This window comes from Protomyctophum bolini (genome assembly GCF_963924005.1).
Source record: "Protomyctophum bolini genome assembly, chromosome: 1".
Lineage (NCBI taxonomy): Eukaryota > Metazoa > Chordata > Actinopteri > Myctophiformes > Myctophidae > Protomyctophum > Protomyctophum bolini.
The window spans coordinates 34,295,801-34,367,889 of NC_137862.1; the positions used below are offsets into that span (position 1 = coordinate 34,295,801).

A 72,089-nucleotide genomic window follows, 5' to 3' on the forward strand; every position below is an offset into this window, starting at 1 on the left:
ACGCCATCCGCCCGGGCCAGATTTGTCTTTTTTACCCCTACCCTCTCTTTATACAAATGTCGTCGTTATGCCAATTCATTCCTCCCCACATGCATTTCTGTGTTGTCACTGTTGTTGTATCCCACTGACTCACCACTTGTTTTAGCGGGGAGTGTTGGGCGGGAGCAGTAGGACGAAGGCTTAAAATTTGGGCCGCGCTCACACCGCCGATCAGATTGATATGCATATATGGAGATCCCTGTATCTGTCAGTCCTTGTCCCTTTTAAATGAAGATCCCTAATGTCATCAGTATATAGTACATACAATACATACACTATATTGGTTCACTTCACAGAAGTAGACTGACGTCAAGCATTGAACTGTTCTGATTAGCTTCTTTTCTAAACTCTTGTCTTTCAGAATGTGTCCATTGGGATTATTGGCAAAGATACAGAGTTCATAATATATGATGATGTTGCCCCTTTCCTTGATGGTCTTGAGGAAAGGCCACAGAGGAGGGTAAATTATATAATAGTATATGACTGTCCCATGCAGGCAGACTTTGGTAGGAGAAGGCGGACAAAGGATGGGGTGTTGCGCTGGCTGTTGCGCTGGCTATTAGTGTGGCAGGATGACGGTATATATTACAAATTGTATTTGTATCTGTAATTTTAGCATGTGTACTAGAACAATTTTTCTACTTGGTTATTATAAATCTGCTGGTCTTTCCTTGATATCAGATGATATCAGAGCAAAAAGATAATAGCATGGTCAATTTCCTCCTGTTAAACAGGTGGCCCAGCCTGAAGAGGAGCCTGCAGCAGAGAAGCCTGATGAGCCAATGGAACTTTGAGTTGGAACTTGTAAATATCACAGCCCTTACCACCAGTCAGAATAACTTTTACTGTACTCAAACATTAAGTCAAACAGAAGGTGATGTTTATTAGTCTATGATCTTTCCCTTCATTTGAGTTTGGCACTGTCCAGTGTTTTGTTTTATTTTGGATATTAAACTCCCTTTTTTCAGAATTTGTGTTGTAATCTTTAACTGTGATGATTTCACACTTAGTTTTTGCCTCTGATTATGCAGTAGCTCTTAAAATAAAGAGATAACTTGTAATGGTATGGGCATTTCATATTAATTATTTAATATTGAACAATAGGAATGCTAACTAGTCTTGTATATTTATTACCGCTTTCAACCTGGCATCCATATTTTGTTGTCAGTTAGGTCTCTTTTCCACTGGGGATTTTTTTTTCACTGCTAATTTTGAACCAAATTAATTGGTTCAGATTGCTAAAAGTTGGTTCGGAACTGGAACAAAATAAATCTTCCCCGGGGGGGGGGGGGGGGGGGGGTGGTATGTTATATCCCCGAACGGGTATGGACTAGTCATAAAAGATAAATGGAGCCAGTTCTAGAACCAAAAAGCAGCAGATCTACAAACGTACAATGTGTTGCATTAACTTTAGCTTGTAGATTGGCTATTTTTGCAGCGCAACAGGATCATAATTTGAAAGAATTAAGTGGTTAATGCGAGACAAACATTCCCTCTACCCGTAGTTATCTGGGTTTGCCCAGCCTAGATCTATGGTGGGATCCATAACGCCTCTGCCCTCGTTTTCCTGTGTTTCCACTGTCCTTTCCAACATAAATCCATATGAATCCCATAAAAATGTTTAACAAGTAATTCCTACAAAGACAGTACCTGAAGGACCTGTATGGACTAGTAATAAGTAAATGCTGTTAAAGATAAGCAGTCAGAAAAACATTAAGATGAAAGAAGCTTAAGACATAATTGTCTCGTTCACTTACGCTTGACAGAATCATAAAAATGTTGGCTATGAACAATGCTCTGACAGGTTGTCCGCTTTAGGCCTCACAACCCCCAAGTGAGCCTAACACAAAGCCCACTGAGATTGCAACAAGATGCTCAGGAAGTCTGCTGACATGTAAAAACTATTGATTTCTAAGGGATTCAATTTCCATATAAAACAATCTCCCTTTATTAACTGCAGATGTTTGTGGGATGCTACAAACTAAACAGCTTCACAATGTTTAGTTTGTATAATAATTATATTATAAATAAATAGTTATAAATAGTTATATTTTATGAAAATGCTTTGGATAACCAGTAAGACGCGCAAACGCGGGAAGCGAACGCAGCTCGTACATATTTAAGTTAAGTTATTTTTAAGTTAAGTGTTTAACTTAGCCATAACCATATAAGGAGTCCCCAAAGCAGCTATACGTCCAAATATGGAGTGTGTTGCATCAATCACAAACAAATCACTCAGCTCCATATATGGGCACAAAAGCGTGACACACGGACGGACACACAGACATGAGCTGCTAGGTCTCATAGTAAGTGCTCACTGCGTTCGCAAAAATGGATAAAAAACATTTATCAGGAAGACAGACAGGGATACTAATACTAACTGTGTACATGCAAAGAAAAGTATTTTATAATACTTTCTTACGAGTGTAGACAATGAGTGGCCACCAGCAGAAATGACCTCAGGTATAGGTCTGCTCCATAGCCTTACTGCTCTTGCCTTTGGCATTAGAGCTATGGACCAGAGCTACCTCAGGTAGGAGCTCTTGGAAAAGCTCAGATGGATCAGTCTGTTGCTATATTGCTCATCTGTGTGCAGAGTGGGAGTAATCCGGCATCCGACAGGCTTCTTTTGTTTAAAGTGGGAAATAGTCTATATAAAAATGATACATTACAGACAAAATATTGTCTATATACACATACATTCATGTGAATCCATTTGCTGACCGGCTGTTAGTATTGGGCAATCTTTTTATATGAGTTTCTTGTGACCCTACCATTGACATACTATGGCTGGCAAAAATATGCTTGCTTATAAGTGCCCAAAATGTGCTGACCACATCACATTTGTCATGATGTCTATGGCTGTTTTTAGCCAAGGAGTGTATTTTGTGCAAAACTTATGCTTGGAATGGATTCAGGATCATGAAAACCCCCTAGTTTGACATGTCATAATGCAAAAGGAAAGTCACATCACAGGTCCCCTTGCACAGGTCTAGGAAAGCTCAACTACAATCGTATATCCAAATCTAGCTCTGACCCTTAGCTCTAATGCCTCTATGGAGCAGAGTTAGTCCAAATCATGTATACCGTACTTTGCATTAATCAGGCCATTGACCAAAACATATTCTTTCGTTTTTAACATTTTGGAAAACATTTTAAAACAATTTTATTTCACATTGAGGTGGCCAGACTTCTCAGGTGTCCAGTCTTGCTTTATACCTGTCCTGTTACCATCTAACTTTCAGACTTTCCACCTCGGAGGAAAAGTTACCATCCACATGTACTGTTGTATGCATTTGACCCTTGTCGCGCACCGTAGCAGTGATGTGGCTCACAACACTGATCTTCCACGTCACTAGGAAGTCGAAGTCGAACAGTCAGCAGCTCGTCAAGAGGATATTGTCAACGGGTTTTCTCATGTAAATAGACAAGACACCTCCGAAGCCAGTTTGGGAGTGTATTCTGTTATTTTGGGTATGTATGTTTAACCACACATTAATGCGTAATGTGTGTTTTGTCCACCAGAAACTCATCCATTTCATTGCTTTCCTCAGCTGAGCATAGACGCTAGTTAGTTAGCTAACATACACTATGCTAGCTTAGCGACATGTCATCCAAAAACGCAGCCCTGTTTTACACTGGGGATCAAACTATTTTCATTATAACTTACTTGCTTTTTTGCAAAACCTTGATTCATACTTCGTGGTAGACACGACAGTGATAAAGATAATACAATTCCGCTTTCCGACCAGAACTGATCTAACAAGCTAACGTGACACCGTGTCGTTATAGCTTACACCAGGTTTTGTCAATAAAGTAAACATATACTACATCATTTCGTTGCATATGATTGTTAATATAATTATGTTAAACGCGCTTGTCTTTTTTCCCGGAACCAAAATCCGTTTGTACTCTTATGTATAAATACTTACATCCTGTGTATAATCTACAAATAACATGGTTTTATGTTGTAGAATATGTTATTTGCACGTAAATGGTCTGGTGGGACGTAGCCCCTTTCGGCACCCTCTGTTACCTTTTCTGAAGTTTGGACACTGTACCCTAGGGTCCCTGTCTCCCTGACAGCTTATTCCACCCTCCATAGGATGCATATGTAGTGTACTTGTACGTACTCTCTGTTGTGTTGGTGAGATGTTTCAAAGATGCATAGCACAGCTATAGGAGACCGCCGCAATGTGTACGAAATGGCATTAACCGCAGATGCCATTAAGTATTTTTGTTACTTTTTTTGAAATTTTGCTTCGCTGAACTCCTAGTTACTGCCTCTGATTGGCCAACCGCGTGCATGGAGGATGTTTATAATACTGTTGTGTTGTGGGAGTCGGGACATGGGAAGTGAGGAAGAGAGAATTTCAGTGAAGCAAATCTTGCTTCACTGAATGCCATTTCGTACACGTTCTCCTATAGCTGTTATGCAGATTTGAAACATCTCACCAACACTCAAGCGGCACCGCCACTTTCCGTGAACAGGGAGTATGTACATCTGCATCCTATGGAGGGTGGAATAAGCTGTCAGGGACAGGGACCCTAGGGTACCGTGTCCAAACCTTGCCGTATTTTTAATCTATTTTTGAAGTTTTGGCTTCTCTGAAATTCTCTCTACCTCACTTCCCAATGTCCTGCCTCCCGAGGGTTCCGAAAGGGACTATTGGAGCCATTGCTCTTTCAACAGGTCTGCGTAGAGTGTCATTCATGTAGTGCAGGGGTAACCAACCAGGGGTTCGCGAGCTACCAGTAGCTCGCGGGAACCTTTCAAGTCGATCCCGAAGTGTCAGACTGACGGGCAGCCAGACATCACCGCAGAATGTCATTCGCAAAAAAGAGCAGATCTACAAGCTAACAACGTGTAGAGGCTCGATGCATTTTAGCTTGAAGATCTGTTCCCCTTGCTTCCACCGTACCGCCCTCGGCCCGCCCCCTTTTAGCACTCTGTGCTCATGTGCTGTGTCCTGTGTGTCTGTTGTTCCCTCGCAGCCGCAGGCAGCACAGCGTCAGAGTGAACGCAGCATGATGGCGTCCCCGACACGTTGAATACTAAACCTATTTGTAAAGTTCGAACGCCAACTTTTAACCAAACGTGGGAGAAACACTGTGCACGGCTGCACGCACAAATAAAGAGTGCACTCGCGCACGCACGCACATGACGGATTATTATCGATCAAAACAATCCTTAGCGTCGCTTAAAAGCATGTGTTGCACAGCATGAATATCACTATGACAAAGTGTCAAAATGTTTAGTGCCGCTGTCAAAACATGACACAGTGAGAGTTGAAGATTCTAACTATTGGAACAAGAAAGCCACAGTTTTGAAGGAAGTGGGTCCTAGACAGGGCTTGACGCTTAGCTCATGGATGCATGCATGATAGACAGACTATCCGTTTTTATCCTGCTGTTCTATCATGGGATATTCGATGCAGGGCAAGATGCTCGATTGTGAATTAAATTGTAACATTCTCCTTGGCTTTGACTACTTCAGACAGAACATCTGACACACAGCTACAGTAGACTATTAATTTACTAAGCTGGTAACTTACTCGGCTGCCTACCGTTGCTCGTTAAGCAGGTCACACAATGGATATGGACCACTGATATTTATCCAGCCAGGTCGGTGATTACTTATCATTCATGCTGTGCAACACATGCTTTTGTAAGCCACGCTAAGGATTGTTTTGATCGATAATAATCCGTCATGTGCGTGCGCGAGTGCACTCTTTATTTGTGCGTGCAGCCGTGCACAGTGTTTTCTCCCACGTTTGGTTAAAAGTTGGCGTTCGAACTTTACAAATAACTAATAAGTTTAGTATTCAACGTGTCGGGGACGCTATCATGAACTCGTATGACTGACTCACATCTTAATGACACCCTCAGACTGGCAATCACTAAATATGAACCAGATTTCAAAACGCTTGCAGATAAAGTGCAGTCACAGCTCACAGCAGTCTCATTAAAGGTGGGCTGACCCTGAGAGTATGTCACCATATCTGTGCAAATAGGTCATGTTACTATGTCATTTGAACATCTGCCAATGTGAATATTCATTGAAATGAGAAACAAAATATTGTGCTGTAAAAGCAATTCATGTCCTTTGCATTTTGTTTTATTAAAAAAAAAACTCAACAAAGAAGTTTATTTGTATTTCTGTCGTAATATTTTTTATTTCTAATACATTTGTCTTAATATTATTTGACATTGATAATATAACTTACTATAAGTATTTATTCTAATTTAAGCTTTAGTCTTTGTGTGGATGTGTGCACATGCATTGAGCCTGTCAGAAATAGCAAAAAAACAAGTGTTTTTTCTAACACGTTTTAGTGGTAGATCTTGGCTTACAATTGGGAATAAAATGGGCTCTTGGGCTTGAAAAGGTTGGTTACCACTGATGTAGTGACTACTAGTGAGACTCATATGTGCCAAATGGGAATGTTAAAGAACTGTAAGAACTGTCATGTTATTCCAGTGACTTGGATACCTAAATCAATGTTATGAAACTCTCAGTGACTGTACACAGAAGTGACAATTATTTATGGAAAGTTTGTCAACTGTAATGTATCATTTTGTATCTATTCACTACATGTCGTTCTTGCTTTGCTGCAGTATACTACAAAATAAAGAAAACTGAAGTTGTTTTCAGTATAACTGTACAATATTTTATTGATTAATGTAAAATCATTTTTTGAATTTGTATTCACAGTATGTAGAATGGGTACATTTCAACAAAAGTACAGGTCAATAAAACCAGAAAAAGCACTAAGACTAAATCAGGGTCCTCTATTTTCAATTAATCTTAACTAATGTATTAGTTAAACATTAGTTATTACTTCCTGAATCTTATCAGCAAGTAATATATTTTATAATATATAGAGAATATATTTTCTCCACCAACCAAAAGTATAGTTTTTTTATATGAGTTTTAATTGTATTGTTTTCACATCTCTCATTTATTATTCAGAAATCACCCTAATTTGGATTCTTCAGAGAAGCACAATTTGCAGCAAAATGACAGCTGCAGAAAACGTTTGTTACACTCTTATCAACTGTCCAAATGACTCGGAGCCCCCATCTGAAGTCAGCCTTAAAGCTGATCTGGGTATGTATTTCCCCACATATAGACAATTCAAATGGGCTTATGAAGATTACAACTACACATTCAACTGCTAATTTTAACTACATTTGAGACATTACACCAACATTTTCAACAACGTTTTAACCACTTTATTATACCAGATGCAATGTTTGCATGGTCCTTTCCCAACTTTTACGTTGTCAAAAAGTTATTTCGAAATTAGCAATATTATGTGGGTAATGGGTATTGGACACATTTTAGTGATGGATATGTGTTTTGTTTTTTCTAATTATGATTATTTTGCCTGTCCAAAGAAAAGGGAGAGATCAAAGCCAAGACGGAGGCTCTGAAAAAGGTGATCATCATGATTCTGAATGGCGAGAAATTGCCTGGACTGCTGATGACCATAATTCGCTTCGTCTTGCCACTTCAAGACCACACAATCAAGAAGTTGCTGTTGATCTTCTGGGAGATTGTTCCTAAGACAACCCTAGATGGCAAACTGCTTCAAGAGATGATCCTGGTCTGCGATGCCTATAGAAAGGTAGGCTATGTTATATCAAGTTTTATAGTATAATTTTAGTAATGGTGATTTACTAAGACTGCAGTCCAGGCTAATGCATGATACATATACTGGCTGCCACAGAGTGTAGAGTTAAATTAACAAACTGGCCCGGACGGTTAGCTCAATCGTCTGGGCACATAGGCTGCTGAGTCAGTCTGACTACCTGCCGCGGGTTCGACTCCCGATCTCGACAGCCTTTGCCGCGTGTCTTCTCCCCATCTCTCTCCCCATTTCCTATCAGATTACTTTCAACCTAATAAAGGCAGAAAAAGCAACAAAAAAAATCGTTAAAAAAAATGTAACGAACTAAACGAATTTAGGATATTGTAATGTAGTTTCAACGTAAGTAACGTAACGTAAGTACTTAAAAAAATTAAATAATTCCTGAAGGGGTGGTGCAGCCAGTTATGCACTGACCATTGGCTTCTTGTCTCTCGACCATTATTTGATATTTTCTAGGTCCATAAGACATGAATATGTGATATAACTTGTTTTCACAGAAGTCCAGTTAGGGAATGAGGCATTACCCCAGGTGAAGGAGTTTAAGTATCTCTGGGTCTTGTTCACGAGTGAGGGGAGGACAGAGAAGGAGATCAGCCAGAGAATCGGAGCGGCAGGGGCGGTTTTGCAGTCGCTGTACCTCATGCGACATACCAAAGCGCACACGGGTTGTGCAAGATGTGCGCTGTGATTGACAGCCTAACCCTAACCTCAGTGAAACTATTCCTAAACCTAACCATAACATCAGTAAAACTATACCTAACCCTAACGTCAGTAAACTTAACTTGCCCGGGGCTGTGGTTATAAGCACAACCCGTGTAGGAATTAGTATCTAGTGTACTGCACTGTTGTGACGAAAAGAGAGTTGAGCCAGAAGGCAAAGCTCTCTGTTTACCAAGCAAACTTCGTTCCTACTCTCACCTATGGTAATGACGTGTGGGTCATGACCGAAAGAATAAGGTTGCGAATACAAGTGGCTGAAATGAGTTTTCTGCAAATGGTGGCTAGCATCTCCCTTAGAGATAGTGTGAGAAGTTCAGTCACACGAGAGATACTCGGAGTAGAGTCGCTGCTTCTTCGCCCAGAAAGGAGCCAGCTTAGGTGGTTCGGCATCTAGTTAGGATGCCTCTCGGGGTCTCCCTAGGGAGGTCCTCGAGGCACTGGGAGGAGACCCCGGGGCAGACCAAGGCGCATTTGGAGGAAATGCATCAACTCACTGACCTTGGAACGTCTCGAGATCCCCCAGGAGGAAGTCACTAATGTTGCTCTGGAAAGTCTGGAGCACTCTGGTGGAGCTCTTGCCCCCGCGACCCGACTACGGATAAACGGTTGAAGATGGATGGATGGACATTCCCAACATCCAGTCCAAAATGTATTGACCTGTTCTTACAAGACCTTTTCCGCATTAGGTGGTAACTCTGCAGGCATGGTGTCTTTATTATTTTTGTACATCAGTTATCGATCAATATTAGTTCATATTAAAATCTTCCTTTGCTTCTCAGGACTTGCAGCACCCCAATGAGTTTATTCGTGGCTCTACTCTGCGTTTCCTGTGCAAGTTGAAGGAGTCTGAGTTACTGGAGCCTCTCATGCCAGCCATTCGGTCCTGCTTGGAACACAGACACAGCTATGTTCGCCGCAATGCTGTCCTGGCAATTTACACCATCTATAGGTAGTACACACACTGGTCATGATATTGCTGTTCACTTGTATTGATTTTTAAACTCTAATGATTGAGAACAACTAATTATGAACAAATCACCCTTTTTTATTTTTTCCAGGAACTTTGAAAATCTCATCCCAGATGCTCCAGAGCTGATCCATGATTTCCTTGTCAATGAGAAAGATGCAAGCTGTAAAAGAAATGCTTTCATGATGCTGATCCATGCAGACCAGGTTTGTAGCATATTTCCTTTGTGTTCATGTTACACAAAACATACAGTATCTTTGTATTTATTTTAAACCTAGTAACTTTAATTTTACAGGACAGAGCCCTAGATTACCTGAGCACATGCATCGATCAAGTGCACACATTTGGTGATATTCTCCAGTTAGTCATCGTGGAGCTGATTTACAAAGTGAGTCAGATACCTTATTATTAATATGCTTAAATACCGGTGGGCTTGCATGTTTAGCCCATTGACTAATTGAACTACTATACTGATATTCTGTGGAGAAAATATTGATTTGCAATTTAAATTCATAGGGCTGAGACATAATCTCTCTCAACCATCACTTATGAGTATGACACACATGACTTTGGAGAAAATGCAACGCATGCCAAATCTAAAAATAAAATGTGTGTTTATGTACGATATATGGCGAAGCTCTGAATCGACAATGACATGTATTGCCGCTATGGTGTTTTAAATCTGGATAGCAAAACCGCACACTGCCAGAACAGCCAGTTTGACACCTGTGTCCTTGTTATTTCTGTCTTCCCCACTGTCAGGTGTGCCATGCCAACCCATCTGAGCGTGCCCGATTTATCCGCTGTATCTACAACTTGCTGCAGTCATCCAGCCCAGCTGTCAAATATGAAGCTGCTGGTACTCTTGTCACCCTCTCCAGTGCACCCACAGCCATCAAGGTACTCTACCAAGGCTTTAACTCTGATGTTGAGCATCTGATGGAGATGGACCCATAAATAGTGGTTAATACTCCCAAACTGATTTCAGCACAGTTTCCCACACATGTGTGATAACATAAATCAGTAGGGCCTGGTGTTTTTGATAGTTTAGCCAGTGTTTTTTTAATTATTGCATTGGGTCGTTTTGTTGGGCTTCAGGCTGCTGCCCAGTGCTACATTGATTTGATCATCAAGGAGAGTGACAACAATGTGAAGCTGATTGTCCTTGATCGTCTCATTGAACTAAAGGATCATCCTACTCATGAGCGAGTACTTCAGGTATTTTTTGGTTGTTGCTTGTAGGATTTTCTAGTCTTGTTTATATATATATATATTTTTTTTTAAATTAAGTTTGAATTGAAATGCAGTACATACAAACATAGGTACATTAACTCAGTACACAAGCATTTCCCCTGTTACTTCAGGACCTAGTGATGGACATTCTGCGTGTTCTAAGCACACCTGACCTGGAGGTGAGAAAGAAGACCTTGCAGTTGGCCCTGGACCTCGTCTCCTCTCGTAATGTAGAAGAGGTACGTCGTGCTTGTGCATGTTGTCATTGCCTGTGCCAACATGGACATCATTCTGGAGTAGTCAAATTCTAAAGCCCTCTGTTGGTTTGCAGTTGGTGATCGTGCTGAAAAAGGAGGTCATCAAAACCAACAATGTAACAGAGCACGAGGACACTGATAAATACAGGCAACTGTTGGTGCGCACCCTCCACTCCTGCAGCGTGCGCTTCCCTGATATGGCTTCCAGTGTCATTCCTGTGGTGAGCTTGCCTTTATATGTTTTGGCTGAATATTCAGATATTATGACATGTTATGACATGCTCACTGTGTGTGTGTGTGTGTGTGTGTGTGTGTGTGTGTGTGTGTGTGTCAGTTGATGGAGTTCCTAAGTGACACTAATGAGGCGGCTGCAGCAGATGTGCTGGAGTTTGTGCGGGAGGCCATTCAGAGATTTGAAAACTTGCGGCCCCTTATCATAGAGAAGATGCTGGAAGTTTTCCATTCCATCAAAACTGTCAAGTAAGACCTCATAAACATGTCGTGCCACTGTGTTTAGTTGTCTGCTGTTGTGTGGATATATACTCACACTCACTTACAGTACATCAGCTAATACAGGAAGTGTTAATAAATCATCCTGGCCAACACACGTTCATGCGTCCTATACTCATCTCTCTCCTGGCTCACAAGCTGGTTACAGGTCAGCTCCATATACTGTATGGAGATCTAAGGATGGCAGCGGGTACAGTGTCTTTTGAGTGCACCCTCAGGGTGTCTTACTGGTTTTATAGTACAGTAGACTGACAGGAAACGGGGAGAGAGATGGGGAGTGACACACAGCAAAGGTCGTTGAGAGATCGGGATTTGAACCCGCAACACACTGTCAGGTGCCCAGGACGCTACGACAACTGTCCGGACCCATATGGTTCATTTATATCTCGTTCTGTTTTGGAGGGGGAATAAATGTCAGACAACAGTGGATTTTGTGTTGGTAACATTTGATCTGTATTTTCTGTTAGGATCTACAGAGGAGCACTGTGGATCTTGGGGGAATATTGCAGTACAAAGGAGGATATTCAAAATGTGATGACAGAAGTCCGCAGGTCATTAGGAGAGGTATGAGCCTTGTTGATTATCAGGCAATAACACTAGCTGCAAAGCATTGCAAGGAAAATGTGAAACTGCAACATTCTCACATCTGCCGGTCTGATATCTTCAGATTCCCATAGTAGACAATGAGATAAAGAAAGAGGCTGGAGAGTTGAAACCAGAAGAGGAGGTGAACGCAGCCCCAGCTCAGAAACTGGTGACGGAGATGGGCACATATGTGACACAGAGTGCCCTTAGCTCCTCACGCCCTTCCAAGAAAGAGGAGGACAGGTAAAAATGTGTTTCTTTTTGAATGAAAATGATTTTCTTACGATTTTATCAAACATTGCTTGTAATATTTTACAAAACATGATAAGGAAAATATTGCTAATTCTTTGAATAAAAATAATAAAGTAACAGTAAATGCCAATATTCACTTTAAAAAGAGCTGTTACTATGTGTCTGATCCTTGTGTGTACCAGACCTCCACTCAGAGGTTTCCTGATGGATGGTGATTTCTATGTGGCTGCTTCACTGGCTACAACGCTAACCAAAGTGGCTTTACGCTATGTTGCTATTGTACAAGACAAAAAGAAACAAAATGTGAGTTGCTCTCAGTTCATTAATAAAGCATTCAATTCTTGACGCATTCATTGCTACCGGTAAATGCTTAACCACTTGAGATGAGATTAGATTAAATTTATTTATATTATTGTCAATGTACAGTACAGCGAAAGGTACTGTACTAGCGTCACTATTCTGGGGTCGAACATTCTGTGAAAATGACAGATCTACAAGGCAAGCCCACAACGTGTCGTGCTGTGAGTGTGTAGGGCCTAGTATAGACCCCCATTTAAATAGGGTTTAAATGGTTAAATTGTAATTTCGCAGAAGGGCATCCTTTTATTTTTTGAGGGGCGCTAGCCTCTCCTATATACAGCTTTTTCCCCACACACATCTGATATTTTTAATTAACAATGAAAGTAATGGAGATGTAGTTGCTACCTACTGTATGTAGTTGCTACCTACTGTATCAACAAAGTGTTGTGGATATATCCCTCTAATCCATGCTCTTGGCCTCTCTTTTTTAGTGCTTTGTTGCAGAAGCCATGTTGATCATGGTCACAGTGCTTCACCTTGGCAAGTCCACTCTGCCCAAGAAGCCAATCACAGATGATGACGTGGACCGCATCTCGCTGTGTCTTAAGGTCCTATCGGAGTGTTCGCCGCTCATGAATGACATTTTTAACAAAGAGTGCCGCAAATCTCTGTCACACATGCTCACTGTCAGACTGGAGGAAGAGAAGCTGTCACAGAAGGTAAAGGCTTTAAAACTCCCAGGACTGAACTCAATGATAAAGCTCTTTTTGTGTAGAGCTCAAGTATGAGAGAGGACAATGCTATGGCAGTGAACAAATATGTCATGTTTATTTGATCAAGCAGATATGTTCACCTCATGTTGCCATTTTATTGCCATTAAGATTGATTCTTGTCATTTATGGCACAGGGCATAATCACATGAAATGCTACAACCTTATTTTATACTTCCTTGCACCAACAGAAAGAGTCTGAGAAGCGCAATGTAACGGTTCAGGCCGACGACCCCATCTCCTTCATGCAGCTGACAGCGAAGACTGATGTGTCTTCTAAGGAGGACCAGTTTCAGCTCAGTCTGTTAGCTGCCATGGGCACCACTCAAAGGAAGGATACTACTGATCCTTTGGCCTCCAAACTCAACAAGGTACAGCCCTACTTTACAGACATAATTTACAATGCACAGTAGTGTGTGTGGTAGACTCTCTGTTTTGGAATTGATTGAAGTATTTATTAAGTAACCCATTTAGGACTGAGTGTTGATATATACTGTAGATTGCAACAAGAACCCTATGGGTTAACAGTATGCTGGCCATTCATGGCTGCAAATTGCTTAAGGTGACTCCACACCAAACAGTCTTGTTCAGACTAGTCAAAGACTACTTAAAACTGTCAGATTGCAACAGATTAGCATCTTTAATCAGCACAAACCAGTCGGCCGATGAACCATTCCTTTTCCCCATGCAAAGTAGCCTGAAGCGCTGGTTTGCACTATTGCCAGTTCTGCTTATTATAAGCGACTTTGGGCTAGTTGTCCTGTAAAATAGCTTAATATTCATAGTTGCACGTTGCTTTAGTGTGGGCTTGTTTCTGAAGTGTAGTTGCTTATTTGGGCTTGCTTTCACGATTATTTTTTAAAATAGCTGATGTAATAGGGCTCAAGTGGTGAATTGGTTTACGATGGTGATGTAATATGTTTCAGTGTCGGGTGGATTAAAGGGACATAAGCATCAAACACCCCAGTAACCACAGTATACCGCTAATCAATTTACAAATTACATATGCACATAGAGTCATTTCCTTTAATCACCTGCCACCGAAACATATCTTTTATTACATCACCAATGAGAGCCAGTTATACACTGGCAAAGGTATATATCTTCATTACGTCATACGCAGCCATGGCATACGCATAAAGCCATAATTGGTTAATAATTACGTAAGCAGTCAATGTTTTTAAATCGTTTAAAACATAGAGGCATTTCCTTTAATCCACCTGACACTGAAACACCATTGAGAGCCAGTTATACCAGTACTTGCCCGCTCTGCTTGCACACTAGTGGGCCATTTATGGCCTACTTGGGTGCAACAAGCAAGTAGGCACTCGACAGAGTGCAGTTCTAGTTACTTGCGCAAGCAGAGCGTGCAAGTAATAGTTTTCGTCCAGCGCTTCGATGTGTATGTCACCGTTTGATGTGTATGCGCCGTCCCAGCGTATGACGTAATGACTACTTGTGCTTGATATGGCAGTGGTGTCAGATTACATACATGTATACATAGGGGCATTACCTTTAATCCTCCCGACACTAAAACATATCGTCATTACGTCACCATCGAAAACCAATTACACTCTGGCATTGGGTCCTTTAATCCACATCTTTATTACGTCATCATTGAGAGCTAGTTATACCAGTTATACCCTGACGTCATATTTTTCTACGATACATACGCATCAAACGGGGCATACGCAAAGTAACCACATTATACCACTAATCAACTTACAAATTACATATACATAGCTGCAGAGGCGGAAAGTTCTTATAACGGCAGGGGGTTCAAGCACCTCCCCCCCCCCCCCCCCCCCCCCAGCGGTGGAAAAAAAACGAGTTTTGTTTTTTCGAACAAAAGCCACCTTATTAGCATTTGAATGCGGCATGCGCGGCGGCCCAACACCTATCTTGTAACCCCTCGTAAAGGTATGTCACTTGTGACTACGTGTATGACAACATGACCACTGGGGAGGGGACATTTCAGTGGACAGTCAGTGGGTGCATAATTTACTGCAGTGCATATAGATATATTTTGCCAAAATGCAGTGGGTTCAGTCGCGCCTTTGCCAAAATGCCAGGGGGTTCAATCGCGCCTCTGAACCCACGGAGTTTCCGCCACTGCATAGCTGAGATTTGAAAGTTCGTAGTGGTCGACAGTACTTGCGTGCTCTGCTTGCACACTAGTGGGCCATTTATGGCCTACTTGTGTGCAACACGCAAGTAGTGCAGTTTTAGTTTGTAATATTTCTGACTATAGAATGCTAATTCTAATGGAGTACTTGTTGCATATGTCAGTAACACAAAGGCAATATAGATCAAATATTTGTGATTGTCACTTTGTGTCTTCAATGTCTTTATTGTAAATCAGCATATATAGTATATTTGAATTACTTTGACCTCCTACTACAGGTGACCCAGTTGACAGGCTTCTCTGACCCAGTCTATGCTGAGGCCTATGTTCATGTCAACCAGTATGACATAGTACTGGATGTACTGGTTGTCAACCAAACCAGTGATACTCTTCAGAACTGTACATTGGAGCTAGCTACTTTGGGTGAGTTGAGTTTTGTCTCCTTTGATATTTTTTTGCTAGTTACTTGTGCGATTAGAGCGCAAGTACTGTAATCGGCTGCGTATGTTGGTGGCGTCGCTCGGCTAATCAGGGATTGGCTAATGGCATAACTAAGGTACGTTTTGGTCATTGGCTGGGTGATCGGCTGGGTATGTATGTATTTGGTTAAAATGGGTAGGGTTTAAAAAAAGGCAAGAGCTTGCTCTGGTGCACTGGCCTAAAAGTGGGTCCTTAAAAACTGCTAAAACTTCTGAAATGTATGTATGTAGATATGTATGTATGTGTGTAGTATTTAAAAGGGGGGCTTTTTTGTAAAAACCATACCCACCATACCTTCATATATTTAAAACTAATCCAAAATAGGGTTACCAGTGAAGGGCAAAATGCCTATTCACTGGGGACTATGCAAGGCAGAGGCGTCCACCCCCCTGAGTCCAAGTTAGGCTAGACCGCATACTGTATGCATGCATGCATGCATGCATGCATGCATGCATGCATACATGCATGCATACATACATACATACATAATATACAGTACATAATAAAGTGCCATTATTGTTGGTGACATAACTAATCTATGTTTCAAAGTTATATATACGAAACTTAAAAGATTTACAACCCATTATAGTGGACAACTTGGTTAATAGCACTCAACAGATTTAAACCATAAGTTATAACGGTAGTAGACCCTGTTGCAAAGGAACAGGAGTTATATAGGCATCTAACAGGTTAGGCAGTTGCAACTTGGAGGGGACGGAGACTTGAGTCTTAAATCCTGCACCCGAGTTTAGTCTAAGGCAGGGGTTCTCAACCCGTGGGTCGCCAAATTATTTTGGCGGGTCCTCAAATGATTCCCCCCCCCAAAAAAATGTGAATGCAACTGAATGACTGTGAAATGGAAATTAAGAGTTTACATAGTACGTGGTGCATGCATAAACTTTCCTTAATGATTATATCTGGTTTCAGTATTCATTTATGATATATTTTCAGTTTGTATTGGTGGTGGGGCGGGGTAGGGGTCGCGAGACATGGCCAAAGCATTTCCAGGGGTCCCCAGCCAAAAACGTTAAGAACCCCTGGTTTAAGGAATAGAGACAGCTGGGAAGGAAGGAGACTCGGAGTGGATCTACAGTAGTAGATCACCATCACAGCAGAAGTTTGTGATTGTGAGCTAACATCTATATAGACAGTATTATATTGAAGCCTGGTGTACATAGGCCTGCTTGATTTGCCTGACTGACATGCTAGCATAAGTAGCATTGTAGTATATTTGTGTATAGATATTTATATGCAACAAATCGCATTTGGTGGAAAATATATTATGTGCAAGAACCTATTCATTCTCTAAAGTTTATTATTTATTTTTATTTTTCTATTGGTCACTGGTGTAAGTTTTATTGTAAATGTTTATGGCTTTCGTCTTTATTTTTTATATTTTAAAGAGGGGTGGACAGTAAGTTGACAGGAGTCAGCAGTAGGCTGCGCGCTCTGCTCGTGCAGAAGTAGTGTGCAAAGCACAAGTTGGCAGCTTGACAGTTGACAGAGTGCATTTCTAGTTTTGTCTTTCATTCACTCTTGTCACAAACAACCACGTACTGTATATAGTGTATTATATAACTGTTATCTTTCAATTCACAGGTGACCTAAAGTTGGTTGAGAAGCCTTCTCCTCTGACTCTAGCTCCTCATGATTTTGCTAACATTAAGGCTAATGTAAAGGTGGCATCCACAGAGAATGGCATTATATTTGGCAACATTGGTAAGTTCCCCCATTCATTGTCCAAAAGTCATGAACCAAATATAATTGAGTCACTTTCATGTTGACCATATGCATTTTTGCAGTCTATGACGTGTCGGGCGCAGCAAGTGATAGGAACTGTGTTGTCCTGAGTGACATCCACATTGACATTATGGACTACATCCAGCCTGCCTCGTGTACCGATGCCGAGTTCAGACAGATGTGGGCCGAATTTGAGTGGGAGAACAAGGTATGCTAGGTGTTACTTTATTTGGCTGAGCAGATTTGGTATTTTGTGGTTTTCTCAACTTCCTTATTCTTTGTTTCTGTATATTTGTTGTACAATACGCAATTGTTTGAATTCAGCCAAGCTTTGATGTTCCAGGGAGTCTGGTGTTGAGTACTGGTGTCTACTGTCTTCCCCACCATACCTTATCTGTTCCTGTTTGTTTACATTGCTAAAATGTAGTCATGATGTCTGTAAAAGATATTTTAAAAGATTGTTTAATGTAGGTGACAGTGAACACCAACATCACTGACCTGAATGAGTACCTCCGCCACATCCTCGGTTCAACTAACATGAAGTGCCTGACTCCTGAGAAGGTCAGTATGACTGCATTGCATGGAATGAAGACATTTGTGTGGCTTGAAAATGGCTTCTTAATATCTTCTGTTGTTCACTTAACCTAGGCACTGTCTGGCTTCTGTGGCTTCATGGCTGCCAACCTTTATGCACGCTCCATCTTTGGAGAAGATGCCCTGGCTAATGTCAGCATTGAGAAGCCCATCCACCTGGGGCCTGATGCACCTGTTAATGGACACATTCGCATCAGAGCCAAAAGCCAGGTGAGTCTCAGCAACTATACCATTCTTTCCCTCAGAATCCCTCTGGCATGTGTCGTCCCCGCGCCCCTTCTCGAATATGGAGGCTGGGGTTCAAGTAGTAAAATCAATGTACTGTTGTACAGTATGCAATGATCCAAATGCATAGTTTTTCGTATTATCAAAGTGAGACCGGCACAAATGGAATATAAAAAGGATCTCCTAATGAATGTGCATGTAATCCAATCTCAATTTGAGTAACATGATGACGATTTGGCAGAACTGGTTACTTTTCTTTTTTTTTAATCTAATGCAACAATTTCTCCCTTCTTCATTTAAAGGGTATGGCCTTGAGTCTGGGCGATAAGATCAACCTTTCCCAGAAAAAGACAGCTGTCTAAAGCATCTGTCAAACAAGCTGATCCCTCTCACTTTCTAAGAGTAATCTGTCTTTTCTCTCACTGTATATTGTCCATCTTTACTGCCGCTTATCCGTCAGATAAATAGTATATGGTCAAACTCTTCTACACAGTTTTGCCATTTTTCATTACTATTATCTGTAAAAACCAGTTCCTCCAAGTAATGTTTCTGACCTGTCATGTCTTTCATTTTCAATAAACATAAAAGAAAAAAAAAAATTAGTCATTGTATTCTTGCATTTTGTTAGCCAATATGAAGTCATATTTTAAATAAAGGATATCTTTTCATTGTATTTATTTTTTCCTCATTATTATTATCAGTTTAGATTATGTAAACATTGGCTTAGTTGAAATGTGACTAACATTGGAAATCAAGTGCATCTCAAGTGAGTTTTTCCGCAACAGGATATGGTGCAATCTTGGATGAAACTACAGCTGTGGACTAGTTCCTTGTTGTTGATGTTCATAGACCGTTGCATGCACAAGGCTGATCCATGTTATGGGTCATTCCTACTATTCGGTGCCATTTCAGCCTAGTTTTTCTTTTCTTTTTTACAGTATTTTTTATTATTTTCTTGAAGAGGACATGGTCAGCTGTCTATTGTCCAGCTTAATGCATTATTCCAATTTTTCCATGTAAATATCCATTGACACTGTAACGGGGGACATTTTATGCTAAAGATGGCCATTACTCCTAATGTAATGAATAATATAGTATCACATTGTGACCACAGTAAGATTTTAATATATTTATCAACCATATTTTCAGAATTATGAAAATATCAATTTCCTCTATAATTAAGCGTAACAGGGGGGACATTTATGCTTTACCACATCATTTGAGTAGATATATTTGTAACATGTGGGGACATGGCATTTTTGCACACCTCTACTCAAATCAAAGGGACTTTATTTTTTTATTTCACTGAGGTACAAATTGATACATTTACACTGGACTGATTTCAGGCTGTAATTTTTAATGCGATGCTATGTTGCAGTTGAAGTGTTTTGGACAGCCGTGTCTTCCTAAAACGGTTTTAAAACATGGATAAAGTGTGAGAGAATGTTAATTTGCTTCCATAAATTTAAGATACTTTTGTGTTCATTCTTTAAGTTTTACCTCCATATATGTGGATTAGTGTTCACAGACACCTATTATCCCATTCACCGATGTTTTCTAATATTTTCTAATCAAATAAAGGGAATCTTAAAGATTCGCATACCTAGTGGTTATACACTGACAATAATGTGTGTAAGAGCTGTCACTCCAGGAACTTTGATAGTGACTGAATGCCATTCAGTGAATGGGGCTTTGACAAAGTGGCTTTGAGGTCAGAAAATACTGCAGCATACACACTTGTGTTATTGTGTATAACATTTTAAAAGTACCACAACTACTGAGGGTTGAGTACTGGTGTCTTCCCCACCATACCTTATATGTTCCTGTTTGTTTACACTGTACACATCAATTCCTAAAAAACATTGCTTGAGCTTCCACAAGTATGTCATCATAGCTTTACAACTTATTACAAATTTGGAGTACTTTTATAGTATTTTGTTTTGCCACCAGAGGACGCTGTAACCTTTACTGTGGAAAACCTACATGCGTGAATACAACTATTATAGAATTAAACATTTTTGCTGTCTGTGTATGAACAATGTCAACAATGAATGTCAAACTATCATGTTAAGTTAACATATCAGTTTCACAACGATAAAAAGCCAATTCATCGATTTACTTTTCCACACGTGACGGCACGGTAACTTACTATGCATGCATCCAAACCACAAGCTTCAAATCATGATGATCAACGTGTTACCCACTGTTACGTGCATATGCATGAATGTGTGCGGCTGTGCGCATAACTGCGAGATGGGGTGGGGGGCTGGTTGATTGATTGTTGGTTTAATTCTAATAATGATAACGGGATAACCAGTGGCACTGTCTGGCACTAGGTTAGATGATGAACACTCATATGCAGCTTCTAAGCAGCATCTTCATGATATGCTGTGTGACAAAATATAGATTTCATTACTATTTATGAATTGTGTAGGATGGAAACGAGTTCTTTGTTTCAAGATCAACTTAAATTAATTGTGCCAAAAAACACTTTTTTCACTTAAGTTATCAATAGTTTGTCGACTCAACTAGGCCTGGCCTGTATTATCTATGGGGGGATCTATGATTGCACTATGGTAACCATGCAAAAGTGTCTCACCTTCACATTCTCCCCTATGATTTGGATTACACTAAAGTGCAAGTGTAATTGCAGACTGTCTGGACTCTGTGGGGGTGTAGAAGCGCCACCTAGTGACAGAGATTTATTGGAGCAGTTCATTACTCCAATCGGACTCGTATATCTCACATCGCGGAGTAGACGAGAAGAGTAGACTAGACACGATTGAAATAAGAGGGCGTATGTATGCGTGCATGGACGGGAGCCCGTAACGTAACCGGGAACCCCGTCACAATCCGCATCGTCCGTTTCCACAACGGATTATTTATTGCCGAGCATCTCAAAGCCTTTTTGGAGCTATTTCGTCTCTGCTTTGGTCTCTTCTTCTTCTTTTTAACTGCAGGGCCTTTCAGTTTGCTGAAAAGTGGGTGTCTGCTCAGCTCACTGTGGTTTAGGCAGCGGCGAGCACAGAAGTGTCCCCGATGGCTGGCTGGAAGGACGGCTCGGTGCAGGAGAAGTATCGGCTGGTTGTGGTTGGAGGTGGCGGTGTCGGGAAATCAGCTCTAACTATCCAGTTCATCCAGGTCAGTTGTCTACCTCCCATAAAATAGCTTTGTCCTGATTTTCTCCTGTCCTGTTAGAACTGAGAACATGAAAAAGAAAGGCAACCAGTATATGCACTATGCGGATACTACAGTTCGACTTCCCACAAGGCCCGTTACACTAAACACACTTAGTAAATAGTGTCTAACATTCCGTTTGGGTAAATATATTAAGATGATTGAAAATGTTAAGGCTTTCTTGAGGAGCCATCTTATGCTAGACGAGTCTGACGATAAAGTAAGGTCAACAGCTTCTCAACGTTAGTTCTGTTCTTTTCACTTAAATGCAGCAACAATAAATTGGAATTTAGGGCTCGAATAAAGCTAACTTAATTGTCTAAGTTTAAAGATAAGTCTAAAATATGCCAAGCAGGGTAATGCAAGACTTGATTTCAGCTAGAATAAAATAAAGAAATGCATCACTGGGATTTTAGGTACACTTACAGGATGTAGAACTATTCCTGAAGTAGTAATAATTAATAAGTCTAAATCACTGCTGCTAATTCCAGCAGCACATAATTCACAGCGTGTGATCAACAGTTGTGTTCCCATGTAAATCACTATTATGGTATCAGTTCCTTCCGTACCTGAAGTATTTGCAGCAACACGCCAGCTGGCTGCCAGTGCCAAGCCAATTAAGCTAGTACTGTACAATGTATGTCGCTTCATCGCCTTCATCATTTCATGAGTCTTTAGTTAAAGGCCTTTTGGTTTTTAGTTGAAGTTCTGGTCAGATTAATATACGTATCTGTGAAGGAAATTATGTCGTTAAAGGATATGATGTTATGCTGAGTCTTAATTCCAGTAGCCTTCACTTCACTATTACTACTGCATGCAGCTGTGTACGTCTGCAGTGTTTCGGCGTGCGTGCGCGCGACTGTGACGGAGGGGGGCTAATGAAATGAAATGAGGGTTAAAAAAAGCCCATTAACTGTATAGGTAATGGGATCAGTTTGTACTAGCATAGATTTCTGTCATGAGGAAGAACCCAGCAGACCATTTGGCTGAGCAGTGCACACCAAGTCGAAGCGCATAGAATATTTCAGTTGACTTAAATTGTTATTAATAATAACTACTTTATTGTGGATATAATTATATAGATTTTTCACACTGCAATATATTGATCATATTTATACAAAACCACAGCATTAGTTATTATTAACATTTTATCTCTTTTTATTGTGAATGATTTATTATTTTACATTACTGACATATCTATATTGTAGTTTCCTGTACAAACGGTATCACAGCTATTCTTGACCCGTCAGTAGTACCAGCATGGTGGAATGCCATGACACTGATCAAGCAAGCAAGCTAATAGACTTTTGCACAAACCACAGGATATTTTGTGAGAAGACTATCTATCTATCAGACAGTCTGCACTGCACTGCACTCCTGCTACAGAAATGTATTGTGGGAAACAACCAATGTGTGATCTGTGCTGACAAATGAGCTAAATCTGTTTGGGATATGGGTTCAGATGAGATTGTTCTTGGATGTCTAACTAAGACAGACCCAGCCTTTCTCACAAATGCTTGTTGTCTAGACTCTGGGGATATTAACGTGGGTAAAATTGAGATGTTGACAGCAGAAAAGCACCTACATCCTTTGCAGAAGTTTCTAGAAGTCAGCTGTCAGGGGAAAAGACTAACAGCTGGCTTTTGAGTCAAGGATTTCCCCTCACAGAACTGTGTTGAATGATGGGGGTGTTGGGGGGGCTGTCTGAGTCATGCTGGGTGGGTTATTGGTCATGGACTATTCGGAATCTGGGCATTTGGCAAAATAAATCTCCACTCCTGCACATAAGACCGCCTCTATTTGTATAGGAAAACACAATCTGCTTGGAACCATGTATTTTGTCAGTGTTAATCTCTTGGCAGCATTTTCAATTTCTCGGAAAACTCAGAAACTTTGTATTGATCTGCAGTGATAAGTGGGACCCCCCCCCCCTGCATAACAGAGCCACCTGAACCTCTCACTATTTGGCTCCAGCCTTCAGGCCTGTACGATTCTCTTGGTTTGCAGTGCACCACACACGCATTTGCCCACTTGAGGGGAATATGATAAAAGATGACTCATCTTGTCACTTTTTTCCACTTCTGTGTAGAACAATGCCTTTTGCACGCTGAACTCTCAAATGTGCATTGGTCTTTGTAATGACTGCACCCCTACTACAACATCCCTATTCCCTATCCATGTAGTTGTCGACAGACTGTTCCTTGCTGATACAGTCTTATTACATCCTGCATTGACATCCTCAGTCACTTAAAGCTTGATGTATACACACTGGTGTTGCATGATGTAAATAGCAGATATATAAAGCTCACAATGTGTCACATTCGAGTAATCGATCCGTTGTGAACTTGTAGATCTGCTGTAGATGGTGCATATAGATTATAGAGCCTTTATCCAAAGCGAGGGGGGGGCGGGTATTTTGGGGAATCTGAACGATAAAGATAAATGATGTCACCAACAGAATGACGGGTTTCTTGGAAAATGTTGGTGACATTATTTTAATGCCATGCAGTTGAGTCAAGCTGAAATGGCATAGGGGTGACATAACATTGAGTCATCAGACAAAAGTTGTAGAACACAGTCATTTGGAATGATGTCTGGTGTGTCAAGATAGCGAAGTCATGTTTGGCCATAATGGGATGCTACTGTATATTAGAGGCCAGGTATCATTCCATGCTGTCTCCAAAAAGTATGTCCCTAACCCATTAAGACATGAGACCAGATTCTACAAATGTCAAAGAAAAAAAAACTGTTTCTATGTTAGACTGTTGTCAGACTTGTCCATGTCACGGAGCTACACAATTATCTTTATTTGGCCGCTGACCCCCATCTGAAAACATTTAGTTCCAGGGACCTCCAGAAGCAAAGATTTCAGTTAAAAAAAGAAAAAAAGTTGAAATATCGGTTAAAAGCTAAGGTGACACTTGGGTTAAAAAAAAAGTAGAACAACAGTGAAGTTACTCTGAGTAACCAAGGAATGATATGAGATTAACTTTGTTGAGATGGTCTGTACTGACTGAGATGTAAACGCCCTGTATTTCTATCGTGCCTTCATCCAAAGCACTGTACAATTATTTTTACCCATTCACACATCTATGGCAGAGGCCGCCATGCAGGGCACCGACTTGTTCATCAGGAGCAGAGGTTTAGTATCTTGCAGAAAGAAGAAACCAGAAACAAAGTTAGGAGGAGCAGAGGATTGAACCAGGTATCTTCCAACTCACAGGCTGAGCCGTGATGGCAACCATTGATTATTATGCATGGTGTATGTGTTCACATGTTTGCTAATATGAAGCTAAGGTGAGCATATAAAAGATATAACATGAGAGCACACCAGGTAGATGAATTGTCCAGATGGGCCAATGTAGACCTTCCTTCCTTCACATGCATATTACTCCCTCTTTACTTCTGTCTAATCCTCTCTGGCATGGTTTTGATTACCTAGATGTGAGGTCATTCAGAAGGAATGCTGCCCTGCATTGTAATTGAATGGAATCAACACAACTTCTATTTGGGCATGTGTAGACAAGGTGCTGTGATGAGGGTGGTGGGCTGGAGGATATTTCATGTGCATTTCTCAAAAGAAGACATTGATTGTGTGCGTGTGCACGTGCGCTTATGTTTAGGCGGTTGCATCTCACGCAGCATACCTTCAGCCTATTTCTGGACACGGGCAGTTTTCTGTCTGGCTGATGTGTCACATGCCATGCCACTGATTCAGAGTGGACAGAATTCCATTTGTGTTACTGTTGCCATTTTCTTTTCCCTTTTGAAGGAATTAATAACACACATAATTGAAGGCTACAGGAGCTACTGGGCATTATGCTCTATTTGAGCCTATGTACATGTTGCCTTGGCGAGAGTACATTGTTTGTCCAGCTCTACAGGAGGGTCACCTGTTGATTTCTCACAACACTGGCTGTTGGGCCTGAGATCAAAGGAGGTTTCTTGTGGTTCTTCTCACTCAGGGTTCATAGAGTTTAGAATTTAAGTGTTGTGAAAAACAACTTGTTTTTTATGTTCACAGGATCTCAAAGTTCCTCTAGTAATAACAGTAATAAGTAGAAAAGGTATTATAGAATAAAATGGCACTTTTCCATCATGCCTAGTTTGTTGTCTATCTATGCTACAACAACATTAGCATTCAAATCCGGTGTCTAAAAAGGTCCTTTCATCTCAGCAGTTTTTGAATAATTTTCACAGACTTCTTTTGTTGTACTCGTTTCACTTTAAGGTTGACTAAATAAATATATCTATCTTTCATGTATCCACAATTGTGTCAGTGTCATATTGGCCTCTTGTCACTTATGTACGCGCTTTTGTTCTGTTAAAAGCTGGGGTGGGTTTATTCAGGTTTCAGTAATAAGCTTAGTGTTTTGTAGTTGGTGTTGTTGGAGCCATTGAGCAACAAGTTTGTAGTGAAAAGAGTGCTACGAATTCTCTATTGATATGTAAACAGACAGCTCTATGGAGTCAGGTTCCTGTATTTTCTTGTCTTGTTCACTTCTTGGTATAATTACTATTGCGATAGATTTCAATATAATAAATGTAACATAATAACATTCAAAAGTGGTCTTACAATGGTAGCCGCAAGACCACTGATAAAGGATTATTGGCTTTCTACTTTTAATTAGATAAGACAGTGCAGAGTGACAAATGTCATGAGTGCATTTTACGTGGCTTGTCCCACTCAACTTAAGTTTATAGCAGGCTCCTTCCTTGTTGTCAAGGTAACCCACCAGAATATGGCAAACTGCCATGGGTCAGACGCTATAGACCATAGAAATGTCCACAAGCAACTGAAGCAAGGGAATGCAGCGTCTGGCCATTCCCACCTATCTGGACAAGGTCTTCTAGAATGCTACGGAGACAAGTAAGTCATCCCATTGGTTCTAAGCTACTCTAACTACTCTAACTCACATCACAGGTTTAGACTGTGAAATTCTTTATAGTACAATCTCCATCACTGCGGTTTCAAGAAAGGTGGAAAGATATGGACATAATATATCCCAGTAACAACCAGTCAATATGGGCCTCACCACCAATGATGAACTGATGAGACAGATATTTCTTTGTCACAAGTTGGCACTTTCTTCTCTTCTCTCCTTTTTACTTTTTTCAGATGTCTTTCTTATTTGTTAATTTAGGTATCTTGTTTACTAGTAATTGCCACAAGAAACCATGTTTGACAAAAGCATTATAATACATCTCGACTTCAACACAGTCTAAAAATCAGACCCATCTGAACTGAGTGGTGCTGTTGGGATGGCGGACTATTAACCCATTTAGACCGTACGACGTGTGGGAACGTCATAACTAATCCAGCCGACGGGTTGCTAGGACGTGTCCTAGCGCATTTTCAATGATATCTAAAGAGAGAAAAATAGTTGGCCTCTCCTTCTGCACCATACTCCTTACTCTTCGCGCATGCGCGTTGTCGTTCACTTCCCGGATACGGATCAGAAAGAATGCCTCATATCTGCTAATCTAGTGAGCTCTCCGTGGTTTTGACCAGATGAATATACTAAGCTCTTTATTTCTGACTTCCAACATGCCTCTCGTTCAAAATATGAACGCGAGGGATTATTCAGCGATTTTTATTGTAACGATAGCGAGGTAAGCAAGCACAAGTATTTCTCACGTTCTTTTGGGGGGGCTTACAGAGTAAAACTAAAAGCGTTAAAGCGGCCCTATCTTCACCGCACCCCGAGCTGTTATTTTGAAAGAAATCCCGGCGCTGATTGTGTTTATTGGCTGTCGGACTATTGGTTGTCGCTGTCGGACTATTGGCTGTCGGACTTTTGGTTGTCGGACTATTGGCTGTGGGACTATTGGTTGTCGGACTATTGGCTGTCATACTATTGGTTGTCGGACTATTGACTGTATGACTATGTAGTCTGTACTCTGTACTGCCTCTCATCATGCACCTGTGCATGTGCTACACCGTAGTCTACTGCACTGTGCTCTGTGCTGGTGTTACACTAAGGTCACATTCTCACCTAATACTTCAGTATACTCCATGCGAATGGGTGGAGAAGTTTTGATTCTTTCATATTTCATTTGCTGCGGTTTGCCTTCACACTGGCTGTCAAGCGCAGCAAGGAAACGAAGCAGGGAATTTTATCAATGTGTTCAATTCATAAAATACACAGTGAAAGCTATGGTGTTAAAAAATATACTTTGAGTAATAGTTAGGGGTGTGTGTGTGTGTGTGTGTGTGTGAGTGTGAGTGTGAGACAGTCAGTCAGTCAGCCAGTCAGCCACTGTTCTTTTGGGCACATGAACGAGGCACTGCGGAGACGGGAGCGCAAAATGATCCAAAGTTTACAATAGCTACTCCCAGAGTCCCATTGATGATCCGATCACCATATAGCCTACAATTATTATGCATATGCCATGTTAGCTATACAGTTTATAAATCATTCTGAGCTAAACATGTGTTTTAATTTTGAAGTATTTATATTTAAACAAGATGAAGAAAGTCTCCACTCGGATCCCCACACACAGTGACAGTCCTCCATGTTTACGCACAGCAGACGGACAGAATATTCTGTACACTGCAGTGTTTTTTATGTGTTTCCTTAAGCAATAGATTAATGTGCTCGTCCTCATATTTCTATGCAGGCTTCGGTCTCCTTATTTGACCACGTCACATGGAACCTAACGGGACTTCTTTGTACTGCGTAAAATGAATATCCCTTCTCCGCCTCCAACTGTGCAGCTCCTTATCCGCCACATAGTTTGCTTCATTTCCTTTATTTGCTACGGATTGCATTCCCATCTGCACCGAATCGAAATCAAGTGCGATTGGAAGCGAAGCTAAACCCCCGTTTTTTTGGCGGAGTATAATGCATATCAACATAACATCCGTTTTTATATACAGCTATAGTGTAGATTCTGGTCTAACACAAACATGCATGAGATGAGATTCACATTTCTTTTTATTATATATTTTTTATACAGTATATAGAAATACTTTTTGGATGGTTGAAAAATAGAGGAAATATAGTAATTCAACTCTTTTTTTTGCTGTTAGAATAATTGTAGTTAAAGGGACACTTCACCCTTTTGCAAAAACATATAAAATAATTTGCCGACATTAGCATTAACGCACACTGTTTACCTGGCGGCAGAAACGTTTTATGTCGGGAGCGATGCGAGACAAAGTCACAAATGACATCCGAACTTTGGATGGCTGAGGATCACCAAGGACAGCTCTCTTAGATTCCAACTTATGGAGGTTCTTTGAAAACCCTGCTTGGAACCGAGGTAAACGGAGAGGAGTTGTAAAGTCCCATAGCTGGTGGTGACGAGGCGTTACATAGCAACCGGATCAATGTTAACAGCTGCTGCGGGGCTCAACCACTATACTGTATACATGGAGTATACGAGGGGGTACGAACATGTTCGTACCTGGTTGATAACGTCCCACAGCTGGGGGGAGCGGATATATTCGTACCTCGCAGAGAAATAATGATGTTAATATATTGATATATTTCTTTGGATGATGTACGATGATAAGAGCACCCCTGGAGAGTGGAGACTCCCGTTCAGGACATGTTTCAGATGCGACTCCTCACAAGACCAGGCAGGGTTCGAACCCACGGAAGGTGTGTGCTCTAACCACTACACCTGGCAACAATGGATGATATTTCACTTGACTATATGTGTATCATGAGAGTTTTGAGGTAGATGACATTCAAAATACCATTATTTATTGTTATTAGCTGTAGGCTTATACAACTGGTGACTGTAGTAGCTGATGTTGCCTGAACATCCACACTGCCTGTTTACAGAAACACTTCCTAACACGGTGCATGGGTGCACCACTATGCGGGTGCTAAGGCGCATACCTACAGTATGGTGTGGGTGTACTGTACGCCATCCTGGCATGCCCAGTCACATGCCCTGAGACACGCTTAGAGTGACAGTTGGCTTTGTTTGCTGCCCTGTTGATGTTGTTATGATTTGTAACTTGTGCCAGCATCTTGGATTGTGTGCAGAGCTGTCACGGTTATGACATTTTGATTGACTAATTTAGTTGTCATAATTGTGTTTTTGGCATTAAAATGTATGTATATGAATATGTTTCAACATGTTTGCCCAAAATGCTCAAAATAGGAAGTCCAGATTTTGAAGTGTTTAAAAAAATGTGGACAACACATTCACAGCAATTAGCCTACTTGACAAATACTTCAGTTACTGTGGCTAGATACGTGAGATACTTTAAAAATGAATAACGACATGCAATGTGCAATTACAAATCAAGATGGCAAGATTTGTAACTTGAGAACACTACATTACATGGTGGCTCTACTGAGTGTCCATCTGCTAGTAAGATGATATTCATGACGCAGTCCACCTACAAAATGATTCATTTGAGTCAGTGTGTTTCAGTGCTTCTACCTCAGCTTGTTTTCTGTACTCGTACTCGAGCTTGTAGATTGGCTATTTTTGGCACACCATGGCATCCTAATGATGAAGTTAAGTATACTGTATATCAAGCTTAAGAGCTTCTGTACAATTTGTACACATGATGTCTGGACACCAATCTCTGTACACCCAAAGTGAGAGCTGTGTCCATGTGCTTGGGAGTAAGTCGGATTTGTTTCCAGCCTGTGATTTTCATGGACAGGATCTCGAGGCGAAGTCGTGGCAGAGAGGGAGCCCCCCTCCCAGCCCTTCCCTCCCACTGCAACGTTTATTTTACGTTTATTTTACGTTTATTGTCGAAGTTGTCTCAGTTATCACCGCTGGGAGAGGGTATACGGCTCGCTGAGCTAGGGGTTGCTTCGCTGCTTTTTGCAGATGATGTGGTCCTGATGGCACCATCGGTTCAAGACCTTCAGCTCTCACTGGACCGGTTCACAGTCGAGTGTACGGCGGCTAGGATGAGGATCATCTCCAAATCTGAGGCCATGGTTCTCAGCAGGAAACCGATGGATTGTGCAGTCCAAGTAGGGAATGGGACATTACCCCAGGTGAAGGAGTTTAAGTATCTCACTGTCTTGTTCACGAGTGAGGGGAGGACGGAGAAGGAGAATCGGTGCAGCAGGGCCCAGGGCGGTATTGCATTCGCTGTACCTGCACTGTTGTGACGAAAAGAGAGCTGAGCCAGAAGGCAAAGCTCTAGGTCCACCGAGCAATGTTCGTTCCTACTCTCACCTATGGTCATGAAGTGTGGGTCATGACCGAAAGAATAAGGTCACGAATACAAGCGGCCGAAATGAGTTTTTCTCGACTGGTGGCTGGCATCTCCCTAGGGTGAGAAGTTCGGAGTAGAGTTGTTGCTTCTTCGCCTGGAAAGGAGCCAGCATAGGTGGTTCGGGCATCTGGTTAGGATGCCTCTTCAGCGTCTCCCCAGGGAGGTCCTCAAGGACCATCGCAATGGGAGGAGACCCCCGGGCAGACCAAGGATGAGATGGCCTTGGAACTTGGAACGTATTTATGTACATACAGTATCATTCAGATTTTTCATAATCCGTTCTGATTGGCTATGAGTCCTATGACTGACTTGAACTGCAAGAGAATGCAGGAGGGGCCCGTTTTACAAAACATGTCAAATCATGAACCAATCTAACCCAAATGTGTGTCCCTCATTGAGAGGCCTTTAAACAACACGGATAAATATTCACCCACTATCAAGTCCTGCCAATGGTGGTCCTGCCTGTTGGTTGCTGTTGCTAGGTGGGGAATCCACTACCATTGACAAAACATGGTTTTCAGTTGCCTCATATTGATATTTAATGTGTTCAATTATTATTTTTAACTTGGTCTTAGTAAAAAAGAAACATCTCAGGTACAATATATGGGCATAATGTATTTTTTCCCTCCAAAAACTGGATATTAGTCTCGTGCTTAGCAAACTCGGCATAAACAACCGCCGCTAGGCTGACAATAGGTGAATTGCACACACATTTTGTGTTACAAAAACATGTGTTTCACCAAATACCGGTAAGGTATGTGAGACATGTGACGATGATATTCTATAGTACTGTAGTCCATAGTTACCCGCCAGTGGGTGGCCACTGTCTGGGCTATGGGACCGCAACGAAGACTGCAGATCCCATAGCCTGCCAGGACTTTTCACACAAACACTAATAGACGGTATGCGTGTGACATCATATCATACCCGGAAGTTATGCAGGAACGTGAGTGTCAAAAAATTACTTTCTGGCCTTGACAGCCCATACAACCAAACAGAAAAGTCCTATCTGATTGCATTAAACAAAGTTCAATGACGTTAAACTCACTTTGCCACTCGATTTGACACTCACTTTATGCATGTGCATACCCTCTAAGTCTATACACAGCTTAAATGCGGGGAAAGTGGACAATTGGCCTCGTCACTCTTCATGTGCCAATGGTCAATGCCTGTGTGCAAGTTCAGATTGATTTGTCAGTCCATTGAGGAGAAGACATAATGACAGACCAAGGTTTTGTAATTTTATTGTAGGACAGTATAGGATAGTACAATTTGCCTGTAATTGGCTTAAACAATGGGAACTTAGAAGAGCACACGTCCAAAAGGGCTTTCTCTTCGGCCCATAGGAACTGCCACAAAAGTGAAAAACCTACTTGAAAATATTTTGTCAAATGTGCGTTAAATTACAGAGTATAACATGAAGATGCTGAAGAAATAGCCTAGCTAAAAGTTTGAACTAGGTTTTCACTCAGGACCGGAGTAAAGAGAGAACCATTTGTATGTTCACTATGCTAACCTAATGATCCCTGTTGGTTGTCACTAGTGTATAGTGGACAGAGCGACAGGGCAGTGGGTTCTTCACTGTTGTGTTTGATGATCCCTCTCTATGGAACCATCTGCCTGCTTTTAGAATAACTGACCACAGTATCGCTACTCTTAGAGTCGTATAACAACACTGGCTATGGGAAAGTGGCATGGTGGGAATTCCACTATCCCGGTCATAACTGCCCGCTAACTGTTGACAGACCTTTGCGTTTTAAAGAGATAAATTAAAAAAAATATATATACTGTATTATGGACAAATTGGTTTAATTTAAAACTTAGAGGAAATAGTACAGTTTATGTTGTCATTGTCATAACCTTTTTATGCATTTGTGTGTAGCATGCAAATTACAATTTAGGAAATTAGCAGACACTTAGATAGAGTGACTTACAAATATAAACCCTCATCAACTGACAAAAGAGACTTGCCCCTATAGTGGGGTCATTTTGGTTCTATCTAGAAAATGTATGTAAAATGTATGGCGAATTCATTTCAGAAGCCAAAGAATGGACTTATATTTGAGTTTTTCCTTGATGCCTGGCACTGAGTTGGCTGCCAGGCGGTTAGACAATTGGCGCTGTGCAGGCAGACAGTGTCCAGGATCCCAGACAGCTGGGCTGCGGGGCACCTGCTTTTGATCAGGGGGAGGTGAGGCATGGAGTGGAACAAACGTTCAGCAGGTGATGGAGCAGCCATGAATAACTGTCCATCTGTGCTGATGACAATGGGCAAAGTGTGGCTTCCTTATACCCCCAACAACTGGTCCTGAGTCTGTCTTGGGTCTAGATCGTAGGGCCACAATCAGCGGTTGACGGCTGTCAAGGTCTGATGCATGACATGGTTAGTGTTTGGATTTAACTGAGGCAGTGACAGCTGTTGTAGGACAGCTGATCTAAGAAACAGAGTCACTGTATGTGGCTCCATATACTCTACACCAGTTGCTATCAACACAATGCAGTTGTAGAATGTTTAATTGGCTCGAGCCAATGTACACCAAGCCAACAGCTGCTGGACAAGTGTGTTTCTAAATGTCAGATATAGTGTTGGGGAGCTTAGTCCCCATGCACAACGCAGAGGCCATTCCTGTTGTCTAAATGATCAGTTTATCAGTTTATGTGCTAACAAGGATTTAAAATGCACAGCTCTTTGTTTGATTTAGAATTGCATATTGCTTGCAAGGTACTGTAAAATGTTGTACTTAAATGTATTGTAAAATCGTGCAAGAAGCTTGCTGGGCCGGCATGGCAGCAGCACTGGGAGACGGCAGGGTTTGAGAATGTCCATTAGGTCTTATTTATGAGGAGTTGCATGCTGAAGTAATAACATTTCCGCTGTCTGTGTTTTGCGACTGCTGACCTAAAACGGTAATGGTGCAGTGTATCTATCACGCTGCCAATGAGAATTCCCTCTGACAGATTGTGCTGTGCTGCTCAGCCCCACAGTCTACAGCCTAATACCTCTAATCAAATGCATATTCAGCGGTTGTAACAGAAGAGAGGGAGGGAACTTTCCTGTGTGCTTATATTGTAAATCAAATCATATCATTAGGTAAGAATGAAGTTTTAAAATCGACTCTGACCTAAAGATGGACAAACGGATAAATGAGGTAGTAAGAGAGAGCTTCTTCCAGCTTAGGAGGCTATCAAAGGTTAAATCTTGTCTATCCCGCTCTGTTTGAAACTGTAATTCATGCTTTTATGACATCCCTCCTTGACTACTGTAATGCCCTGTACGTCAACTAGGTCTCCATCTCTCGCTTACAGTTAGTCCAGAACGCCGCTGCTAGGTTGCTTACAGGCACACGTAAGCGAGACCATATCAGCCCTGTACTAGCCTCCCTCCACTGGCTTCCTGTGCGATGCAGGATTGATTTCAAAGTCTTTGTTTTTAACAATTTAAATTGTTTGGCACTCATTTATTTATCTGAACTGCTGAAACCCTATGTTCCGAATCCGACACGGACCCTTAGGTCCTCTGACCAGCTTCTCCAGGTGGTGCCTAAAACCAGGCTGAAGCTCAGAGGGAACTGGGCTTTTGCAGTGGCAGCTCCCAAGCTCTGGAATGAGCTGCCTCTGCACATAAGATGTTTTCTTTCATGTTGTTTGTTGTTTTTTAATGAAGTTTTTAATTTTTTATGTTTTACTGTAAAGCACTTTGGTACAACGTTGTTATTAAAATGTACTATATAAATAAAGGTGGTATGGTAAGAAGTAGAACTAAGTATTCTCACAGAATAGAGTGTAAATTAATATAACAATTGCAACAGCCTATATTGTAAAGTACACTGACTCGTGTTTTTGAGTGGTACAACCACTCCTCCACGACTCACCCATCATAGTATATGACTCCTACAGATTTTGTCCAAACATCACGCAAATCGGTACAGTATCTCTATAGTCATGTGATCAACACGAATTTTACAGGATTGGTCAACTCATGAATGCAGCTTGCGATTTCTATGAGAATTTGCACACGCGTTCCCACTAGGCCAAGGAACAAATGACACCCTTTTCACATTGGCCACATTGGCCTGTATTTCGACCAGCAGGTCGAAGCACATCTTTTGGAACAAAATGCCTTAAATCACGAATGCAGCATCCGCTTGCCATGAAAGGCCTAAGAAGACATGGCACCTTTTTCACATTGGCCTATTATAGCGCCACCATGAGGCCACAATAACCTGTGCTCTGAGGAGCACTTTTTCCAGTTAATTATTCTTATACTCCTAGTTTGTGAACAGTAGGCTATCTTTTCACAGTTCTTTATTTTCAAATCTGGTGAACCTCCCATCTGATGGGTATAGATCTCCAGGTGAGGATCACCTGTTTGGCTAGGTATCAGATTGCTCATCAGAAATCTCAATTATTCGATTATAGGTTGGTTAATGGTTCTTAATATCGGTTTTGATTTATTGTTGAATAATATTATTGCCCAGTACTAAACTGTACCCACTAACCATGCATTTTTGGACAGTGGTACAGTATACAATATGTCCTCTCCTTTGTTTGAGTGACTCCAACTTCCTTAGTTGAATAGTCGCTCTCAGTCACAGTCATACTTTATTGATGTGATCGTTTGCAGAAGTGCTTTTGTGCAAATGAACAAAAGGGGAACACTGTTTTCCCATAATTAATAACACAATATCAGTAGTACTGCTATTTGTCTCTGCAAGCCTCAAAACTGTCAGTATGGTATATCAATTCAATTCAAATGAGCTTTATTGGCATGAGAAAACATACGTTTACATTGCCAAAGCAAGTATCAAAATATAATAGAATAAAATATATCACAATAATTCAACAGAGTTTCTCTCTTGCTGATTCCTATCCTTTTAGAAGAACAATATTTACAGCAACGATTATATAGGCTATAAAAAACCCTGTTCTGTTCCCAACCCCAAACTATGACTATTGGGGTTTATTTTACAGTTGCCACCTTCACTTTTCCCTGTGTATTTATTCTGTGTTTCCTCCTCTGGATGTTGTGTGTAGCTTGGTGTAGAGAGTGTCACATGAGCTAGATCTCTCCCACCTCCACAAAGCAGCCATTGATGAAGATTCATCAGAGCAGAATGCAGTCAGGGGGGCTTAGCATGTCCAAACAGAATGACTGTGATGATGATAATAATAATAATAATAAGTCTTTATTTCCTGTCGCTCACAGCAAACATGGAAGGGCCACAGAGAAAGCTACATCAATAACCCCTCAATGGCCAGGCTTAGGCTAGGCTTAATTCGGGGAGGGGGAACATTAGTGATGTCACATGATTAACTAGAACAATAACGGTTGTTTACACAGCTCGGGTTCTGTGTACTGTTTTTGCATAACCAGTCACAGAACCTCTGCAATGTTTACACAGGTACATGATTATGAGAAAACTAAATATATATGTAAAATGGAGATTAAATACAAGTTGTGTTGTGGGACCACTGTGGAGTCGGGCCCAATGCATTGGATGGTTGCTTTGAGCTCAGGGAGAGAGGCCTTTAAATGGCAACTCTTTGATTGTGGGCTTTTGAGTGGGTTCAAAAGAGGTCAGAGTCCAGTGCACACTGATATTTAGCAGGGTGATTGAAGTACTTAATGCCAAAGAGGCTAGGAAAGAGCAGGGGGTAAACCGAGCCGGCAGCGGGCCAGGTTGGTGGGGCATTCATCCACTGCTTTATACTCTGCAGGAATGCTGGGTCAGTTAAGGCAATGAACACATCCTCTTATACTGTAAAGGTTTACCAAAGTATTATAAAGAAAATGCTCTGAATAGCCAAGCAGTTTTATAATGAGGGAACAGGGATCTCAGTTTAATTTGTGTGGTTTGTTGCAGGCAGCGTCCAGAGCATCCAGACAGGTACAGACTCAGTGGAGGTGTCTGGACACACTCAGTGTCCCCTGAGCCTCCATACTCTGGTGTGTCCCAGACCGATGAGTAGTTTGTATATGATGAGGTGGACATTGGATGATTCCTGGAATAAGATATTGATCAGTTAGGGTGTTGGCAGTGGAAAGTGTGTGGGAGTGTGAAAAAATGATTCCTTGTGAGTGTGGAGTGATAATGACATTGTACAGCAGTTCTGAAGTGGTTAACGAGGTCCTGTTGTTTTGGACTAAAGCACTGCAGTAGCATTTACTATGCTGCCGGCTTCCCTGGGCGTGAGGACAATGTTCTCCAGTGAACCTTTAAGGCGGGTGGACACATTGTATTTTCTCGCTCGCTTTGTGTGTTAGGTATTGAATAATTGACCTTTCTGGGTTTGCATGAGCTCATGGGAAAAGTGGGTGTTTCCACGGGAAGTTTGTGCCGCTCCCTCCTCCTCTCTTTCTCTTGGTCTCCTTCTCTTTTCACTCCCTCACACTTATGTTTCTACTATGTACGTACAAGCATGTGCACAGACCACAATGCAAATTGAAATTTGGCTTTTGGCTCCAAGTCTTGGTGGTGTGGATTCCAGAGGGTGATATAGGAAACAAATGTGGGACTGGGGATTGAGATGTACAGACAATGAGCACGCATCCATCTGCTTAACGTTAACCTCTGAAGGTGGCCATTTGTGCGGGGTGATGGCTGATTACCAACAGCTGCCGAGGGTCCGGCCAGCCCCTGGGGTTGAACCTGCATGACTGCGGAACAGGAAGTTGAGCGCATATGCTCCCAATCAAAGTTTACTCAAAGAAACAAAATGGTGAAACAAAATTCGAACACATATTTTGTCTTCTACGGTAGGCCTACACATTACAGGTAGTTCTATCTGTCTAGTGACTGGTTTATTCTCCATACTTAACCACTAATTTGGGCATGTCAAAGGCAAAAAAATGACATTTGAAAAAAATGTAAATTCTACAAGCTCACAACGTGTCACAATGTGGCACATTGTGAGCTTGCCTTGTAGACCAGATATTGTTGCATGACACCATCATACAACATAGTATAAAGTATGGCTTAAGTGGGTTAACAAACGGTTGATTCAAATTTGTCCTTTCCAATATAATGCCCAGTTCCTTCCTGGGCTCTGATGATTCATAAGGCTGCAGCTGTGTGACATATCAAGGCCAGTTGTGTGCCAGCGTCTAGGGAGCTTGCTTAGTCGAAGCACGTGCCTCATAGAGCTCAGCTGTGTGCAGGCATTGTTAAATCTCCTATAAAACGGTGTGCTCTAAAGTTCACGCTCACATCCTGTTAATGTGCATTCTCTTATTAGGATGATGACATTTTAGTCCATCAATGCCTTTTTTATTTAACTTAGAGCTACATTATTGACAAGGTTATCTCATCTGCATGCTTAAAATGTATATGACTCATTTGGAAATAAAGTGTGCACTTTTGTTGACATGCCCAAAATGGTTGCTTTGGGTCACTAAACAAACTACCAAACCTTTTCTGCAATGTATCCCCCTAGGGCTGGGCAATTAGCGAAAATATATCAGATGTGATATTTGGAACCAATTTAGAACAAAGACTTAATCTTGCTCATGTAGCTTATGCAATGCGATAATGAGGATTAGCCAACACCAACTCGGGACTCCTGAATTGCTACCCTCCACACCCAGCTATCTAGCATCAGGGTCTTGAGCTCTGTAGTGTTATAATGAATTGCATTTTTATAGCGCTTTTCCAAGTGCTCAAAGCGCTTTACAATGGTTCATTCATTCATACATTGGGAGGTGAAGCGGCGAACAGTCGACGCCAGCGTCCTCACTTCCCACATTCACACACCAATGGTGGCAAGCTCACACCGACCAACTCATTGGAGGCAATGTAGGGTTCAGTGTCTTGCCCAAGGACTTGCCGACCCAGGGATCATTGGACGACCTGCTGTACCTCCTGAGCCACAGCCGCTGTAGTGTTGTCAGCTCCACTGTCCTACTGCAGTGTGTCTACGTAGGTGGTGTGCCTCTTTCCCTTCCTAGCTGTGCCTTGGGTATAGGCTCCGACAGTGTCCATTTGCTAGTCACCAGTTCCGGGTCCCTGGCGCAGTGCCCAGACAGTCTCACCCTTCACTCTCTGACCTTGTCTGTGACCCGTGGGAGGCCCATAGAGGTCCATATTTCTGATGATGTAGTCTGCCCATGTGACACCAAGTGCCATTCATACGTAGCATTCTACTGTGAACGTACACGTCTTGACCCCATACAGCAGTACTGACTTCCACTGTAGCCACAAACGGACAACTCTTGAGGTCATCTGACTCATCTCCCATGTCAGGTTTCAACCCATGCAAGGCATTCCAGGCAAGCGGCCTCAGACCTTCAGATCCTGTTCCGTTGAGGCAGTCTTAAGCAGATATTTGAATTCCTCGACTACCTCCAGCATCATCACATTGACAGTAGCAATGGTTTTGTCCTTCCGCGTTAAATGTAATTAATTTTGTTTTCTTGGCATTGAGCTTGAGGCTGATCTGCTTGCACTTCATTTCTACTGCAAGTTGTAGTTATCTTCCTTTCTCTGCTTTGGCTAAGACTACCTGTATAGGTATCATCTGTATAGTCTAGGTGGGGATTTTGTGATTGGATGTACTCTGTGCCTAGTCTTCCTCTGGTCCTCTGGACCCTGGCACTGATTGTGAGTCTCAGCGCATGGCCCATTGCTATATTAAACAAGAAGGTGGCCTGGGTGTCACCCTATAGGATGCCTGTATCTTTATAATCGACTACATTTAGCCTGATTAATCATATAACCAATACTTTATTATACAATGCTAGCATTTCCATAGACCACGCCTTGGTAACTTCGGTTCCAACAGCCAAGAACCTTGGTGTTGTCCTGGACAGTCGGCTCTCATTCAAAGCAGACATTACAGCGGTCACTCGATCCTGTAGGTTTACACTCTATAATTTCGACGAATTTGACGCTTCCTCACCCAGGTTGTCAGCCCAGCTCCTTATCCAGACATCAGTCATATCAAAACTTGACTATTGTAACTCCCTCCTTACTGGCCTACCAGCATGCGCACTTAAGCCTCTACAATTGATCCAAAATGCTGCAGCTCGCTTGGTCTTCAACCAGCCAAAATTATCCCCCCCTTCTCCGCTCCCTCCATTGGCTCCCGGTCACACACTACAGTTGCACCACTCACTTCACACAGGTGTGATTTTTATGTATATGATTTATTACCATGTTTTTGTTCTTGGTTACTGTAAATCGCTCTGGATTAAGAGCTAAATGCCTAAATTGTAGCATACCAAATAGACAATGTAGATTGTAGAAGCTCACAATGCATTGCATTGTGATGCGTTGTGAGCTTGTGGGATCTGCTATTTTATTTTTTAACCGTTCATCAATCGCAATCGAGGCAAAAAGTTTTAAATAATGGTGACATTGATTTGAAGTCATATCGCCAAGGCCTACCTTCTATCTGACTTCTTGGTGCTTACATGTGGGTTCCAGCCAGGGCTCTGTATTGCTATGTCAGCAGAACTAGGAGCAGAGACAGAGATTGGCCAAAGCTTATATAAATGCACCATTTACCAAGGCCACTTAGCTGGTTGATGAGAGCTTGTATAGGTCGGCTTTATTCCTTTAGCTTTTTTTGCCTATAATGATATGCCCAAAATATGGATGGATTAATCTTGTTTTCTCTCAAATTATTCATTATCAATAAAATAAAATAAATTATTAGTTAGATTACAGACTGGATGCGTGTTTCGTAAAAATGGCGGGAAAAGCGCTGCGAAAAATCTGAAAAATGCACCAGTCTGCAGGACCTTAACTGTTGCACACCTACAGCTAAATCTGTGTATGGGTCTGTTTATCTGCTCTTACATCAGTTCACATTTTAAAGTGGCTCTTTAACCAAACAAGTGGGACAAGAGGCTGAGATAGAAAAGGATCTATATATAGTGTTGCGTAAATCTGCTTGTGTGTGGAGGAAGTGGGTGCTTGGTGCGAGGCGAGCATGCCGTTTATTGCACGCAGCACGCCTACACACATCACAACCATCCTTGTTTTCCTTTTAGTTGAGATGAGACTGCCAGCCAACACAGAGACAAGTGTCTGTTGCATTGTGCGTCAATTATGAGAAGTAGGTTATGTATGTGTAGTCTACTACTTATCTAGGAAGTATGGCTGTGCAGTTGACCGAAAATATATCAAAGCCCATATCTAGAACCAATAACGACTTAATCTAGCTCGTGTAGGGTAATCGAATAACCAAGAAGATCTTTTGTTATTCAAATTCAAAAGTAGCAAAATTAGCAGATCTACAAGCTCAAAAGGTGCCGCTTTGTGCCGCATTTCGAGCTTGCAGATCTGCTACTTTTGATTATTTTGTGTGACACTGTACTGACTGTAGTATGAGCAAGTAGGTCGTTACTTTATGAAAAAGACCCACAACTTAGAATGGAGGTTTCTGCCTGACCAACAGAAACGGTATTACAGAATCAACACAAAAATCTCTTATAGATCTTTTGTAAATCTACCAAATGAATTAATCTGATTAACTAGCCTGGAATCCAGCCAGACTGACTTTCTCCGTTCAGTGTTTTTCTTCTTTCTTTTTTGTAGTGAAAGGAAAAAAACTAAACAAACAAAAGAAAACGGCTGAACACAGCAGGTCAGTCTGGTTTCCAGGCTACAGATTAACTACAAAATCTTGGATTATCTTTTGTTGTACTGGTGGCATTTGAAAATAGCAGATCAGCTATATTCGCAAAACATTTTTAAATAATTGTTCAATTGAAGCAGAAGTTAGAGATAATAGTCATACTGATTTGAAGTTTGCCCAGCCCTATTACTAGATAATGTACATGCGAGTCGATGCGACAGTACATTTACACTAACCCTAAATGGTAGGACCATGAAATGGAATAACCCACAGCTTCATTCAGCAACATCTTTGTCTAGATCTGCTCTTTGGTGCCCTGTGCGAAGGAGACTGCTACACCTTTTGAAATGTTGAATAAACCTAAACAAGAGTCCTTGTTTTGGATGCCCAAGAGATGGCCCGCCAGTTCTCTCTCTCTCTCTCACACACACACACACACACACACACACACACACACACACACACACACACACACACACACACACAGATGCACTGCAGCTGAGAATCATCCACTAACCCTCTTTTCATGGTGAACAGGACTCTAATGTTTTCCTTGTGTGACTGTTAAGTGTGTGTGTGTGTGTGTGTGTGTGTGTGTATGTGTGCATGCATATGACTGTGTGGGTGGGATGTATGGTTCGGTTGGAATGCTGAGGGGGGGGACTGAGTGACAGTGTTTGGACTTCAGTGGGTAGGTGGGGATGGGGAACATATCCTCTGTGACATCACCCCACCCCATCCAGGGCTGGACTGGGCCAGCTGCCCTGCTGCAGAGGTGGAGTTTCCTTCCTGCAGAGCTGGCTGTATAAGGCTGAGCGAGGCCATGCAGAGTGGAGCTCTATGGAAGGCATGGATGGTGTATCCCCCCCAGCAGTGCAACCGTATAATCTCCAGTGTTATTTACTATGAAAAATTAAGTGGTGAAACTCCGTGTGGCGGTCCCCGGGGAGTCCGCGGAACTTCCAGACCCACAGGATCGTGCCCAGGGTGCCGGCCCGGTTCCGGCGAGCCAGCCCGTGTCCGAAACGGTCGAGAAATGACAGAGTTACTGTGTGGGGGTCCCCGGTACATCCAGACCCCCAGGAACGCACCCAGGGGGCCGGGCCTATTCCGGCGAACCGCCCCGTGTCCGAAACGGTTGAGAAATGACAGAGTTACCGTGTGGGGGTTCCCAGGTGGTCCCTCTACTCTACTCTACTGTACTGTACTGTACTGTCAGATCTGAAATCTTCATATATACAGTTAATATGCGTGTGTGTGTGTGTGTGTGTGTGTGTGTGTGTGTGTGTGTGTGTGTGTGTGTGTGTGTGTGTGTGTGTGTGTGTGTGTTAGGCTGCGCAACAGTGACACTTGGTTGTGAAAACACTATTTTCGTACTCGGACAGACCCAGCCAAGGACAGACACACATAGCTCCTTAATGAAGTGGTTGCACCACTTAAAAACCTGCATCTCGCGTCTGTCACGCATCGTGACACAGTCCATATATGGCCAATACAGAATTCATTCCATATGTTGATCTGACCTCATCAAACCCTTAGACGTCCTCCATATATGGAGCTGACCTGTTCTGAGTCTGACATTCCATAATATGTTGATCTGACCTCATCAAGCCCTGTACACTCAAGACACGCATGGAGAAGACTGGAACATCACCTAGATTTGCATATATGGAGCCGGCCAGCAACTCTAGATCTGTCCTCACTGACATCAGATTAATAGTTTAACTCCTGCTTATGAACTGTGCTGTATTAAGAATCTCTGTTGTTTCAGCGCGACCTCGCCCTCAGGGCATCTTACTGCTATGCCTGATTCATTTTATACTTTATACTTAGTAGCTTGCGGTATCTGCGTGCGGCAAATAGCAGATGTATACAAGCTCAGAACACATCACATTCGTGAGCTTGTGAATCGGCAATTTACTGAGCACAACACCGGCATGCAACTAAGTATGTATGTCAGGCTTTAGTTGAGGTCCATTCACAACATTAAAGCACTACAACGATAATGTTGTGGTGTGGATTTTTAAAACCATAACTTTATAGTTATCATACACTTATAGCGCTTAGTTTGAACTGTGTGTGTGTGTGTGTGTGTGTGTGTGTGTGTGTGTGTGCGCGTGCGTGCGTGCGTGTGTGTGTGTGGGGTGAGCTTATCTTGGCCCAGTGAACGGCGTCAGCTGCCCAGTGTGTTCCTGTCAACATGTTCAGCAGTGGTTTGCGGCTGCAACACCTACAGTAGCTGTGGTCTGTCAACTAAGACTCAATATCTCCATTATAATAATACAATAAATATATTATTTTACAATAATGACTGATTATTAAAAGTGTGGGGGGAGGGGGGCGGGGCTGAAAGCAAATATACAACTTGTAGATTGGCTGTTTTGCGCTGTTTTTCACACCAACATTGTACAACAAGAAAGTATAATACAGGGTTAAGTGGTTCATCAGACTAATCAATTTAGTCAATGATAAATTTAGATATTTTTTTGTCGATTCCTAGAGAGAGAGAGAGAGAGAGAGAGAGAGAGAGGGGAATTAAAAAAACTACAACTGTAGTGTGTGACATGAGCAAGCTGAAGTTGTTTATGAGATTTGACATATTTGGGGTTAATGCCCAGCCCTACTGTTACTGTGCACTGGTGGTGTCAGAGGAAGGACACGGTGACTCTGACCTCTGGCCAGTCAGCCCTGCACGGCCACAGCCCAGATCACATTCACTGTAGTGACCACGTGGTGCCTCTAGGGACAGCATGGCACAAAGAAGCACGCACACACACAAAGTGTGTTCTGAGGGACACTTCTGAACGACCCAAAGAAGATTACTGTACAATTTAGTTCACGCTGATTCATTCATATATATATGAATGAATATATTCAGAATATATATTAATTATATATGAATGAATCAACATTATATATATATATACAAATATATTAAATAAACGTTCCTTTATTATTCGCAGCCCTGATGAGGTGCAAACAAGGTCTAACGTTGTATCCTTCACAGTGGGATGCACCTGTTAAGTATAATGGCAGTGATGGATGTATTTCCATTATGGCTGGTAAACCTCATGAGTCAGAGGGTGACCACCACACATGACATCATCCAACTCAAGGCTGGCTTATGTCACACAATTCCTGTCGACTTGGTCCTCCTGAGTCATAACGTGCCCAGCAGCACACGCCCTCCTCCTCCCAGCCCCCACTCTCCTTGCCCCTCTCGCTGCCTGGAAGCACCACTCGCAGGCCTGGGGCTGGCACCAGCATGACATTGTACTGGACCATTCATTGTCATACAAATAATTGCGATTAATGATTTGATGATGAGATGAGATATACTTTATTGTCCCACGAGGGCAAAAGTGCATTAGTACATCAACGCTTTTTAAAACAGACAGACAATACACAAAAGACAATACACAGTAGCAGCAAAGTACAAGTATGGTATCACAAAGATCAGTGCAAAATTGCAATCAGAAGTATATAATATAAAAGTAAATTATGTTTTTTGTCATTGAACATCCGAACATCATCTTTTTAGACTTTGTACACCAAAAATAGAATTGAATATAAAATGTGTACTGCAGCCAAAACAGGCCATATTTAATATTGTAATACATTGATTGAATATCATTTAAAATATTGGAAATGGTTATCGACAGCATCACATCACTCTGCATCGTAGCGGGTTGTGAAAATTCTTTGACGATTTTTGGATCTTTAAAAACTGTTTGACATTCAGTAGATGAATGAATGGAAACAATTCTGATGACTGCATAAATAATTGCTTTTATCTCAAATAATTACCATTTAGGTGATTATGTAATCTGCCAGACTCCAGCAGCCCCCAGTGGTGTTGTCTGTCCTTGTTACTGCTGCTTCTGTTGCTGGCACTGCAAAGCCCTCATCCATCACAGGAAGCAGCTCTTAGCGGAATAGTAGCGCGTACGCTGTAAAAAACAACAACCCAGAAACTAACCCCAGAGAGAGTACAAATGGACCCATACGGGTCCATTTGGTTCCATTTGTACTCTCTCGGGGGTTTGGTTAACACTGAGGATTGTGCTGTGTGTATGGTTGCTGCTAGCCCAATGAAAGGATGCACACAGAGAGGGAGTATTAGTTGACAGAATTGGAATAGGAGGTTGCGGTGGAGCTATGAGGTCATGTGATAAGTTGGTTCTTCATCTCTCTCCTCGGTCTGAGTGTCTGCTCTGCAGTGACACGCAGGGCAGTGCAGTGCAGTAAAGTGCATTCCAGGATGCACACACACGCACACGCACACGCTGTTAGCGTAGTACTGATTAATTATTGAGCAGTAGTGAGTGAATGTGACACAGCACTGAGGAGAGAGTGCGTACGTGTGTGCATGTGACTACGGCATACACCACAACAGAAAGCTAGCATAGCTACAGGGATGTATAATCAGGAATGATAAGAAAATGCGAACGCAGAAATTGAAAATGTGCACATGTCATGTCATAGAATATGGGCATATTTGCTACTTTACATAACGGCACCATGCTACTGTAATATTACTGTTGTAGCCTAAATCCGTTGTTCAGGAGACGGAGACCTTTTGTTATTTTCTTAGAGGGTCTGTGTTTTAGGGTGTTTGTTTGAACACTCGGCTCAGCTGTCACCACTTAACTAGTCTCTGGGGAGAGACAGGACTACAAAACATGTGAAAAATGTGAAAAATGCATGACTCCTCCTCTTTCCTATACTCCCTGGCCCCACCCTTCCACTTTTGGTTACTGGGAGACCATTTTGGGCCAGAATGCAAGTCTCAACGGAATGTTCAGGCTTTAGATGTAGGCTAATTGGTGTAACTGTTGAAGTTAATGTGCTAATGTACTGTCTCTTTAGCATGTGTTTGGTATGTGAATGTAAGTCAGTGACAGCATGCAAAATAATTGTTGGGGCATATTTATCTGTTTTTCCTCAGTCTAGTGTGAGCTAGAAGGGCGTAATAAGGCCCTGTGCATTATCTGCAAATACGTAGGAAGTGGTTGATATAATATTATAGTATATTAACCCTAAGCATGTTTAGAAAATAGCCAAAACTACAAGCATGTTGTGGCCTGTGGATCAGCTTTTTTTTTCAGCAATGAGATTTGGTAGACCCCTGTGAGACTCCGGTTAAGTGTTAATCTATGTCACAGTTAGTTGTCTCTTTGAGTCACGTTGTGCATTTGTTTTTGTCACCTACAGTCGTACTTTGTCACCGACTACGATCCCACGATTGAAGACTCGTACACCAAGCAGTGTGTGATCGATGAGAGGGCAGCCAGGCTCGACAGTAAGTTCACCTGTGTGTGTGTGTGTGTGTGTGTGTGTGTGTTCGTTCGTTCGTGTGTTCGTGTTCTACAACAGTGGTTCCCGAACTGGGGGTCAGGAGTCGGGACCCCCGTGTGATTTTGGCAGGGGTGTCCCCAGATGATTTGCTTAACACAATCAGCGCCGGGATTTTTGCTTGCTTACCTTGCCATTACGATAAACAGGGAAGTGAACGCCAACGCGCAAGGTGTGTGTGTGTGTGTGTGTGTGTGTGTGTGTGTGTGTGTGTGTGTGTGTGTGTGTGCTGAAATGGTTGTGATGCGCCATCCTGTGAGAGGGTTATCTGATAGTCCAATAAACAGGCTGTACACTTAAAATCATGGATTCACAAGATCTGGCATTTATTGATTGCCCATATTTATCCCAAATTGAATGGTCATGTGATATGCATATGAACAGCAAAGACACATATGAAAGCAGATACGACCTGTATTCGATCATATAAGTCCACAGATCGGGGCGCCCCTCGAAGCACAGGCCAGAGGTTGGTCTGTCCTGGAGAATTCTGACGTGTGTCTACTTTTTCCAGACACTATATAGGAATCTTTCTTGTCACTCAGTGACCTTGCTTGGGCACAGCTCGGCTGCACACTCTACTAAAAGTAATGGTAACTGCTTAAAGGGGGAGTGTCAAAGCCCGAGATTAACATTGCTGATAAGGTACATCACGTGGTCTGAATGAAAACAGTTTCAAACGACACGTGACTATATCTCAGGCTCTGACGTGACCTAGCATCTAGCCGAGCTGAGTGGCTAGCGCAGTAAAGGCTAGTGGTTTTGAGGTGGCCTTTTGCGTCATACAAAGTGAAAGTGTAATAAAAAAAAATATTTTATTGCTCGAAAAGCTTCCTTACAATGACATTGAGTTGACGTGTAGGTCTTAGGGTAAGCTGTTGCATAATCGCTATTTCGCACTCGGAGTTCCATGCTGCGGCAGAGAGCTGGGATGCAGCCCTGCTCACGTCCGTTTGTCCCCTCTCACCGCCGGGGCACAGCCTAGTGCGCACACGGTATAGCCTCTGGTAGTCATGCAGGCTGCTCTCAGCCGGTCGGACTCTAAATGTGTGAAAATAAAATGTATATAACGTACTCAAATGTGTTAGTTTTACCAATATTGTTTGTTCATGTGAAATGTTTGTTTATGCATAATGAATTGATGAGAAGGCACATCAAAACGGGGAAATTGCCGTACTCTTTGAGTGTGTGTAAACGTATGTTTTCTCATGCCAATAAAGCCCATTGAATTGAATTGAATTGAGTGTGACTCTGTACCAAATAATAAATTGCCTCAACTGATCGTCTGACCTGTCCTAGATTATAAGCCATGAAAATATTCTGCATTCTTTCCCATTCTGCAGCAAGGGGCGATATAATGCTGTGATTCATTCCACTTTACTGACCGTTTCATTGCCTATATGTCCGATTGTCCGTCATGAGTGACTATACTCGTCGCCATGATATAAGAAAATGTGTGCTGTAACTGCAGACCCGAATAGTTCTGATGATCCTCATGGGGGCTATCCGCAGCCCCGCCTCCCCCCCCCCCCAGCGGTGAAAAAAAAGAAGTTGATGTTTTCTCGCGTTTACGCTGATATAATGACGTGAAGCTAGCGGAAAGGCATTTACGTGGATTTCATGTGTCCCGACCTAGAATGCCTGTGATCATTTAATTATACTTCGTACTAGTCTATATATATGATATATAAATGCCGAGTGCACTTGCATGCCTATGCATGCATTCTAGAGGCAAGTCCCATAAGGAAACTGCCCCTGCAAGCGACACCTTTTTATTTATTTATTAGGATATTTCTATAGCATGCGCGATTGCGCTGCTCACTTGACAGCCTTCTCTAGGCTACTCGCAGTGCAACGCGTTGTGAGCTTGTAGATCGGCTCCCGTGGACTCGCGGTGCATGTTAAAAAACAAACTCACAATTATAATAAGAACATAGGCCTACACTTATCTGCATTCTGCACTGTACGAATCCAACGTTGTTTAGTGTTGTTTAGTGAGTCAGTTCTCTGACTGTCGGTGTGTGTGTGTGTGTGTGTGTGTGTGTGTGTGTGTGTGTATGGAGGGGTATAATATTTGATATACATAAAATGATCACCCATACAAGTTGATCATTATAGCCTAAATAACGCTATGTCAAGTTTCATCATACTTCTGGTGGCTATTTGGAGAGCTCCAAGTTGTGCACGGAGAGAGAGAGAGACCGCCCCCCCATATCGGTGTGTGTGTGAGAGAGAGAGAGAGAGAGAGAGAGAGAGAGAGAGAGTGTGTGTGTGTGTGTGTGTGTGTGTGTGTGTGTGTGTGTGTGTGAGAGAGAGAGACAGAGAGAGAGAGAGAGAGAGAGAGAGGGGCGGACACAGGTTAGGCCGGCCGCTAGAGTAGTCACAGGCAGTGCAGTGGTAACGTTACGTGAAGCTCCAGGGCTCCGTGAGCCCTGTTCAGCACTTAGCCGGCTGAGGGCGTGTCAGCGGGGGGAGACAGATAGACAAGATAGGTACGATGGAGCCCGTCACGCGAAATTGCGATTATGCAACAGTTCACCCTAAAACTTACACGTCAACTCAATATCATTCTAAAGAATATTTTAGAGCAAAAAATTAATTTTTCCACCAAACTTTTACCCAGCTATGAAGCTAAAAGTGACCTCAAAACCACTAGCATGAGTTGATAGCCACCAGGAACGCTAACTCGCAGAGCCCAGAGCCGCTCTGACATTTAGACCAGATACAAGATCAATTTCATTGGTCAAATTGAGCTGGCCCGACTTTACGTCACAATCTAGATGCTAGCGTTAATAGCCTTAATAGCTTCCCGAGGGGCGTGTCATCCCCGCTTTAAAGGGTCTACTTTCCCCCATCAGTTGAGAACCACTGTTCCACAAAAACTATATAAATGCATGCTTCTTTCTATACTGACTGATATATCTGCAAAATGTTTTCTACTGCACAAGAAGCATACTCTTGACAATGTGTCTTCTTGTAATTTTACTTTGTTTCCTTGTTTCTTTCTCTATTGTCTACCCATGTCGTTATTCTTGAAAATGCAAAACGTTGCCTTCTTATACAAAGAATAATTTCACTCACACTTTTCACTTGTGAAAGTTTAAGTTTAAGTGCATATAGGAACATGTACCTACAATGCATGTCTGTGTGCCATCACTCATGTACTGTATGTGATGATATTGTAAAAAATAAATTAAAAGACATAATCGGTACATGTTAACTTGTGTGTGTGTGTGTGTGTGCGTGTGTGTGTGTGTGTGTGTGTGTGTGTGTGTGTGTGTGTGTGTGTAGTACTGGACACGGCTGGACAGGAAGAGTTTGGAGCCATGAGAGAACAATACATGAGGACAGGGGAGGGCTTCCTGCTTGTCTTCTCAGTCACTGACAGAGGAAGGTGAGTGACACTTTCTCCATCTGGCCTTTTTTCCCACTGTTAAGACCTGATGAGAGAGAAAGTGAGAAAGTACCCCCTGGGGCGCTCTTATCCCCACTTTAGAAACACTGGTTCAAACCATACATCCGGGTGTATTTACTTCAAATATCGTCTCTGTCAGGTGGAAACCTCATACGTATGTCCAAAAATAGTAGTTGTTGTACCCTGAGGCGGCCACCAGTGTTGCCAAGTCTGTTTATTATAAGCAACTTTCGGCTTGTTTATCTGTAAAGTCTGAGTGAGAAAATAGCCAGCACACTTTAGTTCCCTGTCCACAGCTCAGTGGCCTTGTGGTTAGAGTGTCCGCCCTGAGACTGGGAGGTCGGGGTTCAATCCCTGGCCGGATCATACCAAAGACTGTAAAAATGGGACCCGTTGCCTCTCTGCTTGACACTCAGCATCAAGGGTCGGATTGGGGGTAAATCCCTGCGACATACTAGTGTCATGTCCAGTGGGTGTACTTGTACATCAAGCTGCCTCACGCTACAGAAACAGGAGATAGGCTCCTGCCCTATAGGCCTCATGGCTCGACAAGGCTACTTACTTACCGGTACTTACTCCAGTCCACAGACAGAACAACGGACACGTTTCAACTGAACAGGTCTTCCCCATTGAGTTGTGATATTGCTGAGGGCAACGGGCAAGATAGGTCCCCAAGCCTTAACCACAGTAATCCTTGGGCATGTCATTTTGGGCATGTCATTATAGGTGAATAAACATTTTAACAAATAATTACAATAATAAAAATGTTTAAAAAAAATCACAGATCCTGAATCTCACAATGCGTCGCGATGTGATACATAAAAAACAGTTAATAGAGGGTGTGATTATTTCCTATGTTCTGTGTAATATTGTACTGATATGTAGTGTGTATGTGTGTGCGGCTGTGCTGTGCGCTCAGCAGTGCAGTGAGCTGTAGTCCCCCACCCGTAGTCTACAGCCCCCTCCTTGTGTTTATGTTGTAAACAGTCTTTCCTTCCTCCATTTCTATTAGTCAAGTCTTTCCAGATTGACTGTGTGCTCACTGAGCTGAGCTGTCTCTGGGACACTGGCTGGAATGCCGTCCTGGGCTTTGTGGTTTGACTTTGTGCTTCTTTTTCTCCCGGGTGACACTTTTATGTGCTGTCTGCGTGCTGTTTGGTGCACATGAAGTTTGTGACACAGTGCAGCGGTTCTCAAACATTTCCATGCAGGATTGGTACGTACGTACGTACTAGCTAGGCCGCAGAGTGCAGACATTAGAAAAGATTTCTGTGAGAAAATGTTTGTCAGATTGGATTTAGAACAGAAATAGTCATTCTTATACATTCTCTCTTTGGACTAACCCTCTGTTCCTCATTTTGCTGAGGACCCCCTGGAACTCCATAAAGGACCCCAGGGGGCCCCACATTGAGCTGAGGACCCCCTGGAACCCCCTCAAGTACCCCAGTGGGCCCCACATTGAGCAGAGGACCCCCTGGAACCCCCTCAAGGACCACAGAAACCCCACTTTGAGAAACACTGAATTAGAGAGACAGCCTGTAGGGCAAGGGGAAGTGTCAGAGTTCTCAGACAAGTGTTTCTGCAATGCTGCACGGAGCACCATGGAAGATGTCTGGCTTCTCCCTCTTTTCTCTATTGTTTAACCCTCTTAGCTTGATTCACAGAAGCATTGACCTCATCTGCTGGGTGCCGGGGGGGGGGGGGGGGGGGAGGAGAGAGAAGAGAGAAGAGAGAAGAGAGAAGAGAGAAGAGAGAGAGAGAGAGAGAGAGAGAGAGAGAGAGAGAGAGAGTGAGTGGTGAAGAGCTTACATTCCTAGGAAGTTTGACTGAGATCCTGAAGTTCATAGGCACCAATTTAATCTCTGCATAGATGCACATTGCCGGAGAATGCACTCGGGGTGTGTGTGTGTGTTGTGCCGTGCCGCGCACATGTATGCATATTCAGTGTGCGTATAAACACAGTGTCATCCCTTTGTGTAAAGTGCATTAGCCAAATTATGTTATTGAATGTTGTGTTCCACAGCTTTGAGGAAATCTACAAATTCCAAAGACAAATTCTCCGAGTCAAGGACCGAGATGAATTCCCCATGATCCTTGTAGGGAACAAAGCAGATCTTGAGCAGCAGAGACAAGTAAGTTTGTACTGTATGTCTGTCCAAAGATCAAGCAGTGGTGGATAAAGCCCAAGCTATAAACTCACAACGCTAGCTTGTAGATCTGCTGTTATCTATCGTTGTTGTCAGGCAGAAACCTCTTAACTTTTGTGTTTTCTTAAATGAAGTGATCAAAAGTCCACAAGCTCGAAACGGCATGCAGCGTTGTAGATCTGCTACTTTTGAATTTGAATCCTGAAAAGTAGCATGTTTTGGACATATGAGGTTTCCACCCAACAGAGAAAATATGTTGTTTCCCGGGGACCACTATTTAATAGTGAAAATAGCTGATCTACAAGCTTTTCGATGCGTTGTGAAACTGCTTTTTTGTATTTTTTGTATTCTTTTTTTGTGTGAAGATGCGACTGTTGTGAGCATAGAGGTCTGCGTGCGCGACACCATCGCGGGACGAAGCATAAATTATACTTTATGGGCTGCAGGTGCACGACTGCACGTGCATGAGCGCACCTCCCGTGCTGTTTTGAATTGCTATTATTGTTTAAACACAACAGAAACCAAGGATTTCAAGGCCACAATACAAATCCTAATCATTCTTCCTCCACACTGGGAGAAAAAGTTAGATTTTTTACACGTGAGTGCTTTGAGTGTTCAGTGCATCATCTGTTAAGGCTATGGTATGCAGCTGCAGTTCACAACCTGGTGTGAATCCACATCACCCCCTCATGGTGGACTGCTGCCTTGCAGGCATATGACTGATCAGTGGCATTCATCAAATGTGTGTGTACAAGGCACAATGTGATGAGCTTGTATATCTGCAATTTTTTTAAAGCTAAAGTATAAAATATGGTTAAAGTAGATTACAATTTCAGTTTACAATTTAGCAGATGCTCTTTATCCAGAGCGATTTACATCAAATTAATAGAAATAGTAATCTAGGATTATAAGTAAACTAAGAACCTAACATCCGTCTTAACAGTAAAATATGTGTACAATGAAACTAAGTAAACACTATATAATGCAATGTTGACATGATATGCTATGTCTATCTAAATTACATATTTAGCCTTTGCATACAGTATGCCTGCAAGGTCGTCACGCTAGGACACTTGCTACGGGCTAAGGTGGAGTCTGGAAACTTTGTACTCTGACCTCTTTTCCACCGGGTTTGAACCAGTTTGGTTCTTTTTCACCCAGCTAATGTTGAACCAGTTCAGAGTGTTCCCTGCACTTCCCACTGACAATTAATTGGTTCAGAATCCTAAAAGTTGGTTCGAAACTGCAACCAAAAGATGGCCACTGGTTCCGTGAAAGCACTATGGTTCCAAGAATCTAGAACGGAACCAGTTCTAGAACCAAAGTTATTTTGTTGGAAAAGGGGCCTCTGCGCAGGCAGTAACCGGGAGCCAATGGAGGGAGCGGAGAAGGGGAGAGACGTGAACATTTTGGCTACTTCAAGACCAAGGTGCTGTGGCATTCTGGATCAATATTGGAGAGGCTTAAGTGCACATGCCGGGGGGCCAGTAAGGAGAGATTCAAGTTTTGATATGACTGATGCCTGGATAAGGATCTGGGCTGACTCCTGGATGAGGAAGGGTCTAATCCTTCAAATGTTATCGAGTGTAAACATGCAGGATCGCTGTGATGATAGTTCAAATGATTGCGACGCTGTAGTAACACATTTTGCCCAAGGACCCATGGGGGTCTCTGGACCCCACTTTGAGATATTTTGTTTTAAGTTGTTAATGACAATAATGCCCCTACTGTTTGAAGGCTCCATAGGGACGAGGCAGATTTGAATCCTAGACCCCTGCACACTACACTACAAGATAACTGCCCGTGGCTGTGATATATACATTAAATTATTGTAATACCTTTCTCCACATGTTATGTCACTGGAACGAGTCACCGGTTTCTTTTAGTTTGCAGAACTAATATGTGTGTTTTGTTTTATATGCTGTGCAACACTTTCGTCAGCCTTGCCCTTTTGGTTGTTTTTAAATGTGCTTTATAAATAGAATTGACTTGTAGATGGCAGCATTGACAACACATTTCTTGCCATTTCTTGCCCACGATTTTGTAACCCATTATTTCACCCAGTGCCAATTGCCTAAGCTGTAATCTTGGCCCTACTCTCCCTCTGCCAACCTGGGGAGAATCCCGAACTGAGCTCATGCTTCCTTCAATGCATGTGGAGTGAGCAGGCCACTTCTTTCATTTTAGTGTTGTTTTTTTTTTAACCAATCACAATACAATACAATACATAATCACAATACATAACAGTACAATAACAGATACAATAACGGTATCCAGTACTGCTTGGCACCTGTAAATACTGCAATGTCCAGTACTACTTGCCTGCAGCAACAAAATATAAGGTACTAGGCACTACAGTCAAGGGAATTTTGTTCCGCAAGTGATGGGACCCTTTACAGTAGAACATGATTATGATCAGGCTTACACGGTGCGGTACAGTTTAGTACAACAGTGGAAAAGGCCCAAAAGTATTCTCCATATCATACGGTTCAACATCGTTGATTTGAGTCAAGATAGGCATTAGAGCAAGATAATGTGCCTGCTGTAGAGTTCATGGTGCATTTCTCAGCCCCGCCAACAGAGGACACCAGTGCTTCAAAATTGTTAGTGATCTGTTCTGGAGCATCACTATTATACTGAGCATACTTTTGGTTGTGTTCAAAACGTCTCTGTCGGGTGGAAACCTCATGTCCAAAACTGTTATCAGGATAAAAAATAAACTGTAAAAGTAGCACATCTACAAGCTTGAAACGTGTTGCTTCGCACTGCATTTTGAGCTTGTAGATCAGCTACTTTTGATGCTTTTGTGTGACACTGTAGTATGATCAAGTAGGGCGTTAATTTACAGAAGAAAAAAATAACACAAATTGTTAAAATATGGAGATAAGAGGTTTCTGCCCGACAACGGCGACAAGCTCACACACCCCAAACACTGATGTATGTATGCCTCCCCTTCTCAGGTCACCCAGGAGGAAGGCCAACAGTTGGCCAGACAGCTGAAGGTCACATACATGGAGGCGTCAGCCAAAATCCGTATGAATGTAGACCAAGCTTTCCACGAGCTGGTTAGAGTCATCAGGTAGGTTCCTTCATCCCAGGAAGTATACTTCCTGGGATATATCAATATATCATATCATATTATTATAATTCATCAACCTCAAGGCCTACTTAGCCTACATATCGTCGCTGTGGGGTGGAAACTTTGTATGTCCGAAACTGTAACTGTTCAGGAATGGAAAAAGAACCACTTTTCCACCCATCTTCTTATAATTGGTCCTCATTTCATTTTTGATCATGATAAAATAGGACAACTTTTTTCTACTCAGTCTGTGTCTCATAGGCAGGCTGTGCGCAGTTCAGAAACCCATCCACCAGTGACATTTCATCGATGGGGAATCCAAGCTAATCGAAACGTTGCAATGTGAAAATGGAAGCCATCTCACGATTATATATAACGCACAGGGCCTGACCTGGTGAGAGCAGGAGTGGACCTGGTGTGACGTAGGAGGGGCCCGGACAGGAGTCAACCCACAGAGCCTAGTCCTTCCATGCGCCAGAATGGTACCTCCCAGTCCCGGCAGAGTAGTTCAGGAGGAACGGATTGTGTGGCCCTGGTTTTTCCCTAATGGGACTGATTGAGGGTAGCTACTGGGACGTAAGTCGGGACTTGATCACCCCGGCTGGGTCGCCTGAGTGAGGGGTATGATGTTGGGAGACCCGAAACCCTGATGACCTTGGGATGCATCACTGAGGATACGTCCCAGGTGCATCCATTTATGTATGTATTTTGTTATAGTTATATATATATATATATATATATATATATATATATATATATAAAAAAAAAATTGTAATGTTTAAAAAATATCTGCTTAACGATGTCACTGGTGGACGGGTTTCTAAACTGCCCAAATTGGTGGTATTTTACCATATACATTAGTGAGGACCAATTATAGAGGCTATGCGCATGCATAAAGTGAATGGCAAATCGAGTGGCAAAGTAAATGGTAAATGGTAAATGGTGCATTTATATAGCGCCTTTATCCAAGGCGCTTTACATAGATTGTGCATTACATTCACCCATTCACACACCGATGGCAGCGGAAACCATGCAAGGCACCAACTAGGACATCGGGAGCAATTAGGGGTTCAGTGTCTTGCTCAAGGACACTTCGACAGTAACTCTGGGGGAGCCCGGGTTCGAACTGGAATGTTGACATACTTAAAGTATGAGGGCATTAATTCGCTGAAAACATAAAGAGAATATGGAGATGCATGTTGATTTCTGCTCAACAGCAATATAGATTAGACTCTTGTCCAGATTTAATACACGTATACACATCTATATTCATTCTTGTTTTATTTATTTTATTTATAAAAAAATAAATAATAATAATAATAATAATGAATGATGACATCAGAAAGAATGATTTTGTTCCTTGACTCCCCCCCCCCCCCCCCCCATCTCATCATCTTCCAGGAAATTCCAGGAACAGGAATGCCCACCCTCGCCGGAACCTACAAGAAAAGAAAAAGACAAGAGTGGCTGCCACTGTGTGATCGTCTGAGTGGGCCTTATCACTGTAACTCATGCAGCCACTTCCAATCACCCCAAACCTCTGCCTGACATGACATCCTATGTGGATGACTGACCGCTGCCTTTTTTCCACGTGCATGACTTCAGACAGCTTTTTCTGACATGCTCTGATCAGAAGCCGCTGTTCCCAGGACAACTGACAATGCCAAATGTTAACACCACTCTACCTTCAACAATAATCTGATACACACGAGAGTCCCCCAACACTAAATATTGCCTTCTAAATCCGCTTAACAAATTAATTGTTTTTATATTCTGAAGGACTTCTCTTGCCTTGTAGTGACATTTGTACTTTTTTGCCGAGATTGAATGAGAAACATATAGGCAGAATGTTAATGAGTTTGTTCTTGTTTCCCGTCTCACCTGAACAGAGATTATCTTAAGCTTTGTGTATGTTGTGCCATATTCATTTTACTCCCATGTGCTAATCTGCTACTGTACATATGTGATATTTGTTGTGATTTTCAAAGTGTATTTCTAATGACTTATTAAATCACCACAGTACAGTGTGTGAGATTTGAGTTTGGTTTTACATATATGAAAAATAAATATATAAGGATGTATATATTATAGTAACATCTAGATTGCCCTTAAAGTTATGACAGTGGACTCGAAACCTTTCTGTGGATTCTGCTTTCATCTCAATGGCCAAATATGGACTGTCTAATGTATTTAAGTCTTACAGATTGTAGATTATAAATCATATGCCATTTCTCCTGAATGTAGGAAGTCTTTATTTTCTTCTGAATCCATTCTGTCTCTTTCCTGTCAGTCACAGTTCAATCACAATTAAATACATTTGCTTTTTTGGAAACCTTGACATGCAGTACAGGAGAAATCATTTGAAGCATATAATTTAGTCTTTAGTCATCCACAATTGAACACTGTAGGCCTCTGTTAAATGAAAATCAGTACAATATAACATGTTTAATATGAACATTTATTCAGAATGATAATTTCACATCATTCCCATAAAATGTATATTTTATGTCTATTGGCTATTAGGTCTTTAATATTGAGCAACATATCATTCCAATAATATGACTGGCAATCTTTATTTTCTTCCCCTTTTTTTGGAAATCCCTTGAAACATTTGATTTCCCCATGCCTATGCCTTTCTACTGTATGGGAAGCCATGACAAGCAGACACTTTGAGATGCACGGCGTGCACGCCTTTACACAACCAGTCTATCATGATGGGACATGAACTTGTCTGACCTGTCGAGTTCTAATCGCCATGGATCCGCCTGGATACTGCTCTGCCATTCCTTTCCACGTCTATTTCTGTTTCGCCATAGAAATGAAGAACTGCAATCGTGTTTGTTTATCACCTTGTAATATACACCACAAAAAACAAAATCAGATGATGGAAGTAACGGACTTGATTAAATGTTTCTACTACTTTTATACATTATTTTCTTATCAAACTAGTTGACAAGTATTTTTATATGTTTATAAGTGAATATGCTTTCACAGCACAGAACAGATGTGTGTATACACTATGTAAAGAGGAGTATTTAATTCTCCTGATTGTTTTTAACTGAAGATGATTGTTGGCCAAAACTAGCTACGGTAAATTGGATTCTTTACTTAAATGTGACCAAGAATGTTTTCCTTATACGCTGTAATATCTGGTGTGTTAATGAACACAGAATTTACTGTGTAGTTGCGTAGTCCTAGAAATTATTGACCCTCGGATGTTCAGGAACAGAGTTGGTGTAAAATATTCATCAGATGGACATGGTTGGTGAGCTCTACTCTGGACAAGGAAGGTTTAGTTCACCAAAACCTATTCAGATGAATGAGGGTTGAAAGAAGTGCACCCATGCTTTTTCAGATTCCAGTCTACTAACAAAATCATACAGTTTTGTTTGGTGTATTTCCATGTCCATGGCACTTGCCCCCATGTATAGCTTCTGGTGCTATAATAAAATATGTGATTGAGCCAAAAGATTTTTTTACTTTTGTTTCAAATGCAAATGTATGTTGACTCCTGTTTAAAATAGATTCAAGGTGGATGATAAATTAAATATGAGAGATATATTTATCTTGAACCATTAATGTCATATTTTGTATATGACTACAATAACGTATTTTTTCCTGCGTGAGTCCTGTTTCACAAAACCTTACCATCTATACAAAATGTATAGATAATTAGCTTAATTAAATTTCATTCTCAATACTGAACTTATCAATAGACAGACCAAGCTGTAAAGCAAATGTGTCCCTTAAAATATTTACCCTTTCTAAAGTTACAATCTAAAACATCAAAATGTGTGAGACCATTTTACTGTGCACTACCACTGTTTTTGTATTATGAAGCACTGTATGCCCCAAAGTTATTGTATGTCATATTGTACATACATGTATAATAACCAAAATAAACTACTACTAGGCTACTTTAGATTTTAGTTCTACTTACATCATCTCCCTGCACGGACAGACATAACTCGGTTCATTCACCTGGTAAGTCTATTAATGAGTTGCGTTCACAACATGGTAAGTACTCTAACCGTTATGCTTGCCCCCATTTTTTTAGTTGACCGCTCACCCCACTGTCGGACCGGCAGCGGACCACTCGCCCCAAAACACTGGCCCCCCAGTACAGAACGCTCGCCCCACTTGGTGAGAATAGAGAGCAAGAACCTCTTTGCTACAACCCCTAAAATTTAGTTAGGGGCTGAGTTAAGCAGTTATAGTGTGTGTGTGTGTGTGTGTGTGTGTGTGTGTGTGTGCCTTGGAGTCAATAAGCACTTGATATAAGCACTTGACCCCTCCTGTGACCCCAATCAGCATGTATGTACAAACAGACATTTGGTGCTCAAACGGACAGACATAGCAGTCATGTACTACAAACAGACATTTCGTGCTGAAACAGAAATGCATATACATGCACACAAAGCTGTTCCTTGGAGCGGCTAGCATCGCTCAAAAACAGTTAACGACTGTCTGAAGCGGACTTGAGCCGGACGTGTCGGACGTGGCGAAGTCTAGTCTAGGGCCACTGGAACTTGGTGGCCAGAGCCGCCAGACATACGTGGTGGCGACCGGATTTGACACGGCACGACCGTGATTTGGGGGGCCTTTTTTGTATTCGTTCACATAGTTGAGTCCTGCAGTGAAACAGTTCCTGGAAGTGAAGGGACACGTCCCAAAGGGACCCTTATTGTTTTGGTCTTTTTCCCTTCTCCTTCTCCTCCTTCCGCCAAAAATAGCTGCACAGGCTGAACCGTGCAATTGGTTTTCGCGATACGTGGCAATATGGTAAAGGACCATGCCAAACGGTGAGGATGCGAAGCCCACGACCATTGGGTGGGTGGCGCTATATCAATCAATTGAAAATGCAAACTTTGAACACACGTAGCTCATGAACCGTTTGACCGTCGGCAATGAAACTTCAATACACACATGTGTCTTCTCATGCCGAAAAACCTTCGACCTCTGACCTTTAGATCACCCGCCATTTGGAATGATATGAAAAACAGTTCAAATCTATCTCCACCCAGGATCTTTGATCAAAATGCATGAAATCTTCTACACGTGAACTTTGGACCTATACGGACAAAGTAAATTGTAGTACATATAATAGCACTGAAACCAGTCTTACTCTAATTGGGGCCTACCGCCCGGTAGGTTTATGAAAATTAAACCTTAGTTTGAACAGGCATAACTCATGCCTCGTTTGGCCAAATGGCACTTGTTGGCACATGTTCCTTGACTCATGGGGAACACATCTGTCACTTTGACCAGTAAGATCCGCCCTCAGATATTTCCGCCATTTTGAGCAGTTTGAAAAATGCTTCTACCTGATTTTCTGCCTGGATCTTTGAGAGATTTGTGTGAAACGTTCTACACACAATCTATGGACCATTATCTGAAATCCCAGTTGAAAAGAAGTTTGTACATGAAAACATGACCTGCGAACACACTGTAATAATGGATAGTGCCCAAAACAAGGACACATAATAAACTGAATGATTTTGCTGTTAACAAGAAAGCTCAGCAGGTAGAACTGTCGCCACAAGGTCATGGGTTCAAGAACAACGCCCCCCCCCCCCCCCCCACAATGTAAACCGAACCTGTCACAATTACAGTCTTCTTTTTCTCAAGATCAGTCTTGCTTCTTCATGTTTCTATGGCTTATTGTGCATATTGTTCTTATTGCCTTCTTTCTTGGTCCTGCCTTATCGCTGCTTGCAGCTATATTTATGTATTTCTATTTTTCTTTGTTGACATGGAGATAATATGCTTCTTCAAATGGTCTGGTTGTACTCAGTATTGAAAGTATTTTTATGTTGAAAGACGCACCTACGCTCCAGTCCAAACACTAAATTCCTGTGGGATAACTTCATTCCATTGAGGGAGAATTGCTCATGTTTGAGCAAGCCGCACAAGTGAGTAAAACCACGTTATTTTGAGAAAGCATTTTATAATAGGCGACTGGATGGAAAAATAAGGAGCTTTTTCAATATGAAAATGTGCACTCTTTTTTGTCTTCTAGCATCATCATAATGTCCAGTTATTGCATGGTGTCATGCATGCAGCCTCAGCTCACACTCTTGCGACCTCCCTCCATCCTCCTCAACTCCGCCTAACTTGCTCTGCCACTGTGCACCTCTTTCCGAGACTCGAGTCCGACTGGAGCAAATAAAAATGAAAAAGGCAGTTAATTAAGCAATTTGTACCCTGGACCGAGTTTAGGGGTAGGCTACTTTCTTTGCCCAAGCAATTAAGGTTGCATTATTAAGAGTGGTAACGGCAATCATTATATATGATGAATTCCTGTTCTGTTCTTTAACTACATAGAAGTGTCTATTTGTATGTCTCTATATGTTTTGATGAATTGAACAATGTGGACCCTGTTGTAAACAAGTGTAATGCTTAATTGGGTCGTCCACTCACAGTTGACAGTCTCTGTATTGAGTTTGTGCTTGAAATGTACTGTAATTCTACAAACTGTTAATAAATATTTCAATCAATCAATCAATCAAAACAACATGCAAGTACAAGTATAAATAATATATAAAAACATTAATAAAATAAATAAACACAAACATTAGTGCGCGCGCGCGCGCGCGCACACACACACACACACACACACACACACACACACACAACCAGTCAACCACACACAAGCGTAGCTCGCTCGCGCTCGCTCTCTCTCTCTCTCTGAGAAAAATTTGGCAGACCCATGACGGGGAAGTAACTATAGTAGTAAACTGGCATAGGATTAGAAACTAGGTCTAGACCTAGAGCCAACCTGTTGTACCTCATCCCCGTCGCCTTTTGCATATTGGTCTATAGCCTACAGCAAAAAATAAATAAAACGTTTGGCAATCGATAGTCAGATCAACCATCGGTGAACAAAGCTGATTCTTAATTGTAGCCTAATTACAACGCTTATGTTACGTCACGTGTAGCCTATGTTATTACGTCATGTGTATTGTAGACTATTTTGAGAATGCAGACTAAAATTAACACTCAAATCTGCATTATCGTGTCCTGGCGTAGGTCTCAGTTCACCCTGTCGGTCCACTCGATAATGGTTTAGCCCGCAATAACACGATGTTAAACCACATACCCTCTACTCTTATTCAAAGAGGGGTATATTTCTACTACACTTAATTAGTGTCATTTGATTTCGCTCACCGAAGAAGTCGAGTCGAGTCATGGATGGAGTCAGCAGCAACAGGAGCTTGTCTTACAGTAGATGGAGTTATGACAGGTAAGAAATGACGCTTTTCAGTGCCTCGGTATTATTTTGTTGGCAGTTCTGCTTGCAGTAACTGGCATCATGATTTAGTCAATCTCTAATTATGATCGCTAGCATGGCTTGCGCATTGTGCGCAAATTAGCTAGTTGTCAGGCGCAGTTAATTGGACTTACTTCTGTCAGTAGGTTGCTATATGCTACATTGCTATGCATTCATTTCCTTTGGTCTGTCTACTACCATTTACCTGCATTACCAGCAGTGTGTACTACTTCTTCATCCATTCATTCACTTCAGTTGGAATACCAACACAAGTTGAGGGCTTTGTATGTGATTGCAAATATGAATGCATTTTGGACCTACGAATCACATGTGTCTGTTCAAGAAATGTTCATACAGTACTGTTCTTACCAATGTAGGCTATAGTGAATTTTGCTTCAACTGTCTGAGAATAAGGAGTTGGTATAGCAATAGCATAAAGAAAGGAAGACCCTGCCACCGGCCAGGGGTTCCCTTCCCAAACTTTTTTGGCCCAGGTACCCCTTGGGGCAACACTGATAAGCATATTTGCAACCTTACATTTAGATGCCATTGGAACTATTTGTATTAAAACATTTCAATCAAAGTCACAACACATTTTCACAACATTTATTTAAGATGCTATCTTAGAATAGGCCTATATGTAGACCTATTTGACACAAATTGACAGTGTGACACTCAGCCTCTGCAGCACTCTAACTTCATTTCTATCCAAATGCCCTTGAATGATGGAATATGATTAAGGTGTACTGTGATTATGGTTAAGTCACATATCACACATACACACACTGGCATTTAAATATATATATATATATATATATATATATATATATATATATATATCATTTCACGGACCCCCTGGCTACGAACCAACCACTGGTATAGCCTACCCAATGTATTTATTATGGCATTCTCTATAAAAGAATATCTCTGACACACACACACACACACACACACACACACACACACACACACACACACTCAGTTGTAGCAGCTATTAATGTGGACCATCGTTTAACACAAACATTAAATTCCCATTGACAATGAATGGAGAATTTACGTCAAGATGTATGATGATAAGAGCACCCCTCAGTTGTCAGTTCACACGGCGGTTGTGATTTTATATACAGTAGGCCTATATTTATACCAAGTATAAATATAATACATTTTGTTTGGTTTACTGACCTGTTAGAAATGTATAGGATTTTCCTGCCTTCACATTGTTATTGGTATTCTGAATGCACACTAGCATCCCTGCAAGAGATCACTACCAGAGCCTGTGTTCATACTATCACGGTCCTGTGACTGTTGTACTGCAGATTGCTTTATTTGTCTTGGAAATAAGGAGGAGCTGTTTGGTTGATTACTATGAAAACCAAAACCAGTCAGTCCATCCGTCACGCCACCATATATGGCCGGCCCGTCAGTCCGTCACGCCTCGTGACACATCACGCCACTATATATGGTCGGCAGTCCGTCACGCCTCGTGACACGCTCCATATATGGCCGTCAACATATATGAAGATCACGACATTGACCTCATCAAACCCTGGATAGCCATACATAGAGAAGACTGGATCAACACCTAGATCTGCATGTATGGAGCCAGTCATTTGGAGCTGATCTGTTCTGACATTCCATATGTTGATAATTTCCCATCCATCCTTCCTCTTTGATGTCTCATGGACTGATAGGCCTACCTGTCCATTCAAACTCTAGACGGGCCCGCCCCAAAATTATTAATACCGCCACAGCCGGCAAAAACTAGAGTTCTCCACAGGCCTGAAAATGAAGGCCATCAAACCCTCCCTATGCAAGACACTGCCCCCGCTGCCACCCATAGATCTCCATATATGGAGCTTACCTGTTCTGACATTCCATATGTTGATCTGACCACATCAAACCCTGTACACTCAAGAGTCAAGACACGCTCCATTATGACCAGTACAGAATTAATTCCATATGTTGATCTGACCCCCCCATGCCAAAGCGCCATAGCTCGCCCAGCAGTCTGCCGTCACCCAGGTGGACCTCACCGCTTCTCGCCCTCAGGGCGTCTTACTGGTATTTTGTTAGGCTATAGCATGTAAGTGAATGTACGCACAGTTGCACACACGTGCGTGTGTGTGTCCGTGTATGTGTGTGTGCGTGTATATATACTCATGATGTATATACTAGAGAGAGAGAGAGATTTATTGACCTGTAAGCAATTAATTTGCTTACAGGTCAGGCCATTTGTCTTATTGGTATTCTGGTCCTGTACATTAGCGTCTCAAGAGAGTAGGGACCACTTCCAGGGCAGTGAAAGAAAAATGAACAATGTAGAAAAATAGACAGGCAGTCTGAGTGAGAGAGAGAGCACAGGGGTTATGGCAAAAATATGCACCCACTTTCCCCACGGCCGGTGTTTTGTGTTACCCTTACAGGATGAGGTATTGTATTGTTTCAAGGATACCAGCGTCTTATAGCTGTGCAATAAAAAATACAAATCATCTCGTTCATACTGTATTCATGGACCAAGAATATTGGCAGGGCTCTAAGAATGGCTCTAAGGATGGCTGTGTCACTGGTCTGTCTGTCCGTCTGTCACTCCCTCCCTCCTGTCCTATCACTCCCTCCTGCAACACACTTAAACACAGCAAACATAGCTGAATGGGTAGACAGGCCGCCTGGGAAATAGAAGGTCCCAGGTTTGATTCCCAGCCCCGGAAATGTGTAGGAAGTGTCCCTGAGTAAGAGGGACACTTAAACGGGGGTCATCTTGACAACAAACTGACCGGTGAAAGCATGGCAAAAAAAGTAAATCAAAGAACAAGATTTTTCTTTTAATAATAATAATAATAGCTCAAATTTATATAGCACTTTTCTGAATACCCAAAGCGCTTTATATAAACACAACTTTATTCAAGAAAACAAAACAAAGAAAGCTGGTGAAGGCTATCTTGAAGAGGTGGGTTTTGAGTGAGGTTTTGAAGGACAGGAGGGAGGGGGCAACTCTGCGATGGTTGGGGAAAGCATTCCAGAGGTTGGGGGCAGAAACATGGAAGGCCCTGTCCCCCCAGGTGCGTTACTTGGCCCCCCAGGAGGTTGGCTTTGCTAGACCTTAGGGGGGCGGATTGGGACATTGTTGAGTGCTTTGTAGGTGGAGATCAGGATTTTGTAGTGAATTCTTTGTTTAACGGGGAGCCAGTGTAGGTCGTGGAGGACAGGTGTGATGTGGTTTCTGGAACGTGTGCTGGTGAGCAGGCGGGCAGCTGAGTTTTGGACGTGTTGGAGTTTATTGAGGACTTTGGAGGTGGTGCCATTAAGGGTACTGTTGCAGTAGTCAATCCGGAATGTAATGAATGCGTGGGTGAGTGTTTCGGCGGCTGGGAAGGTCAGAGAGGGTTTTTATATCTGTGGCACCACTGCTCTGCCCTATAGTGTGTTTTGTGTGAATGGGAGGTGGAGAGTTGGTCAGGGTACCCGTTCCACCCATCCCTATTATGACCATATATGGAGATTTCTGGATCTGTCTCTCTGTGTGCCTTTATTCCTATATATGGAGTTTTGTGGTAGGCATGCCCAAATATGTAGTGTTGTGATGTCAGAACAGGCCAGCTCCATGGAGCCTGGTGGACAGCCTGGTGGACAGCCTGGTGCGTGCGTGTGTGCGTGCGTGCGTGCACGTGCATGTCTTTCTGTCCCGGATATAACTCGGGCACCGTCCATCCATGAAGATTGATATCTTCAAACGCTGTCTGTGTGTCGCCGATGAGTTGGGGGTGTTCAGAGTGTTTCTGACAATCCACAAGTGTCTGTATCTGTCTGCCCAGGACCTAACTGGGAACCTCACCGTTCCCATCCCGCTGCTCTTCCGGCAACTCTACCCCTGAGCCACTGCTGCCCCCGCATCAACGGGCAGGGCATGAATTCCAAACTTTCATCGTCCCTGAGTAGGCCGGCGTCCGTTTGTTAACATAACAACCCATTGATTTTAATATCTGTTTATTAGTACTGTTGTAACGGGGTACAGTACAGGGCGGATACAATCGGTATTGTTCCTGACTTACATTGCTCCCCACTCGCATAATACTTGGGGACAAAGGTGCGTGATCCATTCCTTATGCCTCCTCAGCAGTCTATCAGAATGGTTTTACGAGGTATGTTTGCATGAACATGGATCTCTGTGAGATTGGTGCATTACACTGAATATCAATAGTATTAATAAACATTTGCAAATGATTTACACATTTTATCAAAAATCCATCCATCCATCTTCAACCGCTTATCCGTATTTGGGTTGCGGTGGCAACAGCTCCACCAGAGAGCTCCAGACTTCCCTCTCCAGAGCAACATTAGTGACTTCCTCCTGGGGGATCCCGAGACGTTCCAAGGCCAGTGAGTTGATGTGTTTCCTCCAACTGCACCTTGGTCTGCCCCGGGGTGCCCCGGCACGTCCCAGTGGGACGTGCTGGACATGCATCAAATCAAATCAAATCAAATCAAAATTTATTTATAGAGCACATTTTCAAAGACCAGGAGGCCAACCAAAGTGCTGTACAGGAAACATGACACAAGTAACATAATGGACTGATGAATAAGCATAACAACATTTTAGACATATCCATACCAACACATACCGGTAATACTTTATTTTACATTAACATACATTAATTTAAATGTATGATGGTCCTGATGAGCCTAGCCTCCTCCAGTGCCAATATTGCCCAGGGTTTTTTCAGCTAGCCTCCTCCAATGCAATATTCCCTCATCATATTTCTGCACTGTGCAGTCCATTATGCATATGCACGTACAATCCTTTGCTCTGTAGATGATTCGATGGCCCTTAATGCTCACTGTTTAGTATAACATCCACAATGGTGTCCTTCCCAAGAATCACAAATTCATGTTTGAAGCTACTGAACTCTCACATTGTGTATAGCAGCCCTGGCACCCACTCAATAAACACCGTAACCTAGAGATGGAGGGCCAAGGTGGGGAGACAAGATACTATACAAATCCAGGAAAGGCAATATTTTAAATGAGGTGCTGTATTATATAAATGCAGTCAAAGAGAAGGGGTTTGTCTAGAGCAGGGGTACACAAAGATTTTCAGTAATAGGCCTTATACAGAATGTTTGTATAGTTATCTTTCTTCCATGTGGAATCGATGCCTGTAACCATTGGTAACCACTTGCAAAGAAAATTGTAAGACTGCTCACAAAGCCATGTTTTAATAATTGAAAGCTAAAAAAGGGATGGTGTCCGAAATTAACAGAAAATATATTAATAGTATCAGCAACATATTCATAGATTGGCTTCATCAATAGTGGTAGAAACAGAAGTGCTCAGAGTGCTCAAACAAAAGGGGGAAATATCACAGTTTTGCTAAAGCAAAAGGCATAAAAAAAAGACGGATGCATTTTTGACATACAAGTACACATAATAGCTATTTCAGCCTGAACCCATATAGCGGGTTTAGAAACTATCTTGCGACCACACAACCCACTATACATTTTGCCGACTGCTATATTTGTGGGTGGAGGTGTGCTCGTGGGCGTGTTGAAATTCTTTCCTTGGAATTGCTATCTTGCCCACACAGGTTTAGGACAGCGGAAAGCACCTCTTCAAACCACCCGCAATGCCAATTCCGTTTGATAGAAGAACGCGCTGCTCCTGAGTTGAAGCTGCCTCGATCGGTCTTAATTCTCCACAAATATCTGCATGTAATTTAACTATAATCAATTAACCCTACCCCAAAAAGCGACTGTCCAATGCCAATCCAAATAGTTTAGCAACCGTTGCTAAGCTGGGTAAGCTTCCATCACCTCATAGCTGTCAGTGTTATTTTGCATGGCTGATACATGCATGGCCAACAGGAAGCTCTCTCTGCCTTGTGTGTTCTTGGGGGATTGCAGGCACTGAGCGGTCTCTAGGACAAAATGTTTGGGAGATACCGCCATACCGTCGGTAAACAATTATTTATTACTGTGGTAACTAAGAATCCATACTGCCCCAGCCCTCAGCATCCATGATGGGTTTACTAAGAGAGTTGGCTGAATTGTGGTATTTTCTATTTACTGTTCATCTCAGGCCACAAAGGCAGCTTTTGACCTTTGACACAGCATTTACTGTTCATCTCGGGCCACAAAGGCAGCTTTTGACCTTCGACAAAGCATTTAGTGACTAGCTGAGGAGAATAGACAAGTCAAGCACAAAGAATGACCATCTTTCATCACAAAAGATAGGTCTTGATGGTGATTGCACAGCCAAGGCAGATAATTTGCTCACAGGAGGCTCAAGGCTCTACGTTATTTTTACTGTACATCTTGTCAGCGCTGTCGCAAGACGCATTGTGTGTATAGTGCAACACGCCGTGGGGGGCAAAAGAAAGTGCCATGAAGTGCCAATCCAACCTCGCCCTAAAGGGTGAGATCACGTGCACGCATCCGCCTGGGTGACGGCAGTCTGCTGGGCGAACGCTGGCGCTTTTTCTTGGGGGGTTAGATCAACATATGGAATTAATTCTGTACTGGCCGTATATGGAGCGTACAGGATTTGATGAGGTCAGATCAACATATGGAATGTCAGAACATGCAGGAAGGACGGGTGGGGAAGGATCAACATATGGAATGTCAGAACAGGTCAGCGAGACATGGCCAAAGCATTTTAGGGGGTCAAGAGCCAAACCGTTCGGTGTCCAAAAGAACAAACATAGCCTACAAAGTTTACAAACCATCCACGCACCGCTCATGGCGTGTCTCGACAGATTAGAGATCTGTTATTTTAAATTGTCTGTAAATCTGTATACATATGTATAACGACGTGCGCCGCCGCACCGAGGTTATAATACTAATCATTTTGGAAATCAAATAGCCTGTAGCCTGCAGTGGACTGTAACATTGCGTGGTCATCATACACTACAGAATTATATCATTTATATGGATTGGTTGGTGACTATATGACATTGATTAATGATTAGATTATTCATCGCAGCCAGCTGGGTTTAACGAGATAGCTCAGTGCAACTGCAACATGACAAAAACCTGACGCTTCAGCTATCGTGTGATAATCCGATTGATTTTATAAAACATTTAGCATATGAACTGAAGCTCATTTGTTGCACCGCAAACCAGAGGCCAGCCAGCGGTAGCCTATAAACAACCACAACCACCCCACCGTTCACGACTTCTCTCTTGATGATTTTGGACGAATTCCCTCCCACTCCCAGCTATTGTTTTTAATTAAGTTTAATTCATTCATGATGCCCTCATATCAAAATATATGATAAAATACCACACATGGCTGTGGGCAGTTCAGAAACCCGTCCACCAGTGACATCATCGATGGGGAATCCAAGCTAATAGAAACGGCAGGATTTGTAGCCCTGAAAAGTTGCAATGCGAAAATGGAAGCCATCGTCCTCACGATAATAAAAATCGAAACATTTTGTTAAAAAAAAAATCTACCTAACCATGATGTCACTGGTGGACAGGTTTCTGAAGTGCCCACAGCCCTCCTATGAGACACAGACTGAGTCGTTTTCTTTTTGCCATTTTATCATGGTTATTAATATTAGTGAGGACCTATTATATGAAGATAGGTTGAAAAGTGGTGACGTGGTCCTTTAAGCCCTAACCACACCAAAGGGTCAAGACGGTTTTAGTGTTGTCCCTGCGGTGTGATATGTCCTGTTACGTTGTACGTTGACGCACGTCGTCCCTAGTGATTCAACGCATGGAATTCAATGGCCCAAAACCACACCAAAGGGTCACCAAGGCATGGCAACCCTTTGGTGTGGTTAGGGCTTAAAGAGTTGTGTCTGTTTCCTTCTATGCACAATAACGTCTCCTTTTCATATCAGTGATTTTGGAACTGTTCCATTGTTGATACAGATTCACAAATTAATTTTTTTACATTGTGATTTGGTTTTGGTTCAACACTGTAACAGTATTAATTAACAATATAACAAAGAAAGAAATAATAAAGAAATGGCAGTAAGAAAAATAATACGGTAACAATAACAAGTATGTACATTGGTATACACTGGTCATACATTGCATATGACTGTGTGTAGACTGTTCAAAGCGTCATGTGCTAGTGTGCATGGTGTTTAATCCACAAAACATGAAGCTATGTATATTTCATGTTTGATGATACAACTCAACTCCCTGTAGTCAGCTGGGCAGCAACAAATCCAAAGTGCTCCCTTTCCTACTATACTCTTGCATCTATTGCACCTTTGGGACAAGTTGACATGCTTACACATATCGATCCATTATTGATCTCCTCACATACCGTACAGTCGTACACAGCAGGGACATTGCTGGGGGGAGGGTAGTGGTTACAAATAATTATACTGAAACCGATGAAGCTGTGCATTCATTGGTACACACAGTTCAATCAACACTGCAGATTCTACAGCGTGTGTCAACTGAGGACTTGGATTGTCCCTTCATTATATCTGCTGCAAACTCACCTCATCCTCTTCTCTCAATCACTCCCCTGCACCGTTCATATCATTCCTTCTGATCCATTTCATTCCCCGTGCTCTACATCTATCATGCTAGCGTGTGTGTGTGCATGCGTGCATGATGCCGTGCAGCTGGTTGCTATGGTGAAACAACATGTTGGAAGGTAGAGGTGCTATCGTGAAGATTCTGAGAAGTAAGGTGCTGTGTGTAATTACATGCAGCACTTCGCCTTTGAGGCTAAACTGTATGTGAATATGTATGCATGCATGGCTGCCTTTCTTCTCCCTCTGTCTTGGGGGAGATTATTTCAAACGATTATTTCAAACCTTTGCCTAGATTCCGATTAATGAACGATTATTATTATAACATTGGAATCGAATCTCTGGCATAAATGCAGGCATAATTGTAAAAGGTGCATTTACAGTATCACCTTTATCCAACACAACCACATAACCACACAAACATTGCGTGCAAGGACTCTTCGCTTTCACACTCTCACAGGCCTCTTCTGTCAGAGAACTGTTATGAAACTACAAGGTTTGTTCAACTCATTTGTTGAAGGCACTCCATATTTTATTGTACATTTTGTCACAGATACAAGGTTTTTATTCACGGCTCAAAATTAATGAATGAAATAAAGTCTTATTTAAGTAATGAAAAGTATACATGCCGTGAACATGCACGGTACATCATTATCAGACTTACATTTTATCCGTCTTGCCCCAAAATGACTGGATATAGAGGTTTTGTCGTTATTTGTAGCAGTTAAATATTAGACCTTAATTGTCAAATGTTTTCTTTACTTACTAAAATTTTAACATTTTGCCCACCTATCCTATCCATTAACTCCTTGTCCCACCTACAACTGGCCCACAATGTTGCAGACATGCAGGCTCCAGTAGTATATGTTTCTGAATTTATTTTAAGATTTGTTTATGAAGCCCTAGATTGGCTGACCAGT

At 42.1% G+C, this 72,089-nt stretch overlaps 2 protein-coding genes across 2 annotated transcripts; both read left to right on the plus strand.

Annotated features, from left to right (window-relative positions):
* The first annotated feature begins 3,389 nt into the window (after positions 1–3,389).
* copb1 (COPI coat complex subunit beta 1) lies at positions 3,390–19,125 on the plus strand. The gene is made up of 22 exons (XM_080765272.1): positions 3,390–3,513; positions 7,013–7,150; positions 7,441–7,670; positions 9,194–9,363; positions 9,473–9,587; positions 9,677–9,769; positions 10,144–10,281; positions 10,480–10,599; positions 10,746–10,853; positions 10,946–11,092; positions 11,206–11,351; positions 11,849–11,945; positions 12,049–12,209; positions 12,401–12,521; positions 13,010–13,237; positions 13,480–13,659; positions 15,692–15,836; positions 17,493–17,612; positions 17,696–17,841; positions 18,105–18,194; positions 18,282–18,437; positions 18,755–19,125. The coding sequence occupies exons 2-22, from the start codon at positions 7,060–7,062 to the stop codon at positions 18,812–18,814; spliced, it is 2,862 nt and encodes a 953-aa protein (XP_080621398.1). The 5' UTR covers positions 3,390–3,513; positions 7,013–7,059; the 3' UTR covers positions 18,815–19,125.
* Positions 19,126–21,190: 2,065 nt separating this feature from the next.
* Positions 21,191–58,265, plus strand: rras2 (RAS related 2). Its single transcript, XM_080765283.1, has 6 exons — positions 21,191–21,593; positions 46,624–46,711; positions 50,056–50,158; positions 52,203–52,311; positions 55,287–55,405; positions 56,807–58,265. Exons 1-6 carry the CDS (start codon positions 21,492–21,494, stop codon positions 56,892–56,894), a joined length of 609 nt encoding a protein of 202 aa, XP_080621409.1. The 5' UTR covers positions 21,191–21,491; the 3' UTR covers positions 56,895–58,265.
* Positions 58,266–72,089: the final 13,824 nt, after the last annotated feature.

Coding starts and splice junctions, on each gene's coding strand:
- copb1 (XM_080765272.1), top strand. CDS start 7,060: ATGACAGCTGCAGAAAACGTTTGTTACACTCTTATCAACTGTCCAAAT. Junction 10,600..10,745: donor CTCATGAGCGAGTACTTCAG/GTATTTTTTGGT, acceptor CTGTTACTTCAG/GACCTAGTGATGGACATTCT. Junction 17,842..18,104: donor AATTTGAGTGGGAGAACAAG/GTATGCTAGGTG, acceptor TGTTTAATGTAG/GTGACAGTGAACACCAACAT.
- rras2 (XM_080765283.1), top strand. CDS start 21,492: ATGGCTGGCTGGAAGGACGGCTCGGTGCAGGAGAAGTATCGGCTGGTT. Junction 21,594..46,623: donor TAACTATCCAGTTCATCCAG/GTCAGTTGTCTA, acceptor TGTCACCTACAG/TCGTACTTTGTCACCGACTA. Junction 50,159..52,202: donor TCAGTCACTGACAGAGGAAG/GTGAGTGACACT, acceptor TGTGTTCCACAG/CTTTGAGGAAATCTACAAAT.